Genomic DNA, 72,089 nt, shown 5'->3' with positions numbered 1-72,089 from the left:
GCCGGTCTTTGATATCAGGGTTGTAGAATATAGGGGAAAACTGAACGAACCGACAGAACACATAGACATTCACTACATCATTATTAACTTTGACCACTAAAAGTCTGAGATATTAAGAAATGGTAAAATAAGTTGTTATGATAATTGTAATGATCATAAGATTATATAAACTGTAGGCTTTCATCATATTGGTTTGTCTACGACGTACAGGTTGTATACCATAGACGTTTGTCTACGACGTACAGGGTGTATACCATAGACGTTTGTCTACGACGTACATAGACATTTTTCTACGACGTACGGTATACTCACATCTACAGTCTGTGTAAAACAGTCCAGGGATTAAAATTTTACAAGACGGAGCCAAGTTCAAGTTTAATCCCTGGTTTGATAGCATAGCCGCTATAACACGAAATTCGTGTAGGGTATATGTTGATACATGTAGTTAGCATTCACACTCCACCCCCATGATGACATTCACTGATAGATACTATCTTGACCTACTATCTATTTGACCTAGACGGTATCTGACGGCATCCAGACTAATGGAATACATTCTTTACGAAGCGTCATTGTTTCTTACTAATGTGAATCAAGTCTCATACATAAAATATAATCACGGTAAATGCGAGCTCGATGTAAACTAGAGAAAGACATCTTTTTATAACTGTAGACAACTCAAGATGTTTTCAATGTACGCCTATTTCACCATTTACTTAGCCTTATTCAAGTGTGTAGTAACTTCTATGTCATTTGTTTTCCAAGTACTATTTGCTGAAGGGGAATGTGTCGTCATAGCAACGGAAACTATTCCTTTGACCCATTCGACTGATTTCTGACAGTTGCTATAAGTGTTTTATTCATTCTTGTACCTATTTATCATACTTGGCTTAAATTCAGCGTCTACCGCCAGCAGGTCTATGTCTACCTTACCTTGATACTCCTCACTACGTGAGGTCATTCACCAGTTCTTAGTATTTTGGCGCTAATGAAGTGAAAGTCGTATGTCACAGTAGGGACGTCTTTTAACACCAGGGTAAGCCATTGTGTATCAGTATAGTTTGAGTAGTAATTCTATCGTTGCCACTAAAACATTTTCGTTGGGTTACAACATTCACTCTAACTCTCACTTCAAGTACGGCTATCAGTATCAGTATGAAAATAATATCAGTATGAAAATTGCCAATTTTGAAAGTTAGAAACCATAAACATTTATCTTAATAATACACTCTTAAGACATTTCATTTGTTGTGTTTCGATTTATATGTTGTCAGAAAAGAACGAAGTTGGTTATCAAGAAATGAATTTTCACGACTCTTAATGGTGGAACGACATCGCGACAGGACAGTTTGACCCTAATTTCAACCTACAACATGCGCATGCGCTTGCCCGATATCCAGTTCAGAAAATATCGAAGCACAGCACACCGTATTTTCAATTACGGTAAAGTCTGTTAAAGAGGCTCATTTTTTTTGTACCTGAGTATAAATTTAAATGCAAAATACACAATATGCCCTAAAACTTATCTGGAAACAAATGTGATACTAGTGTACGAATTCCTGGTGATAGTTGTACCACCCAGACTCGCGTCAATATACACGTTATTTACTTGTTCCTGGTGATAGTTGTACCACCTAGACTCGAGTCAATATACACGTTATTTACTTGACAAGTTCCTGGTGATAGTTGTACCACCTAGGCTCGAGTCAATATACACGTTATTTACTTGTTGCAATAATGTATGTATACTTAGACATTGGGTTACTAGTATATTGTCTACTATACCATACACAAGCCAAGAATTTGTCTTTGAACAGAAAATATGGATTATATACTCTGGTCGTTCAACGATATTGCTTGAATTATATGCTTGAGGAGGTATAATTATATTATTCCCCAATCGTTCCTCGTCTAGCGACTCGTAGTGACAAGGCCCTCAGGTTACTCATATTTTCTTTGGCTGAACTCAGAAAAATATTGGAAAATAATACGTAATTGTCAGTCATTGGAATTACGTGTAATTTGACAACTAACTCGAGAAACGAGTACACACTCCTTTCAAAACAACGATCAGAGGGTATCCATATGGCGTTGAATAATTACCTCACTTCAAATAAAATTCAATACTATTTGTGAATTTCCCATAGGAATAATTATAGCAATTGTAAAATTTGTGCCAAACAAACCAATTGTAATTTGGTTGGCGATAACATATGATTCCTCGGACGATGAAGAAAGACAGAATGCATGTACATACCAGTCCTTCGTATGAAAAAAAGCAGCTAAGGAGAAAAAAAAAACGTAAAGACGTCCCTAAATTGACTTTGAAACTAAAGGATGAACCCATACTACAAGAAAAGTCTGACAGTATATGTGTCAATTTCTAACTTGTCATTTCATCCCCCGTAGCATGTGGATACGAGAAATGAGTACGCACTCCTTTCAAAACCTGGCACCGATCAATAAGTATATATAATACTACTCATTTTATCCCCCGTACCATATGGATACGAGTACGTGATCCATTCAAAACATCAATGAACTGGTACCACCCACATACAGCAAAAAATAATTACATGTAGCATACTTCACCCAGTCCAATTCAAATCATTTGTGAATTTCGCAAATCGTGGATACGAACTCAGTGAATGAAAACACAGCGCACTTGGCTGCAATCCATGAATTAGAATTAAGACCTTCAATTTTTCACGTCGTTTAGCTAGGAATTCGACCGTCGAATATTCTCGTTTTAAGTTTTTATCACGGCGTTTTCGACGCAATTTTTCATACACGATATGTAGGGAAAAAGAACCCCCCGGAAATTTGAAATTATAGTAAAGAACTATCAAATAACAACTAGTGATCTAAATGATAGAATTTGGAGCTGAATTTTTTAAAAAGATACAGGAAATCTCGATTAAGGTACTCCAAGACTACAATTATCTTAATGTGCCGTTATAGGTTCATACCAGGGTAATAATCGTAAAGCGCTTTAGGCACAGTGAAAAGCGTATCTTAAAATTAACATTGTGTACATGTCACCAGTGGCGTTTTAAGTACAGTAGAGTCTTCAGGATAGGGACACTTTGAGATATCTAATCTGATATAATATTCAAAGTTGTATTGTGTTCTAGTTGCTATTTTAACATCAAATGTTGGAGTTGTTTGTTCACCGTCTGAGTGAAGTGAGTGAGTGTATGTATGTCATATTATATGTGTAGTGACTAGCCAGCCTTCGGCTTATCAACAATTTGTTTACAATTAAACATCATGGAATGAAAGATTACACTGTAATCAATAGAAAAACTTGCTGCTATGCTAGTAGGTAGCTTTTGCACATCTTGAGACAGGCTAAGAAGTACAGTTGGTCGAACATTGTTGTAACAGAAGACACGTGATTGTAATGTGGCACCCGCCATTGAAAAATCGCCAACCCCCTAAAGTTCAAAAATCTACTTGTGCATTAGATAGACTTTTAAGCCATGGGAGTTGAAACTACACGATTTAAGACAAAGCCAAACTTCACAGAAAAGTTAATAAATTGTCACTATGTCGTCATTATTACTGAATAATCTTCTCGTTAATAGTGCATATTTGAAGTTCAGCATCATGTTGTAACCAGTCTTACGAGTTTGCAATGTCGAATTTTGACCGAGCATAGTGCCAAAAATATTTTTTTCAGTAGAAAATGTCATGTACATGTACAATGTAATTTGGAGCTGTATGTACTGAGTATGGAGGATTAGACTGACTTTGGCTGGAATATTAACACAATTCAGTTGTCAAAGAAACAACTTATCTCACAAGCTCGTAGTCACGGCAGCTGAGGTTTTTTAGGCATTCAATTGAAACATGTTCATGTTGTGTACCGTTTTGTCCCCGAGACAGGAGTCGAGATATAGTTGCAGTATCCAGTAGCTACCAATCTCTGGCTATACATCAAATGATGGGATTTTGTGTAGTGGTCTAAAGAAGGCTATTGGGGTCACCCTGTACTAACATATCAAATGATTTGTGTATTGTTTTATGACACTATCAGATTTCAAACTCCTTATCCATGATGTGAAATTTATTTCAACAATCTGCTACCCGTTGCCAATGCCAACCAACCAGTTAATCATTTCTGATACTTATAACTGCAGGAAAATAGTTAAGAAAGCAATCCCGCGTGTACATTGCGGTGCGTGAATACTATTCAAGTAAGTTGAATGTGTACCCACCTAGGGGGTCTATTGACTCACCCTGTTCAGTTTATACATATACAAAATCTATGTATACACCCACGTGATAACAACCTGACGCTTCGACCACTATAATTTGGTCAGTCACTCGTACCGGCAACACTACATCCAGGCTCTAGAAGTGACACTCGTCTTTTTGGCACCTTACTCCGTCCATCCATCCATATAAACGACACCGTAGAATTTTGCAACGAAGATGGGGTGTGGATCGTCATCGTCAACACAGACCGATTCAAACAATGTGAGTAGGAAGAAACTAGATTTTATACTTTCACCTGTATATCACTTTAATGCACATAATGTAATATTCTTAGACATATCATGGCTGCTCACCACAGACTCAGACGATCTCTGACTGTACCTTTACCCAAATCAAATTTGACAAAATCTGTTTTCGGATATCAGCTCAATGTACGAATTCGCCCTCATTTACCTCGGAGAATAGAGGTGGCCAATGCGGAAAATGTGTAATCGGAACAGAAAGCGTGATGTGATGCACGTACAAAATGGCAAAATGATGCCATAGCATGACGGCCGAGTTTTTTTTTGCCGCTGGTCAAGTTACAAGTGATGCTTAACGTGATATGCATTTAAAATTTAGAACATCGTAAGTTTTGCTTGGTTTCTCAGTCATAGTGGCGAAATCATATTTCTAATAGGCTCGACCGCGTTTTCGTTCAAAATGATGGGTTGCCGGCCTTAGAAAACACGGTTTCCAATGACTTGGTGACTACTTGCCAATTATTGGAGAATTTCATTTTAAGATTTTGAGTAAAATGAAATGAAATAACATTTTAATAGCTATGCTTTCGTGCAAAAAATAAATGACAATGGAATAACAAACTCAGAAAGGAATGAAAAGAAAGAAAGAATGAAATCAACTTTAATACTAGAAGTTTTGAAAGGACGGTTGTCAACAAACAGAAGCATTTTTGTTTGTGTCCGTTGCCATCGAAATAGTTGCCATGGAGTTGCAAACAAACACATATAAACAATCCTCACCTACTGACCTTGCAAGTAACATACCTATCGTATCAATGGAGATCCAATTTCTCAACCATAGATTGATTACTTTTCTGATAGTAGTTTGGAATGTTGGTACCAAGCGGATTATGAAGTCATATGAGGCAATTCAATATCAAACCGATATTCATATTCACACAAATGTAATTATTTTTCATACGCTAGTGATGTGATGTGATCTTTTTTAAGACATGATGTGTATCTATAGCAACCAACACGATTTTTATGTTTGTTCCTATTTACGTACTCCTAATAGTCTGTTGAGGTTTGAATTGTTAATACGTTTACGTCATATACATTTAAACACTACAAGGACCACCTGATGTAATTTAGATGTTAACTGTCCCTGATCCCGAATACGATTATTTATTCCACACTGTAGGTAATTTTTATTACAAAGGTCTAACCTCTGTTTTTGACTATTAGCTTGGGAGAGGGGAGGGGAGGGGAGTAGAGAGAGAGAGAGAGAGAGAGAGAGAGAGAGAGAGAGAGAGAGAGAGAGAGAGAGAGAGAGAGAGAGAGAGAGAGAGAGAGAGAGAGAGAGAGAGAGAGAGAGAGAGAGAGAGAGAGAGAGAGAGAGAGAGAGAGACAAACAGACAGACAGACAGACAGACAGACAGACATACAGACAGACAGACAGACAGACAAACTCAGTGAGAGAGAGAGAGAGAGAGATCATAATAATTTCGTGTGCATAATGTTTGTGAGAGAGAGATCATGTATTTAGAGCGTAAGTTGGATAATTCTTGATTTACTGATATCCATAGTAACTTGTTTATCTGGGACACTAATTGTGATTATATAATGTTTTATATTTATAATATTCGCTTGAATGATATTAAAGCATACCAGACGAAAAAATACTGCAATCGGCCCGAAATCTTCGGTATACATACTCTGCCAAATTACATGAAATCCACAAATACTGACAATCTCTCGCCCACTGGTGCTCTTACATCATGGCTTTATCCAGGCGAGCGTTTGTACCGTTAATCAAAATGACAAAAAGGAGCAAGAGTAAATAGAAATAAACCGACGCAAACAATGTACTCTGGCCGAGGGCACAGACCCTGATTATACTCCAGTGTAGTGTCTCTCTCTGCAATAGTTATCACACCCTTACACTCGACTATATCAACATCAATGTCTTTCTATGTACCCTTTGTCAGATTAAACAGAGCAGATACACATTTGAAAAACAATGGGACACAGTTTTAGTACTATGCGCCTGCAATATTTGCCTACGGACTTTTTGATTTGAGTTTATTACTGACAACAAATCTCTGACGAAATATTTACTGAGTGATGGTGGTGATTTAGTGTAAATCTAGTTGGAAAATGAACACCAAATGTTCACAAATTATTGCATATGATTCTAATCAAATGAGGTCAAATAACCGTTTGCTATTTATGCTGACGTCAATGATACAGTGAAGACTACTTGAGTAGAAACAAAACGCCGTCTGACTAAACAAATTTTTTTATCAACATTACATCATCTGGTGTCTCTAACATTTTATCAACATTATATCATCTGGTGTTACAAAATCCTACCAACATTGTAAAAGCTTACCGTCTGTCTTATTAACATTGTTAATCATTGGCACGATGCCTGAAAAAGTATACACTGTTACAATGTATATGATTTGGCTACAAAGAAAATGTAACAATGTAAGATTTTTGTTGTGCCAGACCAAAAAATGTAGCAATGCTAGTAAGACTTTTCTTGCACGAGACATGAAATGTAGCAATGCTGGTAACACTGTTAACGTTGTTGCACCAGACAATAAAATGTAGTGGCCTCCACCAGACGACAAAATGTAGCAATGCTAGGAAGATTTTGTGACCAGGCGATAAAATGTAGCAATTTAGTATACACTGTGGTGATGACGTAATTTAGTACACACTGTGGTGATGACGTAATTTAGTATACATTGTAGTGATGACGGAATTTAGTATACACTGTGGTGACACACGTATACTAAAATGTCGAGGAAGCTACTATGTCATCCATCAACCCTACTAACAGCGTCAGAAGGCATGTGGTTTAAAAGTGAGGTTTTATGTACAGATTTTTCCAAATAAAACTGTTACAGTATATATTTGATCTGCTCGTTCCATTTTAAGCTACCAAAAAAATCTGAAATAAAAGTATCATGAACCATTGAGTTTCAGACAACTGAGTTATGATGCGTACTAAAACAAAACGTTGTCACTTTGACCAATCGTCCCAAAATATGCAAATCGGGCAGAGAAGACAAGTACACGTACAATTATCGACAAGAGAATCTGTAAAATATATGTGTGAGGGCGCTCTGCCTGACTAAATATTCACTTTTTTTCTGGCAGAAACCTGAAAAGAAGGACAAGAAAAAGGGAGATGTTGAACAACTTGACATAAAGCAAACTGGTATTGAGGACCTTGATACGATGTTTGACGATGCGTCAGCACCATTCAACAAAGCTGTCGACGTGAAGGGAGCATTCGATGAAGCGGTGGAAAAGTTTAAAGCACTTACAGGGCATACCAAAGATGATTCGATAAAAGACGTTATGCTAGATTTGAAAAAGAAATTTCGTAAGTAAAAGGCAAAATGTATGTTTGTATGTATGTATGTATGTATGTATGTATGTATGTATGTATGTATGTATGTATGTATGTATGTATGTATGTATGTATGTATGTATGTATGTATGTATGTATGTATGTATGTATGTATGTATGTATGTATGTATGTATGTATGTATGTATGTATGTATGTATGTATGTATGTATGTATGTATGTATGTATGTATGTATGTATGTATGTATGTATGTATGTATGTATGTATGTATGTATGTATGTATGTACTTTTAAACTCTAAAAACTGTGATTAATTCAAAGTACTTCCATAGTAATTTAACAAACGTATCCTACCCCATCAGATTCTGTCGAATAAAGTTAGTCTATCCATAGACAGTGTCTATGGTCTATCTTATCAATTATCTTATCGTATTATTGTTCTTAATCAACAGCTCAACTTAAGCTAGAGGTACAGGAGGGACCGAAATTCGTACTAACAACTGGAGACGGTGAGGGAGAAGATGTCGCAGACTTGGCTGAAAAGGCTGTCGAAGCGTTCACCGCTATCAGCGACCTTGTGTCAGAAATCATCGAACTCATGAAAACAGCGGTTGAATCAGCCCAAGGACTGATCGAAAAGGCCCAGGAAATCGAAGGCATGGTTAAAAATGCAGGTCTTAGTCCGTTAAAAATACCAAAAGCTCTTAAAAATGCCGTCCATAACGTTACCGAGTTCAAGAAAGTGCCACCGATCGGCGAGGCCTTCAAGAAAACGATCGAAGACATTGTTGAAGACATCAAGAAAACGGCTGAGGCACTCACATCTGAACCCTAAAAATAACTCAAAGGCAATTCACAGAATGTTGAATGAATCGAAATGAAAATGAACTTTTTATGAGAAAGCCTGACAATATAATCAGGAGGATAAATTTTATCATTTATTTTAGTAGGACGTCTCTTTGGATACTCAATAACTCACAGGTCTTTCATCACTCTCGTTGCCCTATAATACACCCATCCTATATACAAAGTCAGTATTCTTACTAGCACATATCAGTATACATCCATCCTATATACAAAGTCAGTATTCTTACTAGCACATATCAGTATACATCCATCCTATATACAAAGTCAGTATTCTTACTGGCACATATCAGTGTACATCCATCCTATATACAAAGTCAGTATTCTTACTGGCACATATCAGTATACATCCATCCTATATACAAAGTCAGTATTCTTACTAGCACATATCAGTATACATCCATCCTATATACAAAGTCAGTATTCTTACTAGCACATATCAGTATACATCCATCCTATATACAAAGTCAGTATTCTTATTAGCACATATCAGTATACATCCATCCTATATACAAAGTCAGTATTCGTACTAGCACATATCAGTATACATCCATCCTATATACAAAGTCAGTATTCTTACTGGCACATATCAGTGTACATCCATCCTATATACAAAGTCAGTATTCTTACTGGCACATATCAGTATACATCCATCCTATATACAAAGTCAGTATTCTTACTAGCACATATCAGTATACATCCATCCTATATACAAAGTCAGTATTCTTACTAGCACATATCAGTATACATGTATATATTACACTTAAAACAAAATATTTTAACGTTTTTTGTTAATGATGATTGAGATATGAGTAACTAATCAAGAATATATAACAGTTTGTCACTACATATATAATTTAATAGGTATATATAATTTCAAATAAATACATGAACACAATGTGTAACTGATCAACAAACAAACAAACAACAAACAAACAAACTAACTGAAATAGCTGACTACCTAACTGACTGACTGACTGACTGACTGACTAACTAACTAACTAACTAACTAACTAACTAACTAACTAACTAACTAACTAACTAACTAACTAACTAACTAACTAAATAAATAAAACAACAAACGAACCAACCATATTATTCTTTGTGGTAATATCTATTAGTTGTTAAGTCATATTATAGCGCTCAGTAAACGCCATTGCGACACGACCAAGTCAACACGTTAAAAGGAATGTGAAATTATAATATTTTTAAAATGCGCGCGCCAATCTGAACATCTACCTTTTCTCGTCAAGGTAACAGTGTCTTTGCATCATTCGCATGGCTTTACTGCGTGTGCCGGGGGAGGGCGCACCATTCAAAACTGACTACTATACGCATCTATTATATTCAAACGTGTATGGTGATTTATCATGCACCTTTTTTTGCTTTCTCGCCATCTTTTACAAATATTTGTAGGAATATAAATAAACAACATCATACAGAGGAGAAAATCCCGGATGTTTAATTTGCATCAAAAACCTAAACGTCTTTCAAACTAATGTATCAAATGAGAACTATTTCTACTTTAGGGCTGTAAAAATTGAATATTTTAAAGATAGAATTTGTAACCATGGTAACATGATGATCAAAGGTAGTTCTTTTATATTGTAAATAAAAAGGAAGCAGTAAGTAAATCAATAATTCTGACATCGTCCTTCGGTGCTGAAAATCGAACTGTGATTGTGATATATATGTGGATAATTATTTGGGGTTCTTTCTTTCCCTTAATTCTTCTATTTTTGATAATTTTCCTTTTTTTGATATCAACATGTACATTTTATACTGTTACCCTATCAATTGACCAATTATTTTTCAAAGTCCAACCCATAGAATAAAATGATAACGATTGATGTGTACAGCATATATTCGAAAATAAATTAGTTTTCAAACACTTTGTGATTTTGTCTGGTTGGATATGTGAGAAGCAAGATGTAATAATATACCCCATCTAAGCAACCAACCAACCAACCAATCAATCAATCAATCAATCAATCAATCAATCAATCAATCAATCAATCAATCAATCAATCAATCAATCAATCAATCAATCAATCAATCAATCAATCAATCAATCAATCAATCAATCAATCAATCAATCAATCAATCAATCAATCAATCAATCAATCAATCAATCAATCAATCAATCAATCAATCCGCCCGCCCGTCAGTCATAATGACTTATTATGACTCTACTGATAAGATAGCACTAAGATGAGAACCTGGGATTGAATCTCTGGCCTTTAACTGATAAGATAACACTGATGCAAGAACCTGGGATTGAAAGCCTGGCCTTTAACTGATAAGATATCACTGATGCAAGAACCTGGGATTGAATCTCTGGCCTTTAACTGATATGATAACACTAATGTGAGAACCTGGGATTGAATCATGTGCCTTTAAGCGTAATACGTGATTCGTGACAAACACAAAAAAACAACAACAAGGATATGAGAAAATCAACCTCGGTATCCATAAATACAGGAGATGACACAACCTTCGTTTGGATTAGCAATTAGCAGTGTTTGAATATTTATTGTACTGAGAATATGCTTAGTATTATTATATTTTTTTTTAATATTTCATTCTTGTGACCTTTCAACTAATTATTTGGGTTTGTATTTGGCACCAAAAACACATTTACATCGGGATAAATAAAGTTAGCTAATCACTCATTAATATGACTTTGACTAAAATATTGTAATGGATCATGGATGACGCTGTTGTAATCAGTGAAATCGACTGCATAATATGTCCTTGTTAGCAATATTGGTAGCACTGTAGTGGTAAATATAGTAACACAGTTGAACAGCTGGCATTGTTTTACTAGTGTGGGACAGACAGTCGTTAAAAAAGGTACACGGAGTTGATAAACGGAAACGGTCTCTCTGAAGATTTGACATTACATATTTACCATACAAGAAAATAATCATGGGATGTTTTTGTTCAATGTGTTTATGTGGGATGGTAAGTACAAACAATTCGTTATCTTTTGATATTCAGTAATTGTTGAGTGGTTAGGCGGGGCATGATCAGAAACCAAAACCATTGACGGTGAGGTGATACAGTTCAGATTAAATGGGTGTGATACCTTCATGATTACATATATACATTAAAAAATATGAACACAAAGTTTTCTGCCACTTTGGTTTACTTCTAGGAGAAAGCACAAGAATCTTATGTGTTTAGCACGAATTTAGGTCCAAATGCAAAGTTAATATGGGCAAACAGAATCTCCTAGTTTAAGCTCTTAATACAACAAATAAATTTGTATGAATCCATCTATCTTTCATTTTGTAAAGCGATATAAATAGTGTGTGTAAGATTATAATTTAATCTATACTGTATTTCAAAGAGTGATATGTTGGTGACATTTTTAACAATGTCATTTAATACATTGCAAAAAGACAAAGAATGTGTAAAAATGTTTGGTATTGTGCTACAAACAAGGACTTGGCATATGTTGTTTCACGTTGATTTTTCAAGTAGGACGCCATGATAAAATTGTTTGTAGTACATTAACAAACATTTTACACATTTTTTGTTTTTTTGGAATGTATCAAATGACAAACACAGACTTAGACAATGCTATTTCACATTGTTTTTTCAAGTAGGAAGCCATGATAAAATTGTTTTATAAATTAAAAATCCAAAATAAATACCCAATACTCATCCATATGGCCAATTTAAATTCTAATATCAAAATCACTTAAATAGACAGGTGAAATATTTCCCTTAAAAGTAGTAAGTTATCAAATATACCATTGTAGGCGGGGGTCAGAGGTTAAAACAGTGGTCACGTGACTTTAATGATACCGGTTGGACTTCTAACTTTATGATAAAATAATGATAACTTCGACGAGTTTAGCATAAATCGAACACAAATTACAATAACCATGACAGTAGAATGCCAAAACAACCAACCAACCAACCAACCAACCAACCAACCAACCGACCAACCAACCGACCAATCAACCAACCAACCAACCAACCAGCCAACCAGCCCGGATCAACCGATCACCCAACCGATCGTGACCTATCGACAGACCGACCAACCAGTCAATCAACCAAAAACAAAAAATACACACCAACAACACAAAGTTACAGACCTTAGAAATTAATGATTAAAACTAGAATAATTGATTATCCATATTTTATGAGATCAGATGTATTAACTTGATAGTAAAGTGAAATACAGTATTTAATTGGAAATAAACTATTTCAAATTTTGCTGTTACTTTGTTCAAGAAAACTTCTACTACCCATTCTCAGTTAATATCAAGAAAAAAAATCACGCGTCACCATAAATTTTTTTCAAATACAGGTGAAAATTTTATTAAAATTAAGTCATTTTAGAATCCAATATGGCCGCCGAATATTGTGTTAACTCTGGGAAAATGAAATACTGTCGATCCTTGAAAATAAGACGGAGAACTCCCAAATTTATTTTATTATTTCAAATGGAATAGAAGCAAGTGTCATGACAAAGTTTAGAGAGATTTTCGAGGTATTAAGAAATTTGATTTTTTTGTGATATTAGTCCCCGGGGTGCAGTCTACTTTAATGGTGAATTTACCGGAAATTAATGAAGAATTGTTTTAAACGAAAAGACCCAATAATCATAGTCAATAAAACGATTCCTTTTTAACAAGATTGAAGATTTTTTCTTCAAACATCTGACAAATATTATTTATAAAGCTATCACTAGGCATACGAGTTATATTGTAATCTATATCTCGTTCAGATTTAATGACACCCACGGATTCAGTTTGTGTGGATTAATATTAAATATGCATAATTTCATTCCAAATCTACAATCTGTTACATTGTTCCTCTAATCATAGCTACATTGTAACACATTGAAATCAACAATGTATTGACATCTGTTGATATGACGTACATCATTATGATACGTTAAATGGAAAAAGAACAATGGCGTAAGCATAAATTAGATCAACACAAACTATAATTACAATATTTGAAATTCAAATGCTAACCGTTGGATTTCTGACCATCAGGTAGAAACATTTTTAGATTAAATTTAATTGAAAAGCCTTGGTTCTCTTGTTAATTGTAATAATCTGTATAAAATATGCATCTGTTATTTAACTGTGTCGTAGATAAAAATTGGTATACTTCTTTGATTAACAAACAAACAAACAAACAAACAAACAAACAAACAAACAAACAAACAAACACGCTTAGTTTACACATCTCACTAATATGAAGAGTTTAAAATTCAACATACAGCGGTGTTTGTCGACTTAAACTTTGTACAGAAATATGTCTATTGAGCTGCACTAACTGTAACTGAAACGTTTTTTGAAACGGTTTTGTTAGATAGAATGATTACTCGTACACCCTGAACAGTATTGAATCACCTGTGGGTAAACATATTTGTGTAGCAGTACACACAGTATGTGCAAAATTGCCAATAAATTTATTTTTGGGTCCACACCTAAAAATCATATCCCCAAATGAATCTCAACGTCAACTTATTACCATACTACTTATAAATAAAATAAAACAGACTTCTAGATGTCCAATTATTGGCATTTTAACAATTTACAGTGACTATGTTGTTGGCAGTCAGCTTTGTGACCAGTTTACCATAACTTGTAAAATGTATCTATTACAATTTCACATTCAACTTCGAATCAGCAAGATATCGTTTCAATGTCGCAGATAGTACATTCTAAAAATAGAATTATTTGAAATATTTCTTTCCCAATTCTGTCAATAAAGAAAGACGTCACGTGATCTATTAAAAGCCCGTTAGTAGCCACGTCACGGCCAAATAGAGGCAAATTTGAGAATCTGTCACGATACAAACTTATTTGCTGTAAATTAACTAACTAATTTTCTTGTATTTCCAATCAATTAAATGACTGGATATTTTTCAGGATGACGACGACGATACAAATATACAGGTTAAGAAATTGACACTTGAGAAAACTGGTATGCAACACGTCGACTCAATTTTTACAGAAGCTGCCAAACCATTCAATGAAACGATAGACGTGGTCAATGAATACCGTGCATCTATCACTCAGCTAAAACTAATGACTGGACACAGGAAACGACACTCACTAATGGTAGTTTTCACAGACTTGAAAAAGACTAAATATCGTAAGTATCATATCTTGATTTCAGAGGGTTGGAATTTGAGCGGCACAGCATTTCACAATCAACAGTTAACTACCATAAAGTTGTAATTTGATTTGTCTATGATCTGATCATCCTTTCTTTCAAATAGTCATTTTCTTTTCGTTATTTTTCTGTCGATTGTCTTAGGCCTAAAAAAAACCCCAATTGTTTGGTTCCGGTTACCCGACCTCATCTAGTTTTTCACAGACGACCCAAAACTTTTTTTTAAGTATTCGAGAAAAAAATAATATCGCAAAAATTGTGAAATCTCACGGGAAAAAGTGGATGTGGAAACTGACATCAACTTAAAAATAAAATTGTTCATTATAGTGGCTGTAAATCTAAATACTCCAATAAATTATGGGATATATTCTGACTAAGATTGTTGTATGAATTTGCAGCTGATTTAAAGGTTGAAGTTCAGGATGGTCCAAAATTTGAACTACAGCCCGGTGAAGCCAAGACCCCGACACCTTCGACTAAAGCCTTTGCCGAGAAGCTTACCGCTGCGTTTGCTGGTATCGGTGAATTAATGATCAAAATCGAAGATCTGTTCAAAGGCGCCCTCAAGTCGGGTGAAACTTTGGTATCGGAGTCATCTGCACTTCGCGACAAGATACGGGAGGAAGGTGTAGATGCGACACAGTGCGCCCTCGGTCTGAGTCACGTTATTTATGACGTCAATCAGTTTAGGAAGATCCCTCTTATCTATTCAGCTGTCAAGAATAGCTTTGAAGAGTTACAAGACGAGCTGACGGAAATATCGAAGGAAATGTGCCGACTTGACGAGATTGCTGCCAGTGCGACCGAGAAGACACCAGCGACTGATGATACTACCAAGGACGCGGCAGCCACTGAAGAAACTGCTGATCCTCCAGCTCCCAAGAAAGATGGCGAACCCACGGAGACGACTCAGTTATTAGATCAGTAGAACGCTGTGACGTTGAAGAAAACACTTTCCAAGTAATGATGTAGCATGGAGAGTTAACTACCTTAAAAAGCTAGAACTTTATATTTAAGTAAAATACTTCTCTTTAACTGTAAAGAGTCCGTCAGATTTCAGTTCTGAAATATTCACACAATCATCTATTCAAACTTCTATGTTGACGTGTTGGTTACAATGATATATTACATATAGGCCAAGAGGATATAATGTGCTTTAAGATTTGTTGAAAGTAATAATGTAGTAATCATTAAGTTATTTACAAGAGACTTTACAAAACCATTAATGACACAAAAATTAACAATATTGACTTTATTGTAAGGGAATAGTTGAAATATCAAAATGAAATAGTTGCTTTGGTATTTTAGGTATACGGAATAGTCTAAAAAGGAAACAGTATTAAAGTTCAATTGTCCATTTCCATCACACACACACACACACACACACATATATATTTGTATGTATGTATGTATGTATGTATGTATGTATGTATGTATGTATGTATGTATGTATGCATGCATGCATGCATGTAATGTGTGTGTGTATGTATGTATGTATGTATGTATGTATGTATGTATGTATGTGTGTGTGTTTGTGTGTTTGTGTGTGTGTGTGTCTGTGTGTGTATATATACATATATAGATGTTTATATGTCGTGTTATTCTCTACTTTACCTATGTAAATACGTTTTTAGAGTAATATTCTTGTTGTGAATCTAGATGTATATGATGACTTATACCAAAGTAAACATTTCTGTCACTGAAATAACATACTTTAAATATATATATATATATATATATATATATATATATATATATATATATATATTCTATATGTAGTTATTTACGACATTAATAAGAGTAAAGTGTAGATCAGCATTGGAGATATGGCTCCAACTTTTATCGACATAATACATGGATGGTTTGTTACAAGGAAGTTGTAGCACAACTCCAATAATGAGACATGTTAGCTGGGTTTGATGCGTTTGGAAAATAGTGTAGCGTACTGTATGGTCAGTACAGACTCTTATACCAAAATAGATGAAGTGTATAAACACAAGAATGGTCACGGCGAAACACTAAGCATGCTAGTAGTGGAATGAAATGAATTTTATGATGAGCGCTATATATATTTAGTAATTTGGTTTCCTGTGAATTGAGTTTACATTGCTTTGGTACTGGGATTGTTTTGAAGATTATTTACACTGTTTTCTATTTATACTTCATTTATTTATTTCCCTTGTAAATAATTTAAAAATAGAAATTAAATGTAGACAACTATCCAGTTCTGTAATTACGACTGCTAATAGAATTAAGGGTTAAGGGTGAAGGGTCAGGGGTGAAGGGTTAGGGGGTGAAGGAGGACTAAAACGTAATTGAAGTTAATGAAATATTAATCATGCATTGAATAAACAAACAAAAGAAGGTATAGCGTGAGTGAAGTTTGGTATCATATCATATCATATCATTGAATTCAACTCGTTGCTTAACCTACCAAAGCTTTCTCTGGAGCAGAATCACGTGGTGTTTTCTTTACATGACCCTAACGCCTGAAGATTATTGGATCATATACATTTTGTACATACGGTGACATGAAAGTGATGAAAAACTATATATGTAACGGACCAAATATTTTTTTAAAAAGATGTATGTCGATTAATAATGTATACCAGGAGTACACATATTCAAGTTTACCTATAGGAGGTGTACTATACTTCAGGATGTACAAAAGTATGTCATTGCAGGAAACAAATCTGCCTTTTTGATACATTTGTTACATCTAGTGTAATACTAAAGTGCAAGTAATTTCCCATCACTAAGTTCTCAACCAAAAAATATGTTATTGACAACGTTTCAATTCTCCAAAAAAAACTCTACAAATAACTCGCCTATGCTACCTCTTTCACGATGTGTAGCTAGTCTTAAAACATTCTCTCGGTAATCTTACCTCGTATTGTAGGCTAACATAACATGCGAGTGAAGACTTTTCACATCATCTCTGAGACAATATTACACTTGTTAAAAGTTAAAACAGTCACCATGACAACCAAATGATTCTGGTTTATACTATACTGAGTATGAATAATCAAACATACTCAGAATAATACAAATCTTTTATTGTAGATTAATGTAGCTTTAAGGAATTAGGATACATGTATGTGATTTAAAAAAAATCAAAATCTATAATTATGTAATCAAGCTTAACCACAGACAAGTAAGTAATTGTCGGTTTATACCGGTTGAAAATGACGCTATTGAACCTTTGACCATTATCAATGACGCAGTGTTGTTTCAACAAAAAAACGATAGTACCCGAAGATTGACTTCGGCAACTTTCGGCGTAACGTTGAAACGCAAGATACCCTTGCAGCGTACCTCAGGTAAGGATCGAGCTGGTAATCCCCAAATTGGCACCTAAAACAATACCCGTTGCTAATCCGTTTCTTACTTGTCTGTGATAAAACTTAGAGTTTGGCGAATCATAAATTGGCCATACTGGATTCTGTAAGGCTTCACACGTACATTGATGTGAATAAGACTATCTTTATCGTCAGTTGGAGCACAGACACGCAAGCTTCCTTGTCTATGGTTGTAGTCACAATACAGATGATACACTCATTAACTCATTATCCTAACTGACAATAGAATTATCACACACACACACACACACACACAGACACACACACACACACACACAGACACAGACACACACACACACACATATATATATATATAAAGGCAGGTACGCATCCAAAGAACTTAAAGTGGCCATATGGATGAGGATTGGGTATTTATTTTTGATTTTTGATTTATAACACAATTTTTATCATGGCTTCCTACTTGAAAAATCAACGTAAAGGACGAAAGACCCAGTCTGTGTTTGTAACTCAATACATAGCAAAATGCCATTAAATGTGTAAAAAGTTTGTTATTGTACGTACAATATAGAAACATATTACACACACACATTGAGTTACAAACAAGAACTTGGTCAGTGTAGTTTCACATTGATCTTTCAAGTAGCCATCATAAAATTGTTTTATAAATTAAAAATCCAAAATACATATCCGATCCTAATCCATATGGCCATTTTAAAATCCACTTTAAAATTCGTGCTCAGTGATATATTTTTAAAATAAGTGATAATAACTTTGGTCTTGGCAGGTTTAGCTATGAATAAATTCTCCTTCAGAAATTTTCATAAATATTTTTTGACGGACAACTCTATAGCTACTATCTATTACTGCCAAATGTCAGTATTATCTATACAATCAATGAGGTAATTTGGTAATGTTGACAAGAACGGACGCACAATATGTGCACACACACACACACACACACACACACACACACACACACACACATATATAAATGTGTTATGTATATATGTACATAACACACTTATAAATGATTATCATTACAGCTACCTACTATGTTAAATCGAAACTCAAGAAGTCTTTGAATTTGAAACATCAGAACTCGTGATTTTACACACGTTCGAATTGGTTCAATTATATACTGCAAAAAGGGTTAAAACTATTGAAACTATAGACTTTATCGTCAATTTTGGTTCTTTTATTCTGTACCGTTATTGCCCAACTTACAAAACTCTGCAACGAAATCTTTCAGTTGTCGTAACTCGTAACATCCATGCCTCTTTGCCGCTGAATCGGCCCGTCCTTAGACTGTATGTGTGGACTATTTAATCTTGTGCGCACATGTCAGCCACGCCGACTTTATTGCTCAACTTACCGCTCTTTACTCTATCCATCTGTTGAGCCTGAAATATGAACAAGTTGTTTGAAAGTAAATCAACCCTCATCAGGTAAATAATCTAACAATGGACATGTTCACTGATATTCTACGTTGGATTTGCCTTTTCTTAAAAATATTATTTGTATATTGCCATGTAAGCAAACATTGCTAACACTTGTCAAATTCGAACACTTATGGTAGATCCGTTATCTATGCAGTGTTAACCTGGTTAGAGAACCAAAAATCTATTTAAAATGTGACCAATATGTTCAGAAAAATACTCTGGTTCAAAGTTGATATTAAGTTGTATAAATTCTATTGGCAATAGTGTTTTATACAACTTACTATTGTAAAGAGACTGTTGATTGCGTCCATCTTTTGAACTCTTGCATATTCCTCCTCTTGAGTTTGTCTCTCGGTATCTAAACGTTCTTGGTAGTTGCATTCGTATTGACTCCATGTCACTTTCTCATTGTTGTCGTCAGAAAGGAAATATCGAACTCTCATAGCAGTAAGTACCTACAGAATACGATCCAAGACTACGGTATTAGCTTGATCTATGTAGTTTTAGAATTATCGCAATGCATCGTGAATGTTGTAAACTACTGTCCCTTTTACGGTAACTCTATTTCAGATACATCTATGCTTTATAACTTCAGTGGAACAATATGCATTGATTTCGGGTATATGATGTAGGATTTAACAAATACATTAACAATACAGGCCAGGGTTTCAATCCCAGGTTCTCACATTAGTGGAGCCATGGATGTCTCCCCTTATACCTCCATGGTGGAGCCATGACTCCGTGAGGATTACCTAGGATTTCCTTTGTTCTGGGCACAGACAAGTAAGAAGTTTGCTTGTCTGTGTTCAGGGCCAACTTTATCTATAGCTTTGTCAGACACCTGTTTTTCACACCATTTTCAAAGTGGGTATTTAAACAGAAAATACAACATTATTGTGTTCAACAATTACAATGACATGGACAATCTGCTCATGAAAAAAATCATCTATGACGTCAACTGTTGATGACGTCAGTTTGAATGGTTACTAAGGTTACCTATGTAAACATCTTTGACTAGAATTATTAAATTGTTTACATACCTCGTCATTGGTTGCGGCAAAAGCCAGGAATACAATCGATCCCTTCAAAATAAAATGAATACGATATTTAAATTAACTATCAATGGACTGACCTATCGTTATTGTCTTAAGACTTAGTATGTCCAGCCTTACAAAAGAAATTCAGTTCCAATGCTGCCTGCCTGCCTGTCTGTCTGTCCGCCTGTCTGTCTGTCTGTCTGTCATACAAAGCTGATATATGAAACAAACAATACAATGGCAGCAAAAGAACAGCTGAGAAGAACAATGATGTTTTACAGACGTCTGTAAGATGAATATCCATAATTTGCGTGAACTAATTATAGAAACTAAGTGAGAATTTGCTTCAAGTCCGTTATAGAAATAACCTATAAAATATGTATACTAATGAATGTCATGAAGTAAACATGAATGAAAAGAAGACATATACCAACCTCAATAAAGATCGCCGTAGCAAACACGTAACTTGTAGCTAAATCACCCTCATCAGTCGCCAGTACAAAAGCAAATGCTCGTGACACCATACAAATAACCAGAAACATCATTGCTGCACGCAATTTCTCCCTGTGAAACATCAATGAAAAGTGGATGGTGGTAACTTAATTAAAACTTAATAGGGAACTTGCAATCCAGACTGAGCATGCTCAGACGCAAAGGACTATGGGATTATCTGTGGTTATCGTAATACCTAATCTGGAGCTACCGATAAAAGAAACCTCCCACAATGATCAGAATGAATTGATTATTTTTGGTTAAAAACAATGTAACATTATTGTTTACAATGCTAATTGATTAGTATTTTATCACATTTCCCATGATGCAACATTCAACATGTCAGGTTTGCAAGTTCCCTGGTTTCTGAAAGTTCTAACTAACTTTCGCCTCTTAAGAGATCATAATATCGGGTCAAATACAGATGTCACAAAGACACAGTAAGACAGACAATACTTACAAACAAACATAAAAAAAATATTTAAAAATTCAAAATCTAAAATAATGTGAGATAAACAAAGTATGAAGTCGAATATTACCAAGCAGGTAACGCAAATGACTGTCTGTATAACAACTGTGTTATTTCGACAAGGATAACGTGATCAGAATGCATTTCTGTGACTACGCCATCTGGTGGCCGCGAACGAACAATGCTAGAATTCTACAAGACTGCTCTCTAATGCTTTAGAAATTCTAGTTGTGTGAAATTTCAGAACTCAGAACTCAGAACTCACCATATTTTCTTCTCTCCATGTCGCAATTCATTAAGGTGGTCTCTATAAGCAGTGTATGCAGAATATAACAACACTAATGCCACCTTGTAAGGAATACAAACATAAATGTATTAGTGAAGGAAACCATGTCCTCTTTGTGGTGATGACTTGATGATGCATGGAACACTAAGTATTCATTATACCACTTCACTCTCATATCTTACACATGTACACTCTCATTCACATTCAAACCCCATTGGTCAGTTGTCAGGGGCATTGTGGTACTAGGTCAGAGTTCACTTTTCCTGAGTTAGGATAGGCAAGTTTAAAGAAAATGCCATGGCACGAATAACAAAGTATATTCAAATAATGATGGTCATAGCATAATCTAATCCACAAATTGAGATTCTGAAAATAAAAAGAATCCACCAATCTCGTTCTATTTGATAAAAAACCCCGAAATTTACAAATTTACCCAAGACATAAATAGTGTGAGTACAATTTTGCCTTAAGACATCCAAAATATCACGTGATATACAATTAGGCCAAACTAAAAATAATATATTTCCGATAACCCGACCTATCCTAATGTAAACACCTGACTCTACACAATTTTTTAAACATTAAAAAAAAGATTACGGATTTCTTTCTTCTTGACCTTTGTGCAAGTCTTTCCCCTGACATGTCTGTACATATTGAATTATTCCCTCAAAATATCACAGAAAGGGTATTCTGTCCGACATCTCATTTATTTTTAGGTCGAAGCAATATTTTTCAAAAAATAAAAACATTTAAAAAGATGAAATAAAATAAAATACGACCTACCTACACTACCATGTCATCGGAAATACACAATTATATTTTCCCCTCCTTAATGAATGTAATTTATTGTGATATAAACATACTACTTACTAACGTTATCAGTCCGAACAAACTATGAACTGATGGCAGCAGTGAAGACGATTGCGTCATCAAACAGCTGTATGTGAATAAATCAATATTTCAATATATACAATAAAAATGTTGAAAAAGATAGAATATCTACAATGCTGAATGCAATTTAAAAGATACGTAATCGTCTCCAGTGTCCCAAAATATGAATGTGTACACAATGAAAGATGAATTGCCAGAACAAAATCTATATCCATCCACCCAAACCCACCCCATCCATCCATCCGACCGTCATTCCAGGCACCCACCTTTGGCCATTTTGATAATGTTGGATATGCTCATAGGCAGATATACACGTGATCAGTAAAGGCACTATCCATCCAGTTACAATGTAGCTGACCCTGAAAGGAAATGTGTCAGATGTTGCTAAGCAATCAATAAGAATAATATACTCTTTGAGTTACTCAGTAGATTTTGATTTATTTTGATCCGGTTGAATTACGGTCTATGCATTACGACATTTGTTTTTTTTTGCTGACCTTTAAAAAACAAAAACAAAAAACAAAATAACTAAACAATAAAGCAAAAACAAAAAACAAACACACACATACACATACACATATATATACACATACACACACATACACATGCATACATACATACATACATACATACATACATACATACATACATACATACATATACACATACATACATACATACATACATACATACATACATACATATATACATTTATACATACACACATACATACATACATACATACATACATACATACGCACACACACACACACACACACACACACACACACACACGAACTGAACATAAGATAACAAAGTACCTAGCACTGCTTAAACTGAACAATGTGAAATTATTCAATGACCCATACTTAGATAGTGACAAACTCGTACAAAGCAGTCTTAGTAGTTCTATTTACATACTGACAGCATACACTCTCTTACCTGGCTTTTATGTGTCTATGTATAAAGCACCTCAATCGTAAGAACAGCTGTATACATAAATTCATCATCCAGAGACAGTTACTCATAACGAAGAAATGCATAAAAATTGCCGTTATCTGGCATCGTTCCTGAAATAAAACAGTTCAAGGGTGTCTATGTAACTTACATTGTATGTATTACATGGAATGGAATGACGTCTTGATGAATATATTACGGTGCAGGGTTACATAATTGATGTAAATCTCGAATGAAACGAGTTTTTTTGTGTAGGAATTAAAATACAGTGCCTATCATCACTGACCAGCTGAACATTTCTATATAGCAGTTTTAATGATGGGAAACAAAAGCCTTTCAAATTAGATCAATGGGGGCCAATGGGGGGGGGGGGGGGTCAACTGAGCTAACGAAGTATACAACAGGGTAATGCGTATTACAATATATTGATGGTGTGTACATAGATGGAAGGACATAACCTATTTCTGGTTCGATGTTTTGAGAGGCTAATTCTTAGCAATATTTCCATAGAATATCGTGTTTTCAAAAGCTTACAAAGAGACTAATTTTTCATATTTTGTACCTTGTTATCGGTGGTGCTTTCCGTTTTTATAGCCATAACAACCAGGATGGGGAAGAAACATAGAGATGCCATCATATTGCTCAACACGAAGTAGTAGTCCTCTGTTAACCTAGTGTACAATATAATGCAGGAAGGAAATAAATCTAAAAGCCGAGTGATTGAGATTTACTATTTAGGAGTTTAACATCTGTAACCTAATATAATTGATAACAAGTTTAAAGAAACGCTCAGTTGTCAAAGTATTGTAACAGTGTACCCAGTCAGGGTGGTGTCAAAGATATGCATTAATTGATCAATCTTCGCATTATCTTTAAAATAGTATTTAAGACTATTTAGTATCTATTGTACGAATTTTAATGTATATTGTGACATTGTTCTAAAATTGTTTTCATGTATTGTTTATTCTCTACTCTCTCAAAGAGAATTGCCCTTGTTGGAATAATATAAAGATACATTGTATTGTATTGTATTGTATTGTATTGTATTGTATTGTATTGTATTGTATTGTATTGTCTTGTCTTAAGATTTGAGTATTTCCACTGTGTGTAGAGTTGAACGTATACATTTAGGGATCTTAGAAAGAAAGTAGTGGACAGGATTCGTATACCCACACGTTTGATATGAAGGCAATGTACAGTTTGACATCTTTCTACTTTTAGAAATTCATTATATTTTTTCCTATCACGAAAGTTAAGGTCCAGCATTTCAGTGCCTGCATATATTAACAATATAAAGGGGAGTTAAGGATACCACACTGTAGTACATTTTAATAAACGTTTTGTGTAGGTTATTATCATCGATCAATTGCGTTCGTTTGTTGCGTGGTAAAATAAATTGTTTTGGTTAATTTTATATTTTCGCGTTCTAATGTTAATAGATATAACCGTATGTTAATAAGTTTATATAAATACTTGTTATGGAAGAAACTTCCGGATCGTACTAGTACTTGTTATGTCTCACCTTGCAAGCATAACCATAATGAAACCCGTTACAATCAACATACTTGATAACATACCGGCTGTAGTCAGAATGATCTCTCGTGCAAATTCTACGAACGGCTGTGAAAGAACAAACAATGTAATCGTTATATACTATCAAATACACAAGCATAAAATAATAAAATAATAAAATAATCAACATATAACTATACGACTAATGAATTTTTCAATGCAAACTTAAATAACCAAGAACTGAGATCCATGGGTGTGAAACTGTGGAACATTACTAGGTGAATAGGCAACACATATCAAACACTAAGATTTGTGCAATTATTAATGTAAAAATTCTTCAATTTGTGTTATCAGCAATATCTATTGGCGGGTGTCGAAATATTTTAGAGATTGTTCAATTTGTGTTCATCTTGTTGATTCATTTATCATAAAATTCAATGATGTATAACAGTATATTATACCACGCACGAGTCAAGCTGAACAAAAAGTGCTAGTCGTCCTACGTCACGACAACGCGTGCCTACGTCACGACAACGCGTGCCTACGTCACGACAACGAGTGTCTACATCACTGGTTCTGCTGTGTTCGAAATTGTCGTTTCTCCCGAAACTAATTTCTGTTGAAGGAAAGATACTCACCTAAATATTCTTACAATAGGATTTGCTTGCAATTCCCGATGCTTTTCCAATAAAAACTTTATTAATCTACCTCCTCCTACAATTACTGCCCTCAACGTTGGAAGACCAGTTGCGCTATGGAACACAATCTTAGTCCAGAAACCCAACTAAACTGAGACAGTGGGGAAGGAGGGAGGGACTGTTAGGTGAGTATCTTTCCTTCAACAGAAATTAGTTTCGGGAGAAACGACAATTCTGTTTCCGGAAAGATACTCACCTAAATATTCTTACAATAGGATACAGAATTTGTCACCAGCTAGGTGGTGGGTGTCTCTGTATGACCTGTTAATGTGATATTCTGGCTAATGCTAAGTGGACCTAGAGTGGCTAGATCCTCAGCATGGTCAGACATATCCCGCAGATAATAGCTAATAAACGAATTAGGAGATCTCCACGTGCCTGCTTGTAAAATGTCAGCCACTGGCACGCCTGATCTGAGGGCCCATGAGGCAGCAATAGCTCTTACCTCATGAGCTGTGACTCTGTGAGGAGATAAATGATCCTGTTGGGCTTCTACGTAAGCCCACTTGACAGTATCAACAATCCATTTAGAAATATCTGCTGGGGAGCAGTCATCTTTAACTGAAGGGGGAAACGGGATGAACAGCCGAGTCCTACCCTTCCTAAATGACTTAGATCGGTCTAAATACCAGCGAAGTGCTCTCACTGGACATAGAGTCCGTTCTACTTTGTCTCGCCCAACAAAGTCATCCAATGACTTGATCATAATCGGATTAGGCACTGACCCCAAAACCTGGTTCTTGGCCAGAAATCCTGGTGCAGTATGCATTACTGCTGCTGTCCGAGAGAGATTAAAATGACCCTCACTAATACAGAGGGCATGGATTGCACTACGCCTTCTCCCAGATGCCAAGGCAACAAGAAAAACTGTTTTAAGAGTAAGTGCTTTCAGTGACACAGAACCCATGGGCTCGAAAGGGGGTTCCTGTAACACTCGTAAAACCAGTGGCAGACTCCACTGTGGAACTGTTTGTCTAGAGGGAGGACGCTTAAGAAGGAAGTGGCGAATCATGTTGGAGAGGATTTTGTCCTGTCCAAAATCCTCTCCTCCAATACTTTTAATGGTGGCTGCAATGGCTGACCGATATACTTTAATAGTATTGGGAGAGTACTTTTTTGTGACAAAAAGAAAAAGAAGGAAGTCAGCTAACTGCCTGTTAGTGACTTTGACAGGACTAATCTGTTTTCTGTCACACCAACTACAGAAGAATTGCCATTTCTCATTGTATGTAGCCAGTGTACTGGGTCTCTGAGGTCTGGCAATAATGGCTGCAGACTCTCTAGAAAAGCCTTTCTCCATGAGGGATTGTTCGACAACCGAAACACGTGAAGATGGAACATCTCTGGGTTCGGGTGAATGATGTTCCTGTCCTGTGTCATTAGATCCTCTCTCAGTGGGATTTTGAGAGGAGGCGCAATCAACAGATTGAGAATGGTTGGGAACCATGCCTTGGTGGGCCAAAGAGGTGCCACTAGAAAAATCATTGGCCCCTCTTCCTGGATTTTCCTGAGAACTCTGGGCAGCAGAATGATTGGTGGAAAGGCATATGCCATTATCCCCTCCCATGACATGGAGAGAGCATCCACCGCCATTGCCCTTGGATCTGGTACTGGGGAAACATACACTGGTAGTTTCCTGTTCTTGTGTGTGGCAAAGAGATCCATTGATGGGCGACCCCAACAATGGAAAATCTGATCTACTACACTCTGTGGTAGTTCCCATTCGGTTTGTCGTATCCGACGCCGACGGGACAGTGCATCGGCTATCCCATTCAGCCTGCCTGGTAGGTGTCTGGCTATTAGCGTAATCTTTTTGTCCTGACACCATAGCATTAGATCCCACAACAGATAACATAGAGTTGGGGAGACTGTCCCCCCCAATTTGTTTATGTAAGCAACTACTGTTGTGTTGTCTGAGTGTACTAATATGCAATGCCCCCTTACCAGAAACTCTAATTTCTGGAGGGCCAGGAACACTGCTTTCAGCTCTAGCCAGTTTATGTGGTGACAGCGTTCGGTTAAATTCCACCGACCTGCTGTCATATGACCTGCCACATGCGCCCCCCATCCCTCGTTTGACGCATCGGTGAATAAGGAGATGTCGGGGTTGGGGGGTACGAGTGACCTCCCCCTCAATAAATTCGCCGTGTTCAGCCACCAGTTGAGATGAAGCCGAAGAGAGGGACGAATAGGGATAGAAGTCTGCAATGGCTGACTGGATGGGCGCCAAAGCGCTAATAGGTACAACTGGATCGGGCGCGCTCTTAGTCGTGCCCAAGGGGTGATGTCTATAAATGAGTTCATCAGCCCCAGGAGAGATAACAGACTCCTTGCTACTATTGAGCGTTGTAGAAGGATGGACCGAATGAAGGTTAACAGTTTGTTGATTCGGTCCTCGGTTGGGCAAACAACTCCCAATTCCGTCAGCAATCTCATTCCCACAAAGGTCATGTCCTGGGTGGGAGTCAAACATGATTTCTCTTGACTGAGAATAAATCCTAGTCCTTGGAGAAGATCTGTCGTCATGGCCACTTGAGTGGCTAGTACGACCCGTTCCTTCCCCCTCAGTAACCAATCGTCTAAATAGGGGTGTAACAGAATTGATTGTTGGTGTAACCACGCCACTGGCACTGCCGCCACCCGTGTAAACACTCGTGGTGCTGTTGCCAGACCGAAGGGGAGAACTGTGTATTCGTAAACCTGTCCGTCGATTGCAAAACGGAGGTACTTGTAGTAGACAGGGTGAATAGGTATATGGAAATAAGCGTCCTTTAAATCTATGGACGCCATCCAATCGCCTGGCTGAATGGCAGCCAACACTGCTCTGGGTGTTTCCATTTGAAACTTGGGGACTACAAGATACCGATTGAGAACGGAGAGGTTGAGAATTGGTCTCCAGCCTCCCGACTTTTTGGGGACCAGAAACATGTGGTTGAAAAACCCTGGCCCCTCTTTTTTTAGGTTGACTGTACGAATAGCAGCCTTTTCTAAAAGACCTTGAATGGCCTCCCTTAAGGCAAGAACCCGATCTGGTTGCCTTGGTAATGGGGTAACTATAACCTTCGTTGACAGTGGAGGCTGTGATACGAAGTCTAGGATGTATCCGTCTCTTACTGTATTTAGCACCCAACTGTCGGATGATATTGCGGACCAGTTTTGTGCATAGAAACGGAGTCGTCCCCCCACTGGACTTTGCTGTGCTGGTGGGGGGACAGTGAGAGTGGTTATTGGGTCAGGAGCGCTGAGCACTCCCTGACCCCCTACCTGCAGAATCCGAGAACGGTCTGGGCATGTTGTCGGTCTTAGGCTTAGACACATTACCTCGCCCCCTACCCCTATTAAAAGTCTTGGACTTGTAAGGAACACTGGGTTGCTTGCCTCGTCCAACGGGCACTGGTCGATTGCCAGCTTGTTTTGCCCTAGGCTGTTGTACACGGGGTGTAGGAGGTTTATCCCATAGTAGGCGTTCTCGCTGTTTAGCCTCACTGGCACGTGCTGCTAGCGCAGTGAGACGACCATCAAACAGACTGGTTGTGGCAATAGGAGCTAAACGAGCTTCCTGTTTCAACTCGGAAGACAATGAAACAGATTTGCGTTTCAAAAAGGCATCCCTCTCCATTAATTGGAGAGTTGTATACTCTCTGCAAGCAGACTCTGCTATATGAGACAAACCCTTATCCACAATCTCAATAATTCGAGATACTTTAGGACTATTGAGATTTACAGCCTGAAGTTCTTTGAATAGAACAGCTAGGAACCAGTTCAGTGTTGACGTTACACAAAGTTGTTGATGTGCCGAATCACCCAACTTTTTAATGTGAGCTTTGTCTATATAGACAGCTCTGAACGATGATGGATCCTGATCCACTGCGTCCACATCACCATCCAGTGGGGGGTGTGAACATGCTGGTTGTGATGAATGAGTGCGGTATGCCTTACCCCCATAACGAAACCATGGATAGGCCCCAGCTCGTAAGGCTGTATGGTCCTTTCCACTGCCGACCACTTCCTGGTAAATCTTATCATGAAGAGGCTGAACCAGGGATGAATAAGGCAATGACAAGGGGGTTGACTGGTCTTTGGGATTGCTAGCCCGTAAGGCAGCACCAGTTTCAGACAAAGGAGGAAGAACCAAATTAGGAGGGGTGCACTCAGCTGGGAAGTGTGAGTAAACCCACTGAATACAATCCTTGTATGCAAACACTGGTTCTTCTTCCCTACATGGGGAAGAGGCTCGAGAGATTGTTGGACTGTGACCTCTTGACCTCTCTTCCTCCCCTGAGGATTCCCCAAAATCCTTGCTATGAGATGCTGCAACTGAAATAGCATCAGGATCAGTCATCCTCTCCCTGTGAGAAACACGTTGAGAACTTAAAGGAGTGGCACCCCCTGTGCTCATATCAGATGTGGGTGCCCCCGCACGTGTTAATTCTGGGTGGAGAGCCGACACAGCCTCTAAAACTGCCTGTCTAATGACTTCTGTATCAATAGAAGCAGGCTGATGATAAGCTGAACGACTTGCCGGTTCTGGCCGTTGGTGGCGCTCTACACCATGCCGGCTCTCGTCATAGTAAGCATGTCGACGATCCAAATCAATGCGTCGTTCATGGTCATAGTGACGTCGGTAACGCCTTCTGTCACCCGACGGTGATGTCGATGATGAATGTCGACGCCTATACCGTTTAGAACGTCTATAATAAGACGACCTAGAACTGGGTGACTCGGAACTGGAAGAACGATAATGCTTTCGTTTGTGTGACCTCTGACCTCGACGTGATTTCTTATGTCGAGAGAGAGACCTACCTCGCCTGCTTTTATAGCGACGAGGACTGTAATCCGAATGAGAAGATGACGAGACCGTACTATCATGACTCTCACGTCTCCTCCGCCTACACGGGGACGGAGAACGTGAACGTGAAACTGAACGATGTCGCGGTGAAAGACGCACAGACACTCGTTCATCGCCAGGCATTGGTAATACAGCATTATTAGTAGTATTACTTGGCGTATTACCTAACAATGGCTCTCGAAAAGTCTCCGTTCTCATAACATTGGAGCCACTACCTAGACTGGTAGACAAACAGGGAGCCGGTTCAGTACCGTTACCTTGACTACCGACACAGGCAGATCGCGTTGAACCAGTGTCAGACTTACGATTGCCTATTAACGGAGAGTCGTTACGATCAGACTGGTTGTGAAGGTGCTGAGTTAACGAACCGCCATTCACCCCAGTTGACGTAGAGGTACTAGTTTCGCCCTGAAAAGGACGGTTTTGCCCAGTCGGTGCAGTCTTACCTGTTGTTGAATCTGAAAGGGAAGACATAGCATGGCCTGCACCGGCTGGCGAAGTACTAGACAAAATGGACCTACCTTTGCGACGCGTCTCCTTACCTTTGCCGTGATCGACGCTCGAACCGAGCTCGGCCCACAATAGCGGGTCCCACGACATACACACAGTGCACGGAGCATCGCTAGAACACTGCCGACAATTCCGGCAGACAGAATGGTCATCCCGATTTGCCATAGAATGACCGCAATCCCCTTTCTTCTTACCCTTAGGCATGATGATAGGGAGAAATAAAAAACAATGTATCAATAAACGGTATATACGAAAGGCGGGTAATAAAACCGCCCACACTACCACGATCTAGAAAACGAAAATCTTCACAGAAAAAGTGAAGAAAAATCAGCGAACAGATTTACAAAAAGGTTGCTAGACAATATATTGTCAACAAAACCGCAAACCACAAAAATTCACTGATCAGCAGGGGAAAAACACCGGGTTTCTGGTACACTAGATAACACTACGTGTTTCACACTGTGTTCCAAAAAAAGCAACTGGTCTTCCAACGTTGAGGGCAGTAATTGTAGGAGGAGGTAGATTAATAAAGTTTTTATTGGAAAAGCATCGGGAATTGCAAGCAAATCCTATTGTAAGAATATTTAGGTGAGTATCTTTCCGGAAACAGAATCACTGGTTCTGCTGTGTTCGAAATCACTGGTTCTGCTGTGTTCAAAATGCAAGTCAAAATGTTCAAAACTGCCATTACTTTCCCCGATTTGTCTTTGATATTACTGGCGCTGGTATAATTATGTTATTCCCCAATATTTTTCTTCATTCAGCTGGAAAATACTCGTGACCTAAGGGTTGTCAGTACGAGTCGCTAGACGTATTTTCGTTGGCTGAACGAAGAAAAATATTGGGGAATAACATCTAATTAGGCACAAATATGCTAGTAACAGTACAGCTTACCACTGGTTCGTCTCCCATGGTCATGATCACTGCAAAGTTGGTCAGGTGATTACAGATGCATTCAATGAAGTGTCCAGTTTCATCGTCTCCTTCTCGTAATGATGTACAACCCTCAGAACGCCATATCCTGAATTAATTACAAAATATTTTATACTACCAGCACGGATTCTCATCAGGGGTTGATCTGAATAATCTAGTTGCTTATTGACGAAAGCAAATTTGATTAATATGTTCATATTTTCGGTACCAAAAATAGAATATTACTCCATAGGAGCATTATAAAAATAACGAACATTAGATTTCTTGGTCAACATCATAAATGCCGCTTCACGCCATCACATGCATTACTGTAGACGCAAGTGACAGAAAGCCGACATTTTTGTTCTATTTTGACCTTCTACAGTATAACGTAAATATTATTGCAGGTACTGAGAATTGCCCAAAGTCTAAACTGATTTCTCTTTCCCGGTAGTTAAACATCAAGTGTACATTGTTCGAAAAGATGCCATACTTACCCATACTTAGCATCAAAGTCGACATAGGAACACGTCGGTGCATACCCAGTCTATTGAAATAAGGAATAAAAAGGACATTTCATGCCAGAATACTTATTTTTTATTGAAGAGCATTAATTTCATGAACATTTAGATCCGCCATTCACTGCATTGTTAACAGTGTACAAGATTATAAGTTATCTTACAGATTGATTAATGTTTTCCTTCCAAAATTAATCCATACATTGCAAATACATTTTCACTGAGCGAATAAAAAGTCTTGAAAGAGCTTTAAGAATATCCTGCTAATTGGAAGTTTTTAGACAAAGTAATATTAACGCCTAGAATTTACAAAAGATTACTGTTTTTTAAAAAGAATAAAATAAAGTATTAAAAATGATTTGCGAGTGGATACCTTTAAACTTAACCCTTCCAAAATATTGAGAAATAAACGATCTAATTAATGATAGGTTGTATACTGTATTGTAATTTGAATGTTATTGTCGACACGGTTCTGTAAGGCTTTATCAAATTGGCTGTCATTTTATAGAAGCAAAACGAAATACTACAAATCCCACCGGATTGCTGTTAAAAAAATTCATTCTGATACCATATAAAATTACTACAAAAAAAGAGTTCATACAGTTGTCAATAGCAATTCTGTACGCTTCTTAAATTGCATTCTTAAGAAATTTATTGCATATCATCATAGCCTATTTTCCTAATGCACAAGGCCATCTTAGAGGTACTTTAGTTGCTATATTGTATTAATATCAGCGACATGTATATGAAAACTTAAATTATTCATCAATCCATTCATCAAACTTTGTACATCTACAAGCAAGACAGATATTGTCATAATTGGTTCGTGGATGTGAAAGTATTGAGGTTTATCTCCATATGTAAATGAAACTGAGTACTTAACAACCATGTCATCTTAAATCTTAAACCATCATGTTCTTTAAGGATGTCTACCTCATAAACACATTAAATTATACTCGTTACTTCACGCGTCACATAATTTTTTTTTTTTAATGAAACCTTCATTTTTTTATTAATGTATATTTTATGACTACTTTCATAAACTATAGCAATTAATATCTAATAACAAGGTTCGCATTGCTGATTAATTATTAACCATAGCATAGTGATAGTGTTAATGTGATCTAGAAGTTAGTATTATGTTTAAACTTTCACAACCTTAGTCTTGAGACCATAACCTTTTGTTAAGTCGCTGTGTCATTTTCAGATGAACCTGGCCATCAGTTGTCGAACTATTGGAAGTTTTATATTTTCATTGCATTATTGATTGATGAAATTAACATTTGTTGGGATTATACACAGTGAATGAAACAAGTTGAACATAAATTGAAAGTTGAATGGAAAATTGTTGAATGGTTCAAATCGAGAAAATTTGGTATATAGGTAAATATGAAAGGCCCAGACTTGTTCTCATTATTTAGCTCTACTCTATGTAGATGTACTAGACGAGTTGTTTTTCACCCCAGTCTATATAGTGCATATGTAGACACTGTGTGTAGTTAGCTGTTCTAGCGTCTGACACGACAACTGTAAATGTAATATAAATGTATATAATTAAGGTCGTTCGCCATGTTATTGATGAAGGGATTGATTGATTGATTGATTGATATACAGACATTGTAGCCTATTTGCTGATCCAATTAGCTGATGATTCATCTATGTCGTGTATTATTTATTCTGTGACTCCATGCATATCAACTTTCATTATTCGACAACTAAATATATACCTGTGTGATGGTCGTTCACATTGCCACACAGTAGTTGTCTTTTATCTCTGTAGCGTGAAAGGAAGACTTCTCTTTAAAAAGACCTGTTATTAATTTGACAACCAACACTGTATGCCAGTGTATACATGTTGAGTTGTGCTTCTGAAATGAGGAGAGATTTAAACAAAGGACTTTAAGACAATATAAGAAGATTTAAGAATTTAGACATAAAAATATTGTAAAGCATATTCTTTTAAGTTGTTTTGAAAAAATAGGTTTGAATATTGTATCTCTTGAACACTCTGCAGAGTCTTTTGATACTGTGTTCACTTCATCTACCTACGTTTACTTATTTTTTGTCATTTAATTTAGACGGACTGCTTTCAACCAGTTTAATCAGGGTAGCCTTCAATCATAAACAATTCATGAAGTCAGCATTTAGCACAAAAGTAATTAAAACGTTTTCATGGACATATTATCGAGCATATCAAATTGGAACTACGAATGCGATACGATACCACATGTTTTCATGCCATGTCAGATATTGTAAACAGTCATTAGATTGGTATGTATAACACCATAATAAGTATTAAGCATGTGGAAAAGAGTCTATCGATATCGTATACATCACCAACTACCATGTGGACCAAATTTGTTATCAGTATAAATACGCCATATTCTTCTGAATACCATTTCAAGGATTATGAATAATATTATCGCAATATTAGCATTCTTTATCAACATTCAGTTAAAAAATTACACGTTTTAATTTGCTTCCCATTACACAAATCTTCAGACGTGTTTCTTTTCCCAGTGAAACACTTTTACTAAGAAATTGCATACAGGACGAGAAATGAATTTTTATCATGTCTTTAATAGTTCAATTACGTTATGATATACAGTAAATTATTAATTTGTTTGGTGATTAATTTGATTGTTGTTTGTAGATATTTAATAATTTATGAACATTCTATCGCGTTTATTCAAATATACGTTGTGAAAATATGTTAGTTTAATGTTCTAGTTGAGTGTGTCTAGTATTGTAAAGGTATATTTTACAGTGTAAATGCATATTGATGTTTACTATTACTCCACAATCTTTTTTTTTGTATTTTCCTCAGTCGAACGAAGGATAAGATTGGGACAAAGTCAATATTACAAACGAAAATGTGTATAAATTTTTAGCAACCTACCTGTTTTCGATACATGCGAATTTTAACTGGGTCTTCAAAATCCCTTGACAGTTCAGGTAGTTTCGGATAGATCGTGAATGAAACCAACGGAGTGTTTACTTTTTTCACCCTCTTCACAGCAGTTACGGATTTTATCACCCGTTTAAGCTTTGGCCTGTGTACACAAAATTAACAACTTTCTTTTGTTAGAAGTATGAATAATATGACACATCAAATTATTTTACTTACCAAACATAAAAAGGAAGAAAAGTTGTGAAGAGTTTGTGCTCTCTTGACTATTGTTTCCATTACACGATATTTGCAATTTGAGTTTTTTAAACACACACACACACACACACACACACACACACACACACACATACATACATACAAACACACACACACACGCATGTATCAACCTATACAGAATAGCACAAATGACACTTAAAATGACAGTCACGTCTAAAGCCATTTTGGTTTAGAACTGCAATTGTTGTTGCAGAAGAAACATTATGCTCGTTATTTGAAAAGGTCAAATACAACACGTCTTTTTTTTTCAAGATACAATTTTACAACTTACTTCTTTGACACTGTGGCGGTTGGCAAAACATCACCAGGATTCTTAAAGATGTAGACCACTGCTGCCCATGTGACTCCTGTAACAATAAAGAATAAAGTAACAACAGCAAACATACGCTTTGGCAACTCAGATTGCTCAGATAGAAACCTATGTTAACTTGGTTAACTTAAATATGATTTGAAATAGTGTGTGATGTATATATTTTTGCATTAAAATCTAGGTTTTAGGCAGTGAAATCATCAACGTTCAGGTAAAGGTTGTATTCTCGTTTCCATTGCAATGTCTCAATGCACATTTCAGACCCCTCATATTTCTTGACAAACACTTCATTCCCCTGTGATGGATGTAGAGTAAACGACAAACACTTCAATCCCCTGTGATGGATGTAGATTAAACGACAAACACTTCAATCCCCTGTGATGGGATGTAGATTAAACGACAAACATTTCAATCCCCTGTGATGGGATGTAGATTAAACGACAAACACTTCAATCCCCTCTGATGGATGTAGACGAACATTTCAATCCCCTCTGATGGAAGTAGAGTAAACGACAAACACTTCTGTCAATCCCCTGTGGTGGATGTAGAGTAAATGACAAAAGACTTCAATCCCATGTGGTGGATGTAGAGTAAACGACTTACCAGTTTCCTTGAGGTTGTCCATGGTTTCTATGACAACTTCTGGTATCACTACAAAATTATGTGACTCCTCTGATTCGTTGACACGTATAGAACGTTTACTACGAGTACTTGATAGAGAGGAAGAATACTTATAACTTTTATCTTGGTAGGCGGTGATAAAGGTTCCAGTCAAACCTGTCAAAATATAGGGATTATCACAAATTGAAAAACAACAACAATTATACTGACAGGATACCTATATTGATCGAATTAAGTCATCTAATTTTTTGGATTTGTTTTCTTAAAGAACATTCCTCCAAAACGCAGACCTTGGAATGAAACTCGAGGCTCTATGTTCAAAATCAATGGCACCTAAATCGAATATGTGACAATGTATGTCTATTTTTGGAAATAGCAAAATCATTTTTTTGGAAAAATACTGGGGTATACCGTACCATAGATAATGGCATCCTTAGTGATAACAACATGGACTATGAATTTCCCACAGAATGTTGAATTCCCTTCTTGTATGGTCTTAAGGGGAATAGAGACAGTTAGTTTTAACTTCAAGTTTAAAAAGTTGTCAGTACAAAAAACTAAACAAAACAAAAACAAAACACAGACAGAAAGACAGACAGACAGACAGACAGACAGACACAGACACAGACACAGACACAGACACAGACACACACAAGACTGGGTATAACTAACCGACAAGTTCACTTGTTAGGGTTACATTCCTTCCAGTTTGACGCATGTAATCATAAATATTGTCTGCAAAGATATCCAAAGCCGATATTAAGGTGATGGCACCCTTGTTTGGTCCCTGTGACTGATTAAACGAAAACAAAAAACACATATAGATTTACCTGCACTGATATGCACTTTTTAAAATCAAGATCTTGAAATGTTTGTTGTCATATGGGAAGTGATATGTTATCAGGTCGTATACATATACCAATGCCTTCAGTAATAACTGCTCCAGCTGCAATGCGGTTTTAGTTTTTACACAGATATATTCAGTGAAAATTGCTAAAATACCACTAATTGGAAATTGTATGTGCCAATTAGAGATCTATTTTATCTATAAGTAGTATTATAGTGATAAGTTGATACCGTAATTCATAGGGGTGCTAATGTTTGGGTGCGGACCCAAAAATAAATTTGACAATAAATATTCCACCATATTATGTGTACTGCTTCACAAACTTTATTTTTACCCACAGATGATTCAATACTGTTCACACGGTGTACGATATTACGAGCAAGTGATTATATTTAACAAAATACTTTCAGAAAAAAAGTTCTAGTTGCAGCTAGTGCAGCTTTAAATAAAATGACAATGCCCATTCCAAATTTGTTGAACACTTTACTATAGGAAATCATTGGAATACCGTTTCTTTGACGGCTCAGAAAATACTAATCCTTTAAAGTGTAGGAAAATAAACCAAGATCTAACAAGTATTGCAGTTTACGCTCACGGAAAACAATAGCATTTTTGCGTATATTATCAACATTTTATAATTATATCAAGACATACAGTAACAAGACAGTTGTCAAGATTTCAAAAGACTTCAAATACGCCTTGTCCTATTGAAGCCGTTTTACTTTACTTCATGTACACATGACAACGCGTGCATATATGTGCCTTTCTTGTAATTGTTCTATTTGTGTCAATCCACACATTTCCTTTACTGTTGTTGATTTGTGCTGGTCATAGTTTTACTTACGTCTATGATTTGCCGCCACATGACTTCTAAATCAGAGCTAAACATCAACGATATCACTTTTATCATTCTCTGAAATGATAATACAAAGTTGGAATATCGAAAGGTCATGATTAAAACTAACTAACTAACTAACTAACTAACTAACTAACTAACTAACTAACTAACTAAATAATGCAATCGATAACCTAAAGTGGACTAATGAACGCCCGCTCACTTAGTCACCACTGACCATCTCAGTGACTCACTCATTGGTGTACACACACACACACACAAACACATGCTCACTCGCTCGCTAGCCCACCCGCCCACCCACCCACCCACCGACCCTCCCTCCCTCGCTCGCTCGCTCGCTCGCTCGCTCGCTCGCTCACTCACTCACTCACTCACTCACTCACTCACTCACTCACTCACTCACTCACTCACTCACTCACTCAATATATGGTCTTTCTGATATTTTGCCACTTACTTAGACAATAGAAACATACCTGCATGTACTCTTCAGTCTTCGTCAAATTGTCACTAGATGTCAGGTTTATAGCGGCCATATTTACCATCATATCACCAACCAATAGCATATCACCTCCATACATTGTATCAATAGTGCTTAATAAATTGTGAACTTCCGCCAATGCTGTCTGTGCCCCATCGACATCCTTGATATCATCAACCTATAGTGGAATGGAGTTTATTCCAAACAACGTAATGTCATTGACAGTTGGGCAAGTAGAATGATCATCATAGAGGGTAAGCCCATGCCTTCTCAACAGAGACATTTGTGGAAACTATACTGAATCAAATATATCTTTGTGACCCGGCAATTCAACAATAGATTCCATTTATTCAATATTACTATTTATATAATTATAATCAACTTTATCATATGGGTGACAATCAACTCAAACGGCAAGATTTAGTTTTCAAGTTGTGCTTTTTCTACAGAAGATTATACATTGAAACAAATGTCCACTGTATGTTTCAGAAAAAAATATTTGTAACTTAATGCTCGTTCATTTTTTATCTGCGAGATATCACATTAGATGGATGTCTTACCATGCTGGAGATTGCTTTGAATTCTGCATTTGTACATAGTGTTGTGTCTGGATCATCCCATACACCGTCTTCAAGGCATAGTCTCCTCATGACACCTGAGCAAAGACAGCATATAAATGTGTGGACATGATCTAAGCAATAGTCGATTTTCCTGTTCCAAGATGCATTGGGCGAGAGGACGTCACTTATGTTGTTACATTTAGTCTTGTTTTGTCTTTATTACCTTTGAAATAACATTTTCATCAGGAAACGATGGAAAGACATGTTGACCTCTTTGATTATGGGTGATTTTATAGAACAAAGACTAAACGCCATCAATGACAGTGAGTGGGAACCCAGGGTACCGTCAGGTGACATCCACCCTGAGTAGTGCGTGCAAACCCCTCAGTGCATACACAATATACATGACATTGCATGGAGAGACGCGCACTACATCTTGGAACCGGCAACAGGTCCATTGCACTATTCAAGCTCTAAATATTTCCTAACTGTGGTGTTGATAAAGTAGTAGTAAACACAAAACATCGAAACAGCATATTTTGTTTGTGTAAGAAAAGAGAATAAAAAACACCATTATATAAAATTCGAAAAAAAATAAAGTAATTCGTGATAATGAAAAATGAATAATCAAAATGGAAGAGTTTGTATATATCAGGGAGGTGAAACTGATACAGGTTGTTGTGCCGCTTGTACATACCTGCGTCTCCATTCGGACAAAGTTGCCAATCGGTGTAACGCAGAGCAGGGGTTGCTGGCCATGTGATTGCGAAAACCAAACCATCCTCTTCAGGACAATATTCTACTGTTAAAAGAATAACAAATGATAAACAAAACCAACAATACCAACGATAACAACAGTGAGATGATGATAATGATGATGATGATGATGACGATGATATGATGATGATGATGATGATGATGATGATGATGATGATGATGATGATGATGACGACGACGATGATGATGATGATGATGATGACGATATTAATGATGATGACGATTGTGATGATCAAAAACACACCGCCACCACCACCACCACCACCACCACCACCACCACCACAAACAACAACAACAACAACAACAACAACAACAACAACAATGATTGTAATAGAAGAGAAGTTTTCTGTAATGTAAGCGGAAGTTAATTCTATTTTGACGAACAAACAACGAACACTCAGCAAACAGTTATGATAACTGTCTCCTTAATGCCATTGTCTTCACAAGTAACAGAAACTAGAAGTAGTTCAAGACCCGTCAGTAGTTGAAGTCTAACACATTTACCCTACATAACGCCATAAGCCATACTGTTGCACACAGTTCCTGTACCATCTGATCAGCACAATAATTTAATTCTTACCCAGATTAGCTTTGTGATGTTTCACACGTAACTACGAATCTCCTTCAAGTTTTGACTGATATACAGGCAGTCAGTCTCTTACCTACGTCATTACTATCTGTGTAATCGTCATCACTTTCGGAGTACGGGACACAAACACCAAACTCTTCGTTTATCATATAATCAGAAGCACATTCACAGTAGTAACTCCTGTCCGTGTTGTAGCATTCTTCATTCACACGGCATGGTGAAGTCACACATTCATCCCGATCTGGGGTATAATTAGAAATATGTAAGAACAACACTCAAATGACTATGTATACAATAGGCAATAGGCCCAATCCATAATGTTTCACACACACACACACACACACACACACACACACTCTCTCTCTCTCTCTCGCTCTCTCTCTCTCTCTCCCTCCCTCCCCCCCCCTCACACACACACACACACACACACACACACACACACACACACACACACAGATTTCCTATTAGGATGTTATAAAATTACTTTCAAAGTAATTATAATTTTGGCTTTGCCTGTATGCAATATATAACACGCTTACACGTGCATACCAAATTATTTACTATTACTTGTCACCATAGTTAGGTGTTGTCATTGTACTGTTTGAAGACAACGTAAGTTTTAGAATTAGTGATGATATTTATTCAGTCATCGTCGCTCACAAAACTATCATACTTAACGTATTTACATAAGTTCTGTGCTTACCAAAGCAAGTTGGTACAGGTGGTGTGAAAACTCCATCTTTACATAATATGGTACTGCTACCTGAAAATTCCATGCCATTCGGACAAGTCACTTTAAATGCTGTTCCATTAGGTACAATGAAACTCATTCTTGGCCCACTGTGGTACCTGCAGTGAAGTCGAGCAGTAGCACAACTACCCTCACATTGTACATCCTGAGGGGATCCTGTAAGAAGATATAACCCCTAGGGTGTTACTTTTAACAGTGACTTCTAACAGGATTGTTGCCGTGGCAATTGTTAGGTACAAAACAAGAAAATATTTTGTTACGTACAATAACTCACTCGTGTATCGTATACCCTGAGCAGTATTGCATCACCTGTGGACAAACGTAATTTTATAGCTGTATAGAAGATAAATCAAATCAAATTGATTTTGTGGTCCGCACCCAAAAATCAGCGCCCTCAACGGCGGTCACGGTTTCAGTCTGTTTCTTTATCTGTATTGCTTATGGATAATATCGACCACCGTCGTATTTAGTTAAACTACATCTTACTTGGGTATCTTTATGTTTCATATCAATAATTTATCGTATGAAGGATAAACAGGCAGTAAAATGTCATTGTTTTGTTCGGATATGTCGTTTGAGTTTATTGACTTACCTGTCACGGTGACTGTTGTTGGTATTGCTGTGGTGTGTATAGTTGTTGTTACAGGGGTGGTTTTCGGTGGCACATCTTCATATAGAATAACAGGGAGAGAGAGAGAGAGAGAGAGAGAGAGAGAGAGAGAGAGAGAGAGTGAGAGAGAGAGAGAGAGAGAGAGAGAGAGAGAGAGAGAGAGAGAGAGAGAGAGAGAGAGAGAGAGAGAGAGAGAGAGAGAGAGAGAGAGAGAGAGAGAGAGAGAGAGAGAGAGAGAGAGAGAGAGAGAGAGAGAGAGAGAGGTGGGGTGGGTAGGTTATCGATTTGGAATCACAGAAAAGAACGACAATAGGTACATATAAATACATACATGTCTTCAGGGGGTAGGTGAATTTGAAATAAGGGAGCGTTCAGTTTTTACGGTCGGAGAGGGGCGGCAAATCAGACGGGGTCATCTCAATTTAATGGCGAAAGAAATGGAGGGGGCATCATTTTACAAAGGAATGGTGCATTCGTCCTATTTACGACATTGTACTTGTATTTCTTATGGATAATATAGACCACTATTTAACAAATCAATACGATGTCTAATTATTGATATTTTAACGTATTTAAGAGAATATATTGTGTCTATCTGATTGAAAAATGATACCCCGGTTACAACTTGGTGATAGATTGAAAACCAAGCTTTTACTCTTGCCACTACATTACCTACAAATAACAGTAAAATGCCATTGTTCGGATATGTCGTTTGAGTTTACTGACTTACCCGTTACTGTTGTTGGTATTGCTGTGGTGTGTATAGTTGTTGTTACAGGGGTGGTTTTCGGTGGCACATCTTCATATAGAATGAGAGAGAGAGAGAGAGAGAGAGAGAGAGAGAGAGAGAGAGAGAGAGAGAGAGAGAGAGAGAGAGAGAGAGAGATAGATAGAGAGAGAGAGAGAGAGAGAGAGAGAGAGAGAGAGAGAGGAGGGGGGGGAGGGAGATAGAGAGTTAATCTATTACATAATTATATCTATGTATAGTTTGATATTCTATGCCTCTATAAGACTTATTTCATGTCTGTGTTTTGGGGGAAACATTATTATAACATGGGAGGTGCATCCCCTCCCACATAATCCCCACCAGCAGCCACGAATGTTACGATGTACGTCTTCCCCCGAGAAAAAGAAGAAAAAGGAAATCATGATTGTATAACTAATATAGTACTGCCCAAATCAAGATCGTGGGGAAAAATCCCACTGACTTAATATCTCCAGGTATAGGTTAGAGCTAAATGTGAGATTTCAGATTTGAGATTTTACCACATGTACTTGTAAAGAAATCTGCTATGGACTGATAGCGACCATCAATGTTACTTTAATGAATGAAGTGTATCAGTGCTTACGTTACCATAGAGAATACAGAATTAATTGACAGGAGGAACAAGAATGATATGTTTTGTGTCTCCAAGGGATCGGGTGGGGTGGGTGGGGGATGGCCGGGGTGGGGTGGTTATCATAATTTGTTTCATTTGTTGAGGGGGGGGGCTTGGTTTGTATCGAGAAGGGCTCACAGGGATCAGTCTATTTCAATACAACACGAACAAACCTACTGGCCCACCCCTGCCGTAAAAAGTGGACGCTCCTTAATGTGGAAGATTCATTTAGGCATCTAGTCGTCATGTTACTGTATATCATTGTCTATCACTGTCTATCATTGTATATCATTGTCTATCATTGTATATCATTCTACATCTATATTCTGACATCATTTGGAGCGGATAATGATGTGACTACCATCAATGTACTCCCAAATGACAAATGACTATTTCTATGGCCGATCTGTGTTCAGTTTTCATTTTTATCATACATGTATATAGACATGAATCCTACCTGCCACAGCAATCTCACAAACACATGGATGGGCTGCAGAAGCGAAATCACACCGTTTATCATTCCATTCAAGGGGGAAATGTGTCGCAACAACGCAATGTTGTTCATCATTGAAATCATTAGGCTGCCCCACAAGCCAACTCGAAGTACCGTCAGTCAATATCGTGCCATCTGACCATTCCCACGAATCTCCAAATAAATACTATGGGCAAAATAGACGTAATATATTGCAGTCATTATTCCATATATTTTTATGTGACCAACTGTTATCGCATGCACGTGACCAGAGCCGTTCTGTACATATCGTCATCTTATACCAGATATCATCCTCCAAATGACCTAGGGGGCCTTGTCAATTTGAGTCGAAGACAATCAGTTACACAAACCCCTTAGGTCGGCCGAGTGAAAACAAAATAATGGAGAAAGATATAATTATACAATAATTGATAATTTCTTGTTTCTCCCACATAATGCTACTTTTGACGGTCCAGAATAAAACATGAAATAAATAGAAAAAGAGCATAAAATTTACCATGATTATTCTATTGTTTTGGGAGGTTTCGAAAAATTAAATTAAAAAGCGGAGATTATTAGGTATGGATATACTACCTCTCATCTACTTCCTGCACTAGCTGATCTACAGTGACGTCATATTACACGTGCAGGGGACTTTGGTAAGCTGGTTTACACCCACGTGACCCATTCCTGACAAAGGGGCGGGCAGTTTGAGATTTCAAATTTTCCACCCAAGTATATTTTAAAGCTCTAAACCTACCCCAGAGACAGTGCCATACCAAGTGTCGTCAAGAATTCTTGTAAGACCAATCCACGATGAAATAATAAAATACCTATCACGAAGTCTTTGCAAAAGATTTCGCTTTTCCGAAGAAGATATCACTACTAGAGTTGAAGCTTGGGGTATTAGACTTTCACAAAATGTCTTCGCCTCCGCAGCAGTTCGTAGATTGTCGTCAAAGAGATAACACATCTGCAGTTCATCAATTAACATCCAATCCAATGATGGGCAGTGGTTACCTTAAAACAATATACAATTACCTTTCATTTCATTTGACATATTACATAAATTGATGAAATTTGAACAAATATGAATCTACATCAGAAAGTATGTAATGTTACAAGTGTAATTACTATTACACATGACCATAGTATGTCCCAAACATACATCTAACACACCAACACACATACATACCCCATACACTTGTATCCCGATATTCCAAACATTTATCCATGGCAACCATCTTGACCTCTGCTTTTGACGAATGGTTCTTGTTTGAAACGTTAAGCGAAACATATACATATACCTCACAGAGGACTGCTTTACCAATGTGTTTTAAACAATCATGCCTGATACACACCTCACACACTGCCTGACACACACCCCACACACTGCCTGACACACCCCACACACTGCCTGACTCACACCCTACACGCTGTCTGACCCCCCCCCCCCACACACTGCCTAACACTCCAACACACTGTCTGACTCACACCCCACACACTGCCTGACACACATCCCACACACTGCCTGACTCACACCCCACACACTGCCTGACACTCCAACACACTGTCTGACTCACACCACACACACACTGCCTGACACACACCTCACACACTGCCCGATTCACACCCCACACTCTGCCTAACACTCCAACACACTGTCTGACACCCCCCCCCCGCACACTAAACATGTCTTCTTAGGATAATACAAACTTGGTGAAATGGAGATTCCAAACATAACCCAAATTTATAATCAATAGCCCCATACAATGAATCCTAATTGAAACCATTATCGGTATATTGGAAAATGATTAAAACGCACTCTACTCTTCAATGTCCTTTTCTCTCAATAAACAATTATACCTATCAATTGAAGTATCTAAGGAGAAAAGACCATGTGGTAAACTAATACATAATATTAAAATGGAATACATTAGACCATTATTGATTATATATCAGGTGAACTTCATTTTTTGTATGTTTTCAGTTCAGTACAATGTATTGCTTTTTCTTCTTGTTGCGCATTTGTTCCTTGTCGAATCACTCTACTTACGTTGTGATAACATCAAGGAATACGTATCAACTAATTCTACAATATTGGTCAACAGCCATCCAGATACTACACATTTTACAGCAAAATTGTAAGCTATACGGCTCTTCATTGTAACACACACACACACACACACACACACACACACACGCACGCACGCACGCACGCACGCACGCACGCACGCACGCACACACACACACACACACACATACATACATACATACATACACACACACACATACATACATACATACATACATACATACATACATACATACATACATACATACATACAAAGACACATATGCATACAAAGAAAGAACGTACGTGTAGGTAGTGTTGTCGTATGCCAAGGTTTTCTCTCCACTTCTATGGGCACTGTATTCTATTCTATTGTATTGCCAATGGAATCCCTACAGTGGTACTACCAAACTAGAGTGCACTGTAGAGTTTATATTAGGCGGCATGATGTTTTATGATTCACACATTACATAAAACAAAATATAGACACTGCTAACACTCAATCATATAAAATGATACATTTTATCTCACTTTGAACACAAATCAACATCACTGTCTGAAAAACAGGAAGATTCAAACACAAAACTGTGTGTTCGTGGTGAGATAACATGTCAACATTGTATGCCTGTATTTTGTTTGTATAATTTCGAAACAAAAACGTGGGAGATATATGTATAAACATCATGCAGCGCAATTGAAATTCTATAGTCTTTCTGATTCGGTAGTAATTATTGTTCTAGGGCTGATAAGCTGTAAACATACCTGTTGTATCATCCGGATTGATATCTTGTGATAACACTCTCTTCAATCCAAAGATGACGTACAAGACAAATAGCAACTGCCGCGATTTCGCTTTCATGATTGAATTCCTTGAAAGTTACCGACCACTTCGAAAACGCCAAGCAGGAGTTTGTGTCTCTAGACCTTAGACATTTTAGGACTCATCCATTTTGAGGCGTACTTGACGGTGTAATTTACTCCTCTTATGAACACACGCAGTGTTACTCATGCAAAGAGCTGACTGGTTAATTATTTGACCTTGTAAATTAAGAAAATATGTGCACATGCGCAATTAGACACATTTATGCTAGAATAACCTCTAATAATCCTATCTTCAATAATTCATGTACCTTTTAACTCTGTCATCGAAATTAAACTCATATTTATAGAACAAGTATGGAAAGTTTTCAGCAGGAATGCTAATGAGGAAAGGAAATTAGGTGTTTGGAATAAAAACATCGTCAGCAGATGTATAATGCGGTTCAGAGAATATAGTAACACCCATCGCTTTTTTTTATAGCTTTGTCTTTCCTACATTTCCGATACTCAAAATGCGCTGCTGCCTAAACACTGCTTAAGACACATTCGGTTATAAGCCTTAGTCTAGTGTGACATATTACCTTGAAGTTAAATTACTATTTTTAATAAACAGCCACAACAAATGAATTAACACGGTGGTAACATCTGAAGTTACCATGGAATTTGAACTTATAAAGGCAATAAGTCATGTTCTTTATTAAGGTGTTATATTTCTTTGTCATCAGAAACATGAACGAAGCAATCAACCGTGTGATGACATTACTAGCAGCAACAGATGAAGAGCTATTAAATTATTGCCAAAATTACAAAGTTCGTTGATTACTTTCTTCATAGTGTTAATTTACTCTTCGATAGAACCTGAATAATTCATTTGGCTAGTAATTAGCTAATGTAACTTATTCCAATAGAACTGTTGCCGGTTAGATGCATTGTGCGTCTCTCCATACAATGCCATGTATTTTAGTACGCGCGGAGGGGTTTGCACGCGCTACTTAGGGGGGATGGTTGTCACGTGACATGACCGTACCCTGGGTTTACCCGTACAATCCCTCTCTGTCATTGATGGCGTTTAGTCTTTGTTCTATAAAATCACCCATAATTAAAGAGGTCAACATGTCTTTCCATCATTTCCTGATGAAAATGTTATTTCAAATGTAATAAAGAATAAACAAGACTAAATCAAACAACATAAGCGACATCCTCTCGCGCAATGCATCTTGGAACCGGAAAATCGACTATGAACTCCTACATTAACTACTTTCTCACTGCTCATTTCAAGTTGATTCACGATGTTGCCCTGTGGTGGCGCTGTACGATTTCATAAGGTTGATGTTGATGAAATACTATGCTTGAAAGTCTTCAGACCTGAACACCCCTGTCGTTCTATGTCCTGACTATTATGTGTCTATCTGTTGCCAAGGGATACTTTGTATGATAGGAACGTTAACGTTGATGTCTTCCAGAAATTTTGGAAAGTCCCCCCCCCCCCAACTAATCGTTATTAGGTGATTAAAATGTTCTTAGTGCCAAAATATAATCATATCAATGGCACTATTTTCACTGTCACACGCTGTGCACATGCGTAAAGAGTTTATAACTATCATTCTCATGTATTGAAAATTTTTCAAAAAGTAATCAACACCAGCTCTTACTGGATAACAGAAACTGTAATTAACTTAGACGGTTGTTAATTTTGCTAACGTCAATAAAGGTTTGTTTTTAGAAGAGCTTCTAACGGTCTACTGAGCTGAGTTGCCATGTAGGTACTAACATGTTTATACAGTCTACGACATTGTAAAGTGTGCTGTTATCTTGCAAGGCAATGAAAATGATGTCAAAATCATTATATTATGTATTCGCAATATGTATAATTACTCTATCAGAAAGTGTGCTGTCACAAGATATGTTGGACCCCAGTGGAGGTATGTTTGATTTTTTTTAATATCTAAAAAATAAGTTGTATAACCTTACACCTTGTTTTGATCAGTACAGGTATGATTGGGTATGGGCCGTGTGAGTGAAGATTCGGAAGCTTAAACCCAAACCAGAGAACATTGTGGTTCGTTTATAGTTTCCACAATTGTTCGCTTACTATGAGCTTAAGCACTTAATTTTAAAGTCTTAACTATTTTAAACCGTAAGTTTCCAATAAATTTAATCTTTCCGAGCTCGCGTTCCACTTGTTTCACTTTATCAAGCTGCACTACGTTCAACTGAAACGTTTCAAAAAAATGTTTTGTTAGGATCAATAACTTACTCGTAATATCGTACACTGTCAACATTATTGCATCATCTGTGGGTAGCCGTATTTTTTGTAGCGGGATAAATAAAATACTGAAATCAAATTGATTTTTGGATACGCACCCAAAAATCAGCGCGCTCAACGGCGATCATGACTTCAACCTGTTTCTGCACTACTTATGGATAATATCGACCACAGTTTAACATGTACAATGTCTAACTATTGTTATTTTAACAATTTTCTATGAGTATATTGTGGTTGTCTGATCGAAATATTATTCTACAGGTACAACTCTAGATATAAATTTACCACTACTTGCAGATAATATTGACCACTAATTAACATATACAATTGTTTTTATGTGTATAAATAATTGACCAATTTTTAGTAAATATATCTTTGGTCACTTGACGACAAAACATGTACCAGTTGCAGCTAGTGCAGGTTTTAGACTTTGCCATCAAGTTCACAACATTATACATGTTCACTTTTGTAATACATTTATGGAAAGCAATATTTGTTGCGTGGACAGATGTTTTTTCGAAGGCTGCCATTCCAACAATTGGTTATAAGACAATGCACCCCAGGGACAATTCTCAATTGAAATCCAAGTTCCTCATCTCTCCAAAGTTTGCTATATGAATATTTGTTCCTGATCCCTTTGTAATATTAAAAGAAATTTGGTAATTCAATGTGAAAGGAATTCATTAATTTTTTTTTTCATAGATTTTAAAACAGGATTCAGCGGTCATATCGGATTCAGCGGCCATGTTCGATTTTAATTTCCATATCATGTCGATCTCAATTTCAAAACTTTGTAAAGTTACCCCCGGATTTCTTTTAATACTATTTTAAACTGAGAACGAACTTGAGTTTTCATAAATACAGTAACGGCAATGGTTAAAGTTTTTCTTTATATTTCCATGACAACTCAAAAAGAAAACACACAGTTCAGTTGCTTCGTTAATCAAAGATTCAAAATAATTTACTTTTACTTTTAAGTGGTTTATTTACCGAAGCGTATAAAATGATTACAAGATAATGGTTACATAAAACGAGAGGGAGAAGGGTAAATGGTGGAGTCGCCAACATATTACTCATATTATAACTGTATAACAGCTAATGGGAATGTTTATGTACTTCACCCAAAACAGGAACAGGGGAGATACAGAATCCTCAAACTACCGATCAAGGGGTGATTGAAGGTATTGTTATTTTCTCGTCAATTCAATTACTGTGCAAACGTTTCTTTTAAGTATATGATTATTTAGTCTACTGATACATCAATTCAAAATTATGGGTAACTCAAGGTCACACAATCAGACCATAAATGATAAATGAAATAGGCAAATCATTAACGTCCATGGAATAATTCGTTTTATCAGGTTTACCCGTGAACAATTTGAATGTGTCTAAGTGAAAATGTCGATGTTCATTGTAACTACATGAATCATAATAAACGGAATTGAAGCATTAATTTAATATTACATCAATTTTTTTCGAATTTTATTTCCCTTGGGTCTGATGAGGTCACCAAATCATTTAAGCGTTACCGCAAAAAGCGTGACACATCGATACATAATATATTATTCCTTTCCCATATTTCTCTGGTATTCATTTTTTTCCTTATGTGTTCTATCATGAATATATGACTTCCTATAAAGTTACTCGACACATAGCTCAAATAAGATATTTTTTTTTCATATTTTTCCATCAGCAACATCCGGGCTCATCTCATGTGATTATAAAGGGATACAATGCTCAGACTAATTTAGATGATTAACAAGGACCCAGGTGTACTCAAGCTGACTATTAATTTTGTTTTATCAAAATATTCCTACCTATAATATTTATCTTTGCCGTAAATTAAGAACACGATATTGAGTTTTGAAAAAATGACTGTTTTGCTTGAAGGTTACCCCTGTCCATCTCCTGACTGGGTGTTAGATGACATTATGCAGATGTGTTATCTATTCAACGAAACGTTGTTAAATGGCATCAATTCAAGGAACTACTGTGAGAGTCTATTACCGAACATATCATTCCCGGTAATAATATCATCCAAAGCAAAACAAGACAGCTTAAACAAAAGTGCACAATCTGAGACGGGTGATGAGTGGTGGATTGGTCTGTACAGACTACTAGACACTCCATGGCCTATTGGTATAAATGACGTAGGTTACATAAATTAATGTGTATATAGTATTGTAAAGGATTGATATACAAAAGTGTATATATCAATGTGTTCACGTAAGTACGTAAGTACGTACGTACGTACGTACGTACATACATACATACATACATACATACATACATACATACATACATACACGCACGCATTCATGCCTGCCTGCCTGCATTCCTACCTACCTACCTACCTACCTACCTACATACGTACATAAAATTCCATTTGCAGCACGGTCGTGTCCAAAACATTACTATGACAACTTACACAAATGCCCCTAAACATTCATATATAGTTAGATACATAAAACTATTGATATTGATGATCATTTCGATTTAATGTAAGAATACCAACAGGGTCATTCAATTTACGAGTACAAGGCCACACTACAAACATTATTTCCGATTGACTCCTTGCTATTAAGAGTTGCAATAGGGATACGACACGTGAATCGAAGGAGCAGAACAGATCGAACAATAGAACAGTAAAGGAGGCAGTAAAAATCAAAATGTTTGAATTTCTTTTATAGATATAAGAACTGTCTCGTAGTAATACTATTAATACTAATATGATATGTATTTGCCAGAGGTTTATAGAAAAACAAAAGTTTCACTTCAAATATGAATATAACATAAATACAAAGGTAATCAATGAATGAAAAATAATGACAAACTTTAAACTTCTGGTTGGGCCACAAAAATAGTTCTTCCAAACTAGTCATGTTTGTGAATAACAGAAAATTGACAGTCGAGTAATATGAAGTGCATTAAATTAAAATGAAAGAAATCTGTTGAATATATGGAAGGGCCGAAATGGGGTTCAGAAAACAATGTTTAACAAATTACTCAGCTAATAAATACTGCTTTGATGGTGTATCGTACCCATGTAGTCTTTGTTATTAGCACACAGGTCTTTGAAATAAATTTGAAAATTAGTTTGTGAATTGTGTTAGATCAAATTATCTCTCTGATTCTAGGTATTCTATCGGGAGGAGTGGATATGGTCAAATGATACCGTTATGTCAACCTACAGTAACTGGATTCCTAACCAACCAAACAATTGGAATGGCAATCAACACTGTGTTTCAATCAAAATGGCCACTTCAGGTTGGAATGATCTGTGTTGCAATTCCTCCACACAGCTTCATGGAAGCATTTGTGAGATTGCTGTTGAAGGTAAGAATTCCCAAATTATCCTTATTTGAAAACCCTTCACTATAAAATACTATTAAAATTAAATCTAAATGAAATAAAAGTTTCCATGAATTGATTAATTCTCATGAAGACAGCATTTAAACTAATTAGATTTATTAAAATTGTGAATTTGTCAGATACACTGATGACCAATGTAGTTAGTTTTTCCCATTGACACAGGTCACTCTTAAATTTGCAATACAAGGAACAAATGGCGAATGGTGTATATATATACAAGTCTGTCTATCAAAATATGAAGGTGATAAAAAGTTGCTCTTTCAGGAAACCAGAACTTTACATAGCTTGAATTTGATGGTGATAATGATTGATTAGTTTGTGATCACAATACAGAGATGACAATAAAACAGAATACAGAAGACTGATCAATAGGTAGGTAATCAACCCTACCCATCAAACTATGTCATAGTGATAACGTATAGTTTGACGATCACCAGTTCCTCCTCCCCCCCTCTCATTCTTCAAACATGTGTCTTATTCTTCTATAGATCTATGGCCAGCGACTACTACAGCTTCTGGTGGTGGAGGAGGTTCATATTATCAACAGCCACAAAAAAGTACACAAGTAGTTAGCTCGACAACATCTACTGCGACAACCAACGTTGGGTCCACTACTGGACAGGGTACAGTGGCCTCAGACTGCTTATCCATACTTGAGGGAAAGTGTAACGCTTTAACGACTACAGAACAGACAGTACCACAACAACCAATTACACAATTTAAGACGACTGAACATGTGGCTAGTGGTATATCGAAATTCACTTCTTTGTTGAGTTATTCATATGTAGTAATGTCAGCTCATAAAACCAGAGTTTTGTTTGGATAATGTGTGTAGGGACACAAAATGGTCTATTAATAGAAAAGGTCTATTGGAAAGGTTGAGATGTTTCAATACATAAGTATGAATATATCATGTTCAATATGTCAAATTACCTAAAAGGGGATGGAAAGAAGTAAGACAGATTAGCTTGTAACTGTCTAGTCACCAACCAATCATGTACAAAGTGTATCTAACTAAGAGCCGTGGTTGTTAGCACTCATTGGTGTTTGTACTGCTGACGGCTCGATCCAAATATGGTATGAGAGGACATGTATTGTGGGGAAACACTTCCAAACCCAACTGATATGTCACGAACATTCAATATATCACGATTAATATATATATATATATATATATATATATATATATACATATATATATATATATATATATATATATATATATATATATATATATATATATATATATATATATATATATATATATATATATATATATATATATATATATATACATATATATTGGTAATTTCAAACAAAACTGTTCCAATGGTTATTGTATGTATCTATTACAGCTGTGGGTGTAGATACAACCAGTACAAATATACCATGTGAAGGCTCATGCGGTTCCACCGATCAACATTGCATTTATAACAGCGGGGACCCTATGACATTATATGTGCCAAATGGAACTACATTCAAAGTAGTCTGTCACAGTGGCATGGAAGTAACTGGTGGCAATCGCGTAAAGTGTACCAATGGAGTTTTCGTACCACCTGTACCAGACTGCATAGGTAAGAAAAACTGAAGTTTGTTCGTAGATATAGCTTACACACAAAACATGCAATAGAAACATCACGCCAGGAGAGGGGCAGAGTTTATCAATCCTGACGTTGACTATCTAAAACGTTAATATTCTGACCCAAACAATATTCAGCGACTCGATATATATATATATATATATATATATATATATATATATATATATATATATATATATATATATATATATATATATATATATATATATATATATATATATATATATATATATATATATATATATATATATATAATATCAATACCCCATAATTATCATACACACATTGCTATTATTTACTCCTTGTACATGTCTTTATGCCACCAGACCTGGATGAATGTGAGAATACACCATGTGGTTTAAATGAAGTTTGCTACAATACAGTGGAAAGTTATTATTGTGAATGTATGTCTGATTATGTGAAAAATGATGAACTTGGCCTCTGTGTTCCTGATTTTCCAAGCTATGACACCGAAGAAGGCAAGAGTGACATAGGTAAGTGACTGCCCATGGATTGACTTATAAACCCAAACATGGGAATAGTTGAAGCAAATTCAGTGTTCTTCATATACAGTATTGGAGTAAAACATCCTACTGCAACAACGTTCAGTCGTTCACTATTTTGGCAGTTATTAATTATATCCTATCTCTGTTATAAGATTTGATTTCAAGAATCTTTTGCCGAAAGTCACAATAAAACATTTCATGTGTTTTATTTGTTATTTACACATCTCACCATACGCCAACTTTGGTTGTTCTTTGTTAGGCCAAATAAAAAGAATTATGTGGTTCCGATAACGCCCACTTTCAAAATAGAGTGGATTTTTATTTTAGTTTTTTAATTTTCGTATAACTCTTTTGTGGGCTTCAGGTCACGTCTTCCATTCTTTAACTAGAGCCTTTCCACTATTTCTTGCGTGATTTTTTGATTTTTCGATAATTGTTTCGAATTAACTTAAAATAAATTTATGGTGGGAAGTAACAAACTAGGTTGGGTCGAATTACCAAAACCTGATTTGTTTTGGCCTTAACTATTTTTCATGTACCAGAGTGTCAAGAAGAAGAAGACTCTCTCTTTTCAATTACCTGGCCCACAACACAGGCTTTACGTTATACTGGCTGGAAAATTTGCCCGGATGGAGACACAGGTCAGTACATCCACAAGCATGTTGATTTTGAGCTCGAAACATTAGATTGATGATTTTAATCTAACTTCCTGTACACTTTTTTGAACATGATAGAAGACAGTGCCTTGTATCTTAAGGAGTTACTAAAGTCGCATAATGGAAAAGAATTTCACCTAAAGACGTTGTCATATTTTGAATCAGTATACATCGTAAAAACCAATCTCCTCTTCTCTGCACCAGCAGATTAATTCTAATTTTGTCCCTGAAAATATTTTTCATCTTAGCATTTAAACAACGTTACCCTTCTTCATATAAACTGTTCCAAATTGACGTAATGGCATTTCAGTCATATCATTGTCACTAATTTATAGTTCTTCGTCTACACTTAGGTGTCATGAGAAGATTCTGTAAATCTGAAGGTATATGGGATATTCCTGACACTTCATACTGCACAAGGGAAGAGTTCAAAGCGCTCTCCAGCATGGTGAATTATCTTACTTCATTGTCTTACAAATGGATGGGCGAAAATGAGGATTCAAATCTATGAATGAGTCATCGAGTGTTCGTTTGACTTGTATACATGTTCGCAGAAAGCAATAATTGGTTCACATCGTTATTTTCCTTATAAAGCTAAACTTTCATGGTTTTTCATAAGTTGTCCCTTTTAGTAGATATCGCCATTTCTTGTTCTCTCACATGTTCAGATCATTTTATCTAATCTTTTTTGTAACAGATGAAACTAATATTTTTTTTCAAATCGACACCATCTCAGGTTGATGAAATCGATAACGTGAACGAGGCTGATACAGCGTTGACAGAGGTTGAAAAGGTACTGGACACCTTTGATACAATGTATGGAGGTGATATGTTATTGATTGGTGACATCATGCTAAATCTAGCAGCGATTGATCTGACATCAAGTATCAATTTAACAAAGACTGACGAATACATGCAGGTATGTTTTAACAGAGAAAGGTTAATGAAATAGTTCACTGTGGTAAACAGTAAACAAACCTGCAATTTCGCCATTTGCACCTTACTGTTCTATCAATCCGTTACTATTTAATATTCTTAAGATATTCGATGACTAACTATTGAATGAATGCATGAATGAATGAGGGAGTGAGTGAGTGAGTGAGTTAATGAGAGTGAGTGGGCGAGTGAGTGAGTTAGAGCGAGAGACTTGGTGCAGGCAAGCACAAGCTAGGGCACGCGCGTGTGCAACGACTGTGCGATAAACGCAGATAGACAGACAGATATTTTGTCAGTGAGTCTTAACGATTGCACTTCATGAAGGCATTACTTTTTCTTTTATTTCTTTGGTTTGCTACGAGCTGATCTATAGATATTGGTATGGTTTAAGATTTCCTAAACATTTGGCAGAACGATGGACAGGTGAATGAATGAATTGAGAACTGGGGTTACTGAAATTGTGACTTAATGAGTCGTGTATATATTTTGAGAGAGATATATATATATATATATATATATATATATATATATATATATATATATATATATATATATATATATATATATATATATACATATATATATATATATATATATATATATATATATATATATATATATATATATATATATATATATATATATATATATATATATGTATGTATATATATATATATCTTAATTTAAACACAAACACATATCAGGGTGTTATTTTCATTTTCAGAAATTGGTTAAAGTAATATCACTAATGTTCAATCCAGACTTAGAGGCCGTGTGGCGTCAACTCATCGAGGTAATAACTTTCTTAAAGAATAAAGTATTTCTTTAATACTAAATAAACTCAGTAATAATGACGTTTTATACCAATCTAATCTAATCTAATATAATCTAATCTAATCTAATATAATCTAATCTAATCTAATCTAATATAATCTAATCTAATCTAATCTAATCTAATCTAATCAAATCTAATATAATCTAATCTAATCTAAACTTGAATCACATCTTGATTTCATGTACTTTGTGGTTTTGGTATACATTAAAATTCTGCAGGCTTTGATAATTTTAATTTGTATGATAAATTTAATTTTAATTTTAATAATTTTAATGTTAAATGGTTACTACTCTTTGTACCAGTCACAGGGACCAAACAAGGGTGCCATTACCTTAATATCGGCTTTGGACATATTTGCAGACAACGTTTATGATTATATGCGTGTAACTGGAAGGAATATAACGCTAACAAGTGAACTTGTCGGTAAGTCAAATTTACCATGTGACTTACTTGAAGCGATGTGTACTAGTGCCAAGGTGTTAAGCCATAGTGATACTTTGCTATCTTTGCCAAGGTATTTAAAACACTATATAGTACGCTTCAAAGATACATAGGGATATGATATAGCGGCATGGATATTTGGAAGTGAAATTGGCCAGCTAGAATGTTTGCCAAACTGAACAATACTTGTCCTCGAGTTATTTGAACTCGTGGATATAGTGTTGTTTAATTTATATAAATCTCACACTTACTTTTTCTTCTTCGTCAACTTTTGCCGGAGACAATCTGATCTTCACTGTGAAAATTCAATCTCCTTAATGAAAGGAAAATACACGAATCGTAGTATTAAAACAATGTGATATATTAAATGTGCATTCTAATATTGATATATGATTTGTTAATAATATTGTATAATAATATACTGTATACGGCAAGGATGAGAGTGAGAGTGGAATTTATATTTTTCAGGACTCACAGGAACTTTCATTACCGTGTACCAACGTGAAAGTTACATGTATTCCTCCTCCTTCTCAAGTACTCGTGAAAAACGCGCTATAAGTGTAAATGAATCACAGGTTGCAGACAGTTATGTAACGTTACCAGAAGTGGTCTTTGAAACTATAGAGAGTGACAATGATACAGGTAAATATATAGTTGAAAGAAAAGAAATGACTATGTATGTATGTATGAATGTATGTATGTATGTATGTATGTATGTATGTATGTATGTATGTATGTATGTATGTATGTATGTATGTATGCATGCATGCATGTATGCATGTATGTATGCATGTATGTATGTATGTATGTATGTATGTATGTGTGTATGTATGTATGTATGTACGTACGTACGTACGTACGTACGTACGTACGTACGTACGTTTGTATGTATGTATGTATGTATGTATGTATGTATGTATGTATGTATGTATGTATGTATGTATGTATGTATGTATGTATGTATGTATGTATGTACGTACGTACGTACGTACGTACGTACGTACGTATGTATGTATGTATGTATGTATGTATGTACTTGTCTGAATACACTTGTCTGACTGTGGGTGGGTGGGTGAATGTGTATACGCGTGTGTTTTGTGCTTGCGTGTGTGTATGCACGTTGTATGTGTCTGTCATTATTCTGTGGTAAACAGGTTCATTTTGGTATTTTATATCTTCTCCTCCTAATAGAGGACCCATTTGCAGTAGTAGTCTATATCTTTAAGAACCCCGGCGATGTCTTATCCTCGTCTACCGTGTCCAAGAAGTAAGTTACCAAATATCTTATCTTATACAATTATGATTTTTATCATCACAATATTTTATTCATCATAAAAATGACATTTCCTTGTTTTTTATGCTGAATATTACAAGGTATGTTTTCTTCGAATGTTTTATCCTGCCTTTATTTGTACCTACTATTCCTAAATTTTAATGGCAACTTGTTAATATTGTGAGTGTATTTAATAAGCTTAACACGGTTCAATGGAGAAGTGCACTAGTTGTAAACACTGGTGACTATATACATTTGAGAACGTAGACTTCTCATCGAGTTAACACATCGAAAAAGAATATTTCTGTATAACATATATCATTAAATGTATGCGGTTGTTTTCAATAAACATATATTATTCGAAATGTCTAATTTATTAAGCAAAATGTTACCTCCACTACTCATACTATATTGTTAATTTTGTATACACAGGCCAAAGCTGAAACAGTTGATAAAATCCGTAACTGCTGTGAAGAGGGTGAAAAAAGTGAACACTCCGTTGGTATCATTTACAATCTATCCAAGACTACCTGAACTATCAGATGAGTTGGAGGACCCAGTCACAATTCACTTACATCGAAAGGAGGGAAATATTTAAGCATTCATTACTGATATTTTTGTTTTTCATGATGGATAAGTTTGATATTTTTCAAAAGTAGTACAGTAACTCCATATAAATGCATAACACACACACGCGTTACACTCGTATACAAGTTCTTCAGAATTAAATTGCACTAACTATTCAACATTGGTGAATGAACGATAAAGAAGAATGGTTTTACAATTATTTTTACAATGCCATACATAATAATTGCATGGGAAAACCCCCAAAATATATCATCATTATTGAAAAACTGTATTTTATCACATCGTTAAAATGTTCAATTGACTGCAATATGTCTTAAATATTTATGGATTGTATGTAAAATAGTTTGAATTTTGTTTGAGAAAGGTCACATCACAACTACCATAAACAGTGATTAACTTGTATTATGTAGATTGATAAGGTTTTCATAAACTCATCTTCGTGTCTTGTGCGCAAATATAAATAATTAATTAACCTGTTACCTAATTAGCTAAGTTGGAAAAGGGCGGAAATCATGAAAGAGTCGTCATGTGGTTTTACAAACATTTTATCGGTCCATCTTCTTTACGCTGTCACAACTTGTATTAGCTTGTATATACAAGTATGCAATACTATGAATAATTAAGTATATAGCTTAACGATGTAATTACAATTTAATTAAACTAAATTGCTTTAATTAAATTTCTCATCAATCAAGATCAATAATGAAATAAACGTTACAGTGATAAACAACAATTAGTAATGGTAGCTGAAGCGAAACCCTTTGTCTTGTTAAGTTTGTTGAGTTCAAATCCTCGATTATATTAGATGAAACGGATAAACTGAATGAGGTCACATGTAAAACTATGATTTGGATTAAACACACTTTCATTTAATTTTCGCAGCATTCAAACTTTCTGAAATGATGTATCATGGTTATAATGTAAAGAAGGGAATATAATTCTGCATTTTTCACACATTTCTTTATTGTCAATAGATTGGTTATGCACCGAAGTGTTCCTATGTCGATTTTGATGCTAAGTATGGGTAAGTACTGTTGTTCAAAATCAGTATTAAAAATATTTGAGATTGGAAACATGCAACACTATATTAACTCTATGAAATGAATGATCTATCGGAAATGTCATCGTAGTAGGTTTGATAATCAAACAGACAATCAGTTATAAACACAAGAGATAATAGTAACCAACCAAACAAGTGTTACGTATTCTATTCTATGTTGTTAAGGATATGGCGTTCTGAGGGTTGTACAGCATCCGTAGAAGGAGACGATGAAACTGGACACTTCATTGAATGCATCTGTAATCACCTGACCAACTTTGCAGTGATCATGACCATGGGAGACGAACCAGTGGTAAGTCAAATTTAAAGCATGCCCAAATCTTACTGGCATCACCACATACATCTAGGGAATATAAAGGGTTCTTTGTTGTCCAGTCTTGCCAGATATGAAATATGTCTATCTCTAGAGCTAATAACAGCCTTCTGAAAATTCATTCGTGTTTTACGTCTTTATAAGTTACTAATAAATTATTCAAATGATATGAGACCTTATTGATATTTTGTCATCATATCTGGTATCTGACAGCCTTTCAAGGAATTTGCAAGGAAGATAGTTCTGACTACAGCCTGCGTGATATCAACAGTTTTGATTGCCATCAGTTTCATTATGGTGACAATTACAAGGTGAGATATGTCTATCTATCTATCTATCTATCTATCTGTCTGTCTGTCTGTCTGTCTGTCTGTCTGTCTGTCTGTCTGTCTGTCTGTTTGTCAGTCCATCCGTCCGTCTGTCTATCTATCTATCTATCTATCTATCTATCTGTCTGTCTGTCTGTCTGTCTGTCTGTCTGTCTGTCTGTCTGTCTGCCTGCCTGCCTGCCTGCCTGCCTGCCTACCTGCCTGCCTGCCTGCCTGTCTGTCTGTCTGTCTGTCTGTCTGACTGTCTGTCTGTATGTCTGTCTATTTTATTCCTTCAGTTCAATGAGGTTTGAAAATCCCAACCTCAAGTTGAGGCCCCCCAAAAAATTATCTGGTTCTGGTCAGGGTAAACTTTCTTCCTAATTTTTTCCTAATTTTTTTTTTTGCAAATTAGTAAATACACATTTTTTTGACACTTTACATACTCTTTTCTATCATATTCATCTCTTGAAAAACTTCCTTTTTCTTCAAAGCAGTTTAGGCTTTGTATTTAAGCAGTCTTGGCATGTAGGGTAGATTTCAGCCGCTTGTGCTCCAGATATCAGGAATAAATAAGGAACGGGAAAGCAAAAATTATCGGAAAAAAAGGATCGACGCGAGGGTATTCAGGGCACGCGCGCGCTGACCAGAACCAGATATATATTTTTTTGGCCTTAGTAAGTTAGAGCAATTATACTTTCTAAACTTACTCGAAGTTGAAGAATCCATATCAAGTATTAAAGTGTACTGCTGTACATGGTGTCTCTTACTGTAATCAATCTGCTATAGATAATCACGTTGAAACTCTCATTACACTGTTGGAAAGTTCACATGCTAGCCTTAAACCAGTATTATTCTATATTTGAGATGTTGCTACAAATGATAGTGGTGAGCAGGGAAAACGCGTCAGCTGAGTGTTAAGACATGGTATACAATAAATAGAACCATTCCATTTTTTAATATTCTATTTCATGACAGGTTACACGAAGATCATTATTTTGTACTGAGTAATATGATGGCGTCACTGTGTTTCTTTCCCGTCCTGGTTGCCATGGCAATAAATATGGAAAGTAATACTGCTAACAAGGTCAGAATAGATATATAGCTATGTATCAGTCGTACCAGGTGCACAATAGTAAGAGGTTAAACAACAACAGCGACCCCAAAACATACTTTCTAAATGACGAACATGTTTGCTGTATGTGTACATACAATTTTGACAACTACGAAAAATTTGAATTTATTTTTCATCAGTCTGAAGTTTGTGCATCTGATGTCAAAGACACATTATTTTGTTGTGAAAACACATTCGAAACATTATTGCATCATTTGATTGCACTGTTTCGTTTCAGGAACGATGCCAAATGACGGCAATATTCATGCACTTCTTTGTCATAAGTAATTGCTTGTGGGTCATGAATTTGTGTATCCAGCTTGTACTTCGATTGAGAATGTTCATGTACCGACACCGGGTAGCAAGGTAAGTTATCGACTCTGTATATAGTACAATACGTAAGAATACAGCATAGTTATCATTTCCAAGTGATGACAAGTACTTGAACACTGTCAGCATGTTCACCTGTAATATTGTGTTATTGTTTCTTTGCGTAGAAAAGTTCGAATTATTCATTTCGAGTTAGACGAATATCCAATTTAGTTTTTGCTTGGTAGAAAACACATACACACACTCTTATTTCATGTTTTGCATTTGGATGTGCAGATTGCCAAATTGTCATAGTTTAAGACGGCGAAAAGGCTAAATTGACAATAGATATCTAACGATTACTACAACGAAAATAATGTCTAGTAGTCCTGGACCAATATATATTTTGATAAGTTTGACAGACTTTGTAAAAACCGTTCGTTTGCCGTCTTTACCGCTAGGCGGCGTAATGACACCACCAGGCGAAACGTTTAATACTCGCAATTAACCCTTGGTAGTGATACGAAAACTAATTATTATGTTTTACCGGTCTAATGAACGTAGTTAAGTATATTGTGTCATTCATAAATAACTCCTCTGCTATCTGCAGGTTGTGTTATTTTATCATTGGATGGATTATACCTCTTATTGCCACGTGTGTATCTGCATACGATCACCTTCAAGTATATAAGGAAGGTCAAAGGTAAGCATGTTAGAATTGGCGAAATTATTACAGAAAATTATTGCCTTTTTCACTTGTTTTGATAATAGCGTCGTAGGTCACGTGCTATTCATATCCATATTTGTATCTGATCGTAAGTCACGTGCTAAAGTGAGTCCCCCTCATGAAAAAGATGTACAGTTAACCCAACTAACGGTTGCTATATAGCAAAATATAGGAAATACTTAACTGGCTAATATTTCTCTCCAATAAATATATTTATTATTTGAGTTTTTAATGATCAGTTTCTTTTCTTTTTTACATTAGCTGCTTAGTGACCCAATCGTCTACACTGTTACCGTCTGTCCATGCTTTGGTTGGCTTTATAACAATGGTATGGAAGATTAAACACATACAATTACTACTTTTAAAATGCATGATTTATATATAATACAATTAATCATACCGTTGACCTCCAAGTAGTCTGCCTGAAAATATGTTCATCATTTTATCACATGACCAAGATTTCTTATCACCAGAGAGTAACGTTTCGCCTGCTGTAGAACGTGTGATAAGAACTATCCATCACTAGTCTTGTCCCTATTTTAAGAATTTATGATGTATTAAAACATAATGGAATCTCATTCTAACATATTTGTCCTATATTTCAATATGCATATATATATATATATATATATATATATATATATATATATATATATATATACATATATATATATATATATATATATATATATATATATATTTAAATTCAGACAAATGTGAAGCACTTAACAAGGTTCATTCTGATTGGTTAGAAAACAAAGCAAACAAGCACGACTGTTAACTATATGGTTAATAAATGATAAAGTATATATGTATGTCTTCCAATCAGTGGCAACCTTGTAATAACTTCACATCGCCCCATAAATTCTCCTTTCAGTGTATACAGGTATCCTCGTGATTGTCAACGCCTTACACATATTTACTTTTTTAACAACGGTAATTATAATAGCCAATGTTAAAGCCCTTTCTACATTTTTAATTTATTACAATAACACTACAAAGAGTTACATTTACTATACAACCAATATTCTATATTTGGTTCAATTATGTGAATATGTTTATTAGGTTTCAGTGGTACTACTGTGTATGGCATGTAGCAGTATAAGGGACATTCCTTGTGAACAGGGGGAGCAACAACTATGGTGAGTGATTATTAACGTTTTTGTTGTTGTTGTTTACATTTTATAACGTGCTAGTATGTAACCATTGTTATACACCTACCCACCACCCCACCCTTCCCCACGCACCCCTCCCCCATACACAAATGAATCATCTGGTCTGGAGATAGACGTTTGGTAATAATTCTATAAACGCTGGCAAAAGTCAACTTAGATTGCATATACACCATTACAAAACAATGTTTTGGCTTTTTTCCTGGATACTGAGAATAAATGAGACCCGGTATGTCCATTGATAAACACTTCGGCTGCCAACTTCTTACAGTCAATCGCAAACAGTGTTACCTAAAGGTTTACAATGGACACTTTTATAATTATAGACTTTATGAACAAGCCACCACTAAACTGATCGTAACCGGCCTACATTACAGAGACGTCTGAACAGAAAATGTTTGTAATCTTTACATTTACAGAAATCATTTATTTGGCTTTCGATTGTGTTATCCCTCATTACGAAATGAATGTTTTTAAGTTTAATTAATTCTCAGAGACACTCCTAGATAACACATATTTTGTCTCCAAATATTTGTTACAGGGAGAAATTGCGCTCATCGATAATGTTACAGGTCGTATTTACTGTAACCCGTTCACTTGGTTTTGTGCTGGCGACTGATGAGGATGTATTGGATACAAGTTATGTCTTTGCTACAGGCATATTTCTAGAGGTCAGAGTATTCTTCCATTTCGTGCTCTCTATACATTACTTGTCATTGTTATTGAAATTTCCTTCTTAGACAACCTTTTTTTCAAAGTTGAATGAACGGCAGAGATGGGCTAATCTTTCATTTACATTCATCTCTTACAATTGTTAACAATAATTGAAATATATTGTCTTTTTTAGGGTTCAATAATTTTTTTGGCATTTGCTGCAACAAATCAGGAGGTATGTTTATTCATTTTTCCTACCACCAGCGCCACAAGGCAACCATTTTTAGATGAATGAGAAAAAAATCACTGTACTTATGGAATATTATTAACAAATAATAACAACACGGTTACACAAAAACACACTAAAAACATTACTGAACACAAGCTGGCAGATTCCAATTACTGGCAAATAAAATATATATCCCAGTCATCACCATGTAAAGGCGTTTACATAAATTCACCATAACAAATACAAAGTGTAGGATACACACATGAATCAATTTAAGTATGTTCAGTGATCGATGGAAGTAGGTACACAATGAATGGAAATTATTATAGTTGCGTCGATGAATGTAATACAGCAGTATAGCGACACTGAACATGTAAATGTAACATGATTATTGAGTTCATTTTCAGTATTGTGTTGAATGTATGTAAACTGGTGTTAGGAAGGATTAATAATAACGGTAAGGTCAAGTTCATGAGGAATCCTGTCCCCCAAAACTGTCTTAAGAAATAGTCAATAGATGCCAGGTACTTACAGACTCCACAAATGATCAAATCGTTGTTGTTCTTTCTTCCTTCCTTGAGAGGTTGAAATTTTCCCCGTCTTCCAAATGAAAGGGAGAAGTTTTATCAAATTGTGTACTTCAATTTCAATGTCATTATTATAGACCGTATCACCAATACTTCAAAAAACCTCAACCCTCCTTGACTGTCTCAACAAGAATGACACGTGTTCGAAGAAGCTATGGCATGGCTATCATTAAAATGCTCACCTGTGTTACAATCATTAACCAATGACAGTCTGCTGAATGATCATACGAGAAATTTCAATGCTAAAATTGCAAAGCTTGGAACTCATTGACTAATAATAATTCACAATTTGTATAGAACGTTGATAAGCAGCCAATCAGAGATCATTATTCTGGAAGAACAGATGTTGTACAGCTGTTAACTAATCCTTATCACATTCCATTAAAATGTATATCAGAATACAGACACCGTAAAAAAAATTGACTTCGCAAAAATAACCCAGTCAGCTCAAAAATTTCAACCGAAAAGACTTATTCCTCTCTATTCCTTTTCTTATATGAATCCGAGATCTAACTTGTACTCGTTGATTGACAGGATACACTATTGCGTAGCGTTGTAATCATTCCTGGCTCTACCACGCCAGCTCGCGATGTTTACAGCTGGCACGCCAGTGTCGAGATTATCCTGTACTGTAACGATAACAAGTTCAAATGTTCAACTTTCTACAGGTACTTACTGCTATGAGGGTTCGATATTTCCTGACTAATGGCGATAACGAGAAAGTAGTGTATAATGAAAATGAACGCAACTACACAGAGAGCCTAGATGCCGAGAGACAAAACCAACAGGCAGAGTATGTGAGACACAAAAAGATGGACGCAATTAATAGTCTTTTCTTAATGGTAAGTTAATAAAATATGTACTGATATCTGTCAATTCTGTCCACACAACTTACTGAATATTAAATATATGCTAATCTTCATATTGTGCGTCGTCTGACCGCAAGAGGGCGTGATACATATCTTCGCAAATCGCGAAATACACCTTGCCAAGTCAGAATGCACATCATGGAGAGAACCTACTGGCGTTATGTTTTATCGCTTTGCCCTATCCAACCAAATGACTTTTGATATAAGATCAAAGACGCAATTTCCGGGGAATGTATACCGTCTGGACAACTTCTGTACCTGAAAACGGGCCAATTGTGGGTTTCTATGAAAACATTCCTCTTTCAACACATGCTGCTACTATGACATAAAAAACAATAAAGTAATTCAATTCTATATCGCATGTAATATTTTGTTTTCATTTTGTTCGATAAACGTCTCGACAACAGAGTTCACAGTACGTCAATCATTGCAATCTAACATGACGTCACAGAAAAACGAAGTAATGCATACTTTGTCTGTTATTCATGTCAGGCTCAACAGGTGGATCGAGTTGAACCACGACCATCCAAGAAACTGCGCAAGACTTAAGAGTGTATGAAGTTTACTGCGCAAGACTTAAAAGTGTACGAAGTTTACGTCTAACAACGATACACCAGTGCTGTATGGGACCAGCAGCGTTTATTCAGTTTGACATAAACAAATCAACGAGTTTTATTATCCACTATTCACATCATTCTGAGAGAAGTTATAAGAAAAACTTTTGTGATTCTGTAACACCGAACCCATAAGTGATGGCCCTCACTGGTCTTCTTTGAAGAGACAAGTGTTTAGAGAAAGAACTACCCAGTATAAGCAAAGATTATTTATTTATTTATTTGTTAGTTTTATAGGAGGAAAATTCACCCACGATATCATGTTAAGACGATTTCAAATTTATTGCAAATTTCTACATTTCATCATGTATTGTCAATTTGTTAATTAAGTCAAATTTTATTAATTAAGTTAATTTTTAATATAAACTTTTGTTTGATCAACAGCTTGAAATAACGAATCATACCCAAATACTTTGTGAAAAAACTCTTCAATAATCATTATTATTACTGAGTCTTTATATATCTCGGATATGTCTCTTTTGTCGACATAAGTAAATACCACTTAACTCTCTTCTCTTTGGTTGTTAATTCAGTTAAAGTTATATGCTGCATGTACTTCCATGTTAGCATCACAGTGTCTTTTGATAAAATTGGCAAAAATTTAGTAAGTGTACTTATCAAAATAAAATAGAATATAGCTATGCAATGACAAATGAGAACAACTGGGCATGATGCCTTGAGAGAATAAGAAGTGTGTACATGTATGATTCATGCTACAATTCAAATATAAAAAACATGTTGACCATGTTGAAAGAAAACAAACATAACTTACACACCAAGTAGGTAGGACAACACACTTGTCTTAATCCCATTGAACATGTTGAATATATCTAATATCGCAATGACGTCATCTAGTAAAGGTCGATAACGCAGGTCATTATACGGACATAAATTGCAATAAATGACATCATTAAATCCAAGTTACCGATTTGTAGAATATTCTAACTTGTATAACTACCTATACAGGTTTATATGTTATGATTATACTAGCATTATCACAAAATAGTTGCGTTTTAATTATCTCTCGATTCGTGTATAAAAGGTCACGACCTTTATCATGATGTACCTGATCAAGGCAAACTGTTAGCACGTGATTGTTAAGAAGTATGTTTGACTCCAAGTTTAATTACAGAAAGGATTGAACGAATCAGTATACGTAATAACACGTAATATTTTATCATATGTATGAGTCAGATAGTTAATACACTGGTACTAAACTGTACAGGGCTTTGAACTTTGACCACAATTTAGAAAAAAACAACATAAAATGAAAATGTGTATCATTATACATTTATTCACATTAACACAAATGGCATTGTGTGGAATTAGAGTTTATTCAATGAAATATTACAACACTGGTTTCCTCGCACAATTTCCGTTTTGTACTAATTGTAAACCCTAATGATGCTTTTATTAAAGAAGCTGTATACAAATAAATGTAATTGTCACCTATTACAAGTAATTTACATTTCATTAAACTTCTATGTGATAACGCTTATGCAAATAAAGCAACTGCAAACGCAGTAATCATTGTCATGGTAACGGTTATTCCATTACAGTATTGGGATACTGCACCTCCTACAGCTGCACATTGGTCTTCATCCTGTGGCAATGGCTCAATGGCTTGTGGCACGACCACTTGTGCATTTGCCTGCAACAAACATGGACATGAGAATTACTGTTAATACAGCTCTGAGGTTTAGGGACATACTTGGAAAATGTTGTGTGAAAACCAGAGAGTGGTTAATGTCTGATGCAAGATCTCTCCGTAAATGTTTCTAAACAATACTCCACAATGGTTCACCATGTCTCAAAATACTGGGTTCAGCTTAAAATAGTTGGGATTGTATTGGAATATAACTTCAATTTTGATATCGGTTTAAGTCAGTTGTCGTTATGTAAAGTTTGAGAAGCTTGAAATAGAAAATAGCGCCAATGGAGGTTTTGACTTTCAGTAATTTTACCATGCCTATAGCACTACTGAACCTCAGTTTAGTTGTGCTAAAAAAATAACTTTTTCGTAATTACGATTAATTTGTGTTGTACTTGCTGAACCAAGTTACCACGTGCCTTCTCATAAAGCATGTTGATATGTGACAAGGAGGAGGACTTGAATCCTGTTTCCAAAAGAGCAGCTGTCTATTTACCAACCTAATATAGTGACGTCATCATATACATTTGCATATTTGTGACCTTTACCAAGGACATAGTTGGTCAGTTCAAGTGCAGTTGGTGCATTACTTCCTAACTTAGTAACTCCACTAGTCTTCGCTACCCTAAGACTTCTCGGACCATAGATTCCCAAAAATGTGCAACTATCCCATTACATAAATATGTATATACCCACACCTTCACATCATTTACGTATTTGAAACAGAGTTATAGAGACAGACACATGCACAGGTATAGAGACATACACAGGCACAGGTATAGAGACATACACAGGCACAGATATAGAGACAGACACAGGCACAGATATAGAGACATACACAGGCACAGATATAGAGACATACACAGGCACAGGTATAGAGACAGACAGACAGGCCTATAGATAGCAGGAGACAGGCAGAAAAACATAGATCTAGATACTATACAGAGATAAATGAAATTCAAACGTTAAGATACAGACAGCAGAATAAAGTGTATATGGATGTTAACTTACATTGTACACGCCGACATTTGCCTCACAGAGTGTGTAATACATCTGCTGATAAGATTCCTCCATAATGTCAATTTGTTCCTGATTCCATTCCAAACTTTGAAGTACCGCAATTATAGACTGACCAGCGTACTCTTCGGGTTCTACTACTACCGGGGGATACACACTGACAGAAACAAATAAGAAAATGAAGTGAACTAATGATGTGACGAGTAAAGTCGTTCTGCAGGAAATGAGTACAAAAACTTCTCTAAACGTCTGACCAAGATTCACATTAAAGTATACTTCATCAGAGACTTCACAATATCAAAAAACTATGACAATGGCGACAAACACTGCGACATGTGATCAATTCAAGATTTCATAAAAGTCATAAAATTACTATTTCATCATATGATACCCGAATGATAGACTGTACTACAGTCGAAAATAAAGTGATATATTTATTGTGACATCGGATCTGGCGCGGCGACGTTTGTATAGATGTAAACGAACATAGAAATTTCTGATACGCGAAAGCCAAGTGCTCGAAAAGAAAATACTGAATTTATATCCTGGTCATTCTACGTCACAATAACAAGCGTCTACGTCATTGGTTCTGCGATGTTCGAAATATGAGTCAGAACGTAACGTTGAGAATGAATGGTCGCTATTTTTCTTTTAGCTGCGCAAATAGGATTTTGTCACTACTCGTCTTCGACTTATAGTGAGTATGAGGACCCCTTAGGTTACTCGTATTTTCCAAAACTATTGGTGAATAACATTTAATTATTCCAAAATATTTGTCTTCGTTCAGCTGAGGAAAATACGACTGACATAGGGGTCTTGTCATTACGAGTTGCTACACGAATAGTGACATATCATTACGTCACAAGTATTTTCCGGTTGAATGAAGTAAAATATTCGGGAATGTAATAACGGCGACTTGGAATGTTGTGACTCATATTTCAAGCACTGCAAAACCAGTGACGTAGACATGGATTGTCGTGACGTAGAACAACCATGGTATGTAATCCATATTTTCTGTTCAAAGACAATAAATTGGTTTGAGTATGGTAAAATGTCTAAGTATACTTACTCATATGATATTTTTGTAACACCACATAAATTATACAATGCGACGTCAGCAATAATTGAACTTTGACACTTGGATAGTGGAATACGTGGATAATAGTACAGGAAATTTAGGCACATCTCTTCCTTTGTTCCTAGACCACCCTATGTCCAAAGGAAAGACAACAATAAATGTTCGGCGATACATCCACTTTAAATTCTTTGAACCGTATTTTTGATGGTGATATGTCGTCACTCAAACCTATAGTAATGTTGTACCCACTCACTCCCATCTGATACCCAGGCAGTAGCACGCTTTTAATTATGAAAGATTGTACCCACTCACTCCCATCTGATACCCAGGCAGTAGCACGCTTTTAATTATGAAAGATTGTACCCACTCACTCCCATCTGATACCCAGGCAGTAGCACGCTTTTAATTATGAAAGATTGTACCCACTCACTCCCATCTGATACCCAGGCAGTAGCACGCTTTTAATTATGAAAGATTGTACCCACTCACTCCCATCTGATACCCAGGCAGTAGCACGCTTTTAATTATGAAAGATTGTACCCACTCACTCCCATCTGATACCCAGGCAGTAGCACGCTTTTAATTATGAAAGATAGCACAAACAGGGCTACACAGTTATTTTCAACTTACGTATGTCAGTCCCGTCCTCGACGCAGTGTTATAGGTACATTCCAAAATAAGGTGGTCACCCTGTTGTAAATAAGATATGATATGCAGTTATAACACTGACATAGAGGGCAGATATTCATTCTACGCATGTCTGTGATGAAACCATTTACACATAAAAGTCACATCATTGGAAATCAACGAGAAGTCACATCAGTGGAAATCAGCGAGAAGAAGACAACCAAGTA

General features: G+C 36.1%; 5 protein-coding genes and 1 long non-coding RNA gene across 6 annotated transcripts in view; 4 read left to right on the top strand and 2 right to left on the bottom strand.

The window, feature by feature from the left end:
- The first annotated feature begins 4,437 nt into the window (after nt 1-4,437).
- On the top strand, nt 4,438-8,663 carry LOC144450952 (uncharacterized). Its single transcript, XM_078141711.1, has 3 exons — nt 4,438-4,482; nt 7,614-7,842; nt 8,281-8,663. The coding sequence occupies exons 1-3, from the start codon at nt 4,438-4,440 to the stop codon at nt 8,661-8,663; spliced, it is 657 nt and encodes a 218-aa protein (XP_077997837.1).
- Nucleotides 8,664-11,523: 2,860 nt separating this feature from the next.
- LOC144450908 (uncharacterized) lies at nt 11,524-16,214 on the top strand. The gene is made up of 3 exons (XM_078141668.1): nt 11,524-11,656; nt 14,593-14,818; nt 15,238-16,214. The coding sequence occupies exons 1-3, from the start codon at nt 11,621-11,623 to the stop codon at nt 15,765-15,767; spliced, it is 792 nt and encodes a 263-aa protein (XP_077997794.1). The 5' UTR covers nt 11,524-11,620; the 3' UTR covers nt 15,768-16,214.
- Nucleotides 16,215-19,342: 3,128 nt separating this feature from the next.
- Nucleotides 19,343-25,269, bottom strand: LOC144450951 (adhesion G-protein coupled receptor D1-like). The gene is made up of 10 exons (XM_078141710.1): nt 25,253-25,269; nt 24,293-24,401; nt 23,716-23,843; nt 23,040-23,132; nt 22,753-22,819; nt 21,862-21,944; nt 21,070-21,199; nt 20,639-20,680; nt 19,880-20,053; nt 19,343-19,559 (listed from the first exon to the last, which is right to left on the bottom strand). Exons 1-10 carry the CDS (start codon nt 25,267-25,269, stop codon nt 19,482-19,484), a joined length of 921 nt encoding a protein of 306 aa, XP_077997836.1. The 3' UTR covers nt 19,343-19,481.
- Nucleotides 25,270-54,704: 29,435 nt separating this feature from the next.
- Nucleotides 54,705-56,288, top strand: LOC144450950 (uncharacterized). The gene is made up of 4 exons (XR_013482272.1): nt 54,705-54,792; nt 55,347-55,445; nt 55,814-55,843; nt 56,197-56,288. It is a non-coding gene; the product is annotated as an uncharacterized LOC144450950 (long non-coding RNA).
- An 8,801-nt stretch (nt 56,289-65,089) lies between these two features.
- Nucleotides 65,090-67,553, top strand: LOC144450430 (uncharacterized). Its single transcript, XM_078141029.1, has 4 exons — nt 65,090-65,207; nt 65,384-65,425; nt 66,675-66,848; nt 67,368-67,553. The coding sequence occupies exons 1-4, from the start codon at nt 65,100-65,102 to the stop codon at nt 67,422-67,424; spliced, it is 381 nt and encodes a 126-aa protein (XP_077997155.1). The 5' UTR covers nt 65,090-65,099; the 3' UTR covers nt 67,425-67,553.
- Nucleotides 67,554-68,984: 1,431 nt separating this feature from the next.
- The window catches only part of LOC144450949 (DBH-like monooxygenase protein 1), a 12,201-nt gene continuing 9,096 nt past the window's right edge, over nt 68,985-72,089 (bottom strand). Inside the window, exons 9-12 of the mRNA XM_078141708.1 lie at nt 71,866-71,925; nt 71,227-71,366; nt 70,152-70,314; nt 68,985-69,140 (exon numbers count right to left, since the gene is read on the bottom strand). Coding sequence (XP_077997834.1) covers nt 68,985-69,140; nt 70,152-70,314; nt 71,227-71,366; nt 71,866-71,925 — 519 coding nt within the window. The remainder of the gene's footprint in view (nt 69,141-70,151; nt 70,315-71,226; nt 71,367-71,865; nt 71,926-72,089) is intronic.

This window comes from Glandiceps talaboti, chromosome 20, assembly GCF_964340395.1.
Source record: "Glandiceps talaboti chromosome 20, keGlaTala1.1, whole genome shotgun sequence".
Taxonomy (NCBI): Eukaryota; Metazoa; Hemichordata; class Enteropneusta; family Spengelidae; genus Glandiceps; species Glandiceps talaboti.
The sequence above is the reverse complement of the archived record's forward strand: the minus strand, read 5'-3'. Positions and strand labels throughout refer to the sequence as shown.

Coding starts and splice junctions, on each gene's coding strand:
- LOC144450952 (XM_078141711.1), top strand. CDS start 4,438: ATGGGGTGTGGATCGTCATCGTCAACACAGACCGATTCAAACAAT. Junction 4,483..7,613: donor CACAGACCGATTCAAACAAT/GTGAGTAGGAAG, acceptor TTTTTCTGGCAG/AAACCTGAAAAGAAGGACAA. Junction 7,843..8,280: donor AGATTTGAAAAAGAAATTTC/GTAAGTAAAAGG, acceptor CTTAATCAACAG/CTCAACTTAAGCTAGAGGTA.
- LOC144450908 (XM_078141668.1), top strand. CDS start 11,621: ATGGGATGTTTTTGTTCAATGTGTTTATGTGGGATG. Junction 11,657..14,592: donor CAATGTGTTTATGTGGGATG/GTAAGTACAAAC, acceptor GATATTTTTCAG/GATGACGACGACGATACAAA. Junction 14,819..15,237: donor CTTGAAAAAGACTAAATATC/GTAAGTATCATA, acceptor ATGAATTTGCAG/CTGATTTAAAGGTTGAAGTT.
- LOC144450951 (XM_078141710.1), bottom strand. Junction 20,681..21,069: donor CTACGGCGATCTTTATTGAG/GTTGGTATATGT, acceptor TTTATTTTGAAG/GGATCGATTGTATTCCTGGC. Junction 20,054..20,638: donor TTGCCGCAACCAATGACGAG/GTATGTAAACAA, acceptor CGTATTCTGTAG/GTACTTACTGCTATGAGAGT.
- LOC144450430 (XM_078141029.1), top strand. CDS start 65,100: ATGTTACAGGTCGTATTTACTGTAACCCGTTCACTTGGTTTTGTGCTG. Junction 65,426..66,674: donor TTGCTGCAACAAATCAGGAG/GTATGTTTATTC, acceptor AACTTTCTACAG/GTACTTACTGCTATGAGGGT. Junction 66,849..67,367: donor TTAATAGTCTTTTCTTAATG/GTAAGTTAATAA, acceptor TATTCATGTCAG/GCTCAACAGGTGGATCGAGT.